This window comes from Hippopotamus amphibius, chromosome 5 (assembly GCF_030028045.1).
Source record: "Hippopotamus amphibius kiboko isolate mHipAmp2 chromosome 5, mHipAmp2.hap2, whole genome shotgun sequence".
NCBI classification, from domain to species: Eukaryota; Metazoa; Chordata; class Mammalia; order Artiodactyla; family Hippopotamidae; genus Hippopotamus; species Hippopotamus amphibius.
The window spans coordinates 78,398,014-78,455,009 of record NC_080190.1 but is presented as its reverse complement, the minus strand read 5'-3'; the positions used below and the strand labels follow the sequence as shown (position 1 = coordinate 78,455,009).

The following is a 56,996-nucleotide window of genomic DNA, read 5'->3' as shown; positions in this document are numbered from 1 at the left end:
GCAAGGTCAGGGCAGCGCAGGACTGCAGCCATGTGTGTCTGCACGTGTCGGGAGTGGCAGGGGGGCACTGGAGGCTGCCAGCTGCACCCATCAGGACAAGGGGGCTGCAGCCTGACAGACCTGGACTGCCAGTGGGGTGCACTGCAGCTGAGGGCAACAAAACACCGTCCATGCAAAGGCACAGAGGTGATGCAAAAGCAAGGGGGCATTCAGAGAAACACAAGTCTCCCACAAAAGCACCATTCTCCCCAGGAAAGAGGCACAGCATGAGGGCATGTGACTGCTGTTTACGGCCACAAAAACCAATATGATGACTTTTCTAGAAAGGAGAATGCTGTGGTGGACTTACCCCGAAGTAATCGTATCACACATTTTCCTCTTCAACGTAAAATGACTTGAGGACTCCCCACCCAACACAGAGAAATTAGCACTTTACTCTCGTACAGAGTAAGCTGGCCCTTAAACATTTAGTGAACATAATTATTTCTATGGTATTTTGGAATGTGACATACTCAAATTTAGTCTTTGTTTTCTGAAAATGCTAGTTTTTCTTTAAATTGAAATCTATACATGACATCAAGAAGTTAGAGAAAGGAGCTGTCAGAGCACAGGCTTATGTATTTTTCATCCAGTTCCCACAACATCTCTAGGATGAAGAAGCATGCTGACATCATTGCAAACTCAACCCACTTCATACTTGGTTAGCATCAGTTCTGGGGATGCACGCGTCAAGTTTAATATGTCCTTCATGTAGACACTCTGAGATGATTAAATCAAGTGCGCCTCATGTTACTACAGCAGCAGGGGTGATCCTTAGGTCTGACCACCAGTTCAGCGGGGGCTCCCACCACTCTGAAGCTGTGTTGGCTGTGGGTGGCAGGCTGGCTGCCTCACGTCCCTGCAGAAGTTCCAGGGGACAGAACTTCCCATACAACTAGCCACATGCTGGGAAATCACCTCCTGTAATATTGGATGAAAGATGTGCATCTTGCTTCTTCAATACATGCCAGAAAAACAACTTTATATAACTGCAAGAAAAAACCCACAACCATTCCTGCTTGTTACAGTATCTTTCATGAAGTTCCCAATGCTATGTTGATTATATAAAATTAAAAAAATATATTGTCAGAGATGCCTACTGAACTATTTTGGGGTGAAATGACAGATGTTTTGGATGTTTCCAAATCCTATAGCATAAAAAAAGTGGGGCAAAGGTAGATAAAACAAGATTGGCATAATGTAGACAATTGTGGAAGCTAGCTGATATATAGTGGTTCTATATGCTATCTTCTTCATACCGTGTATGTTCAAAAACCCCCATAATAAAAAAAAATTTGAAAAGAACATAAATGCTATTTTAAAAGAAAAAACAAAGACTCCCTGATGACATTATTTTCTAGGAGTCAGTTTCTAGCCTTAGAGGGTGATGGCTAACAACTTACTCCTCTTCCTGAACCTGGCAAGTTGAGTGTTCTCAGATAAATCCCTCTAAAATTCTAAAAACAACTCCTTAAAGAAGTAAATACAATCAGGAAGCAACCAAGCAACAACTGGGACAAACTCAGATTGTTTGTAGGTGACTAGGTAGACTGATTAGTAAAGAGAAACCACTTCACAACCAGCACAAAAAATTGTTTACAATTTACAAGGTGTTTTAAAGTCCCTCTAATTTTCCCCTCCAAAAAAAAAGAAAGAGCAAAAAAAAATAGGACAGATTTGACAGAAAATAAAGAACCATCTGCTGTGTCACAGTATGAATTACAAATCATTTAAATTACCAATTTTAGCATTTTCTTCACTCTGAATAATACTGATCTGCTAGGAATCAATGTTCTTAAAGATTTCACAACCTCTTACATACGTCGTAAGTAATATGTTTTCAATGAAACTATTATAGTATCCCAAACTGATGTTTTCATTTTCACTTATATGCTGGACTGTGAAAGAATCATCTCAAGTCTAAATGAAGTGTAGAATCTTCTTCTAGGAAGACTGAGAAAATGCTTTTCTAGAAATGTAAATTAAGAGCCTCCTGAAAACTTAGTAAGTTGTGGGAAATGTACACATTTGTTACTAGATATATTTGGTCTTTAACTCTGGTTCCTGACACAAAGCTCCTAAAACCCTTAGAACTTCCTGAGTTTTAGGGGTCCCTTTTGAGCAGAGTTTATGCTAATGAGTTGACTTCAGGTGGGTCCCCTAGAAAGCCCCAGGGTGGGGCTGGTCACCAGAAAGATGAAAGGAACTTTTAGCTCCACCCACTGACCTTGGGGAAGAGGGGTGCTAGAGATTAAGCTCTAGAAAAGTTCTTGAACAGCAAGATTTGAGGAGCTTCTGAGCTTCTGGGTTGGCAAACAGGAACACATCCATGTGCCGGGAGGGTGGTGCACCCCACACTCCATGGGGACAGACGCTCCTGTGCTCCGGACCCTTCCAGGCCTGGCCCTGTGCGTCTCCTCATCTGTGGCTCATCTGTCTCCATTAATATCCTTTGTAATGAACCAGTAATCTTGTAAGGAAATCATTTCTTTCAGTTCTGTGAGCTGCACTAGAAGTTAATCAAACGCACAGAGGGGTTGTGAGAACTTCAGATTTATAGCCAGCTGATCAGAAGCACAGGTGACAACCTGGTTCTGGGATTGGCACCTGAGGCGTGTGTCTGGGGTGGTGGTGGTGGTAGTGATGCACACTCAGCCCTTAACCTGTGGGATCTGATGGATCTCTGGGCAGACAGTGTCAGAACAGAACCCAGCTGGTGTGTGAAGAATCAGAGGATTGGTAGGTGGTGTTGGAAAACACTCCTCAGACCAAATACCACATTTTCTCCCCTCTTCATTTTTCCTAAAGGCCTTTATTAAGAACCACCATGGTTTGGTGCTCCAGCAACTTTTATTGGTCAAGGGATGTGGAATTATATGCAGTACCTGTGGTTTAATTGACAGGCTCACTTACAAACCAATTAACATTTATCTTATCTAAAAAAAATTTTTGCTTTTGAAAAAACTGATGTGATTGAACAAACATGCTCCTACCCCATGCAAAAAGCTGTTCAGAAACGAGCAGCTTGCAAACCCACTGCAAATGAGACACTGAATGAAACACTCTTCCAGCGAGGTCCAAGAAGCAGTTCAGTCTGAGCATTTGCTGCATGTTCTGACTTTTCAAAATCAAATATTCAAGACATAAAAGAAGCAAAATTAAAATACCTAAAACAGCTACATCCTGATGTTTTTATCCAAGTCACTTCCCAGAGTTTGTAGTGCTGCTGTGCTGTGTTGGTTAAAACAAAACAACAAAAGCAGTAGCCAGCTTCCAACTCAAAGGTAATGAAATTTACCAGTTTGCAGCTAAAAGTCACAGTGGAAGAACACATATAAGGTGAAGAATGCTTTTTAAACCTTTCAGCTTTAAATAGTACTGTATTTTACTTTAAAGAAAAGTTCTATTATATGTTTTTTGCATAAGCATTTAAAAATATTAGAACAAGTCTTTGTAATACAATATATATTAGACTTCAATATAACTCAGGTGAATTAAAAACATGTCAACTTGGTAACTGTCATAAGGCATTTAAGTATTCAGCAAAAGCTGTACAGAAATTTCTTAGTGGTGTCCCTTTAATATTAACTTGATTTAGTGGGTTGCCTTAAAACGAACACAGAACAATAAAAGACTAAAAAAGAGGCAGCGATGCTATAATACTGAATCTCAGAAAAAGCACAGTAGCAAACAGTGTGTTTTCTAACAGGGAGACCAGCTGGATTGGCAAACTGGGACCAGGTGAGCAGCCCCAGTACATGGTTCATCTATTGCACTGACCAGATGCTGAGAGGAGAATCAGTTGCCTAGGAAGTTTGGTTAAAGGTACCAGCATCCTTAGTACTGATCATAGAGCGGGTGCTCAGCTCTACTTCCTGAACTGATCTGATGAAGATGCTTTAACAGAGTGTTGGATGGTGTAAAGTTCATGGAAAAACTCCAATTTTCATTTTACTTCGGTATGTGAGTAACTACTGATCTAGTATTTCGAGTGTGGCTCATGTAACACCTTGTGGACTCTGGTAAAACGGAATTAACTAAATAAGCACTGTGTCAGCAGTCAATGCCAGAGTCTCTGAATATCAGGTCATAAACGCAACCGACTGTGCAGTATAACTGACACGATGACCAAGCACACCTCACAATGAACAGATTTTAGTTCAGATGATTTAAAAAAATAAAGCATTAGACTGCATTTAGGGCAACGCCCTACCATACCATACATCAGATACCATGCTGTGGAGACGCACCAGACCAGTATATATACAGTACAGCCAGGGTCCAAACCAGGGTGAAAGGGCGAGTATGGAACACAACATTTTTACATATGTGTATACATTTAATGGTCTTGTCCATTGAACTGGATTTATTTTATGCATTGCTGTGCCACATCCACTAGCTTGCATAACACCCCAAATTATTTTTTTCGCACAAAGATCTACTTCCATATATAGTAGAAAAAGATGGTGGTAAAAAAAAAAAACAAAAAACAAAACTTCTTCTTCAAGCTCCAATTGTGTCCCAAATACCACAGTATGAACACCTAAAAAATATTAAGAACAGTTTAGAAATATGCATAACTATAAATGTACAAACAAACATAGATTAAAGTCACAAAGGGAACTAGTGAATACTTCCAACTTTTATTTAATCTTACCTATGCCTATTAGATAATGTTGACTATACATAAAAAAAAAAAAAGAGAAAGCTTTAGATTTGCAAATTTTATAAATGAGCCTTAGCCACAGGCACATTCATTTAGGCTTCAATTAACCCAGGAAAGACTAGTCACCGGCATAAGGGCAGAAGAATCTCTAACTCAATCACTGCCATCAACTTTCCTTTCCTTCTAAGCAAAAGCATAGGATTTCTTACAAATTCTTTCAAGCCGAGTATCTAACTTTTTTTTTTAATTGGTAAGGCTGGGTTTAATCTAGCATTTTGCTATTTGTTTTATATTTTCCCCATCTGTTCTTTATTTCCCTTTTGCCTCTTTTTCTGCCTTCCTTTGGATTATTTAGATTAACTACGTGTTTATTCCATTTTAATTCCCATGCTGGCTTATTAGCCCGAACTCTCTGCTGTGCTGTTTCAGTGGTTGCTTTAGGATTTTTTTCTTAAGATTTTATTTTTTTAGAGCAGTTTTGGGTTCACAGCAAAACTGAGGAGGGAAAAGTGGAGCGAGTTCCCATTGACCACCCCCCCCACCCGCCCTCACAGATACACAGCTTCGCCCACTATCAACATCCCCACCAGATGGGACATCCGTTACAGCTGATGAACCTACAGTGACACATCATAACCACCCAAAATCCATACTCAAATTACAGTTCCCTCTGGGTGTTGTGTGTTCTATGGGTTTGGGCAAATATATGACATATCCATCATATGGTATTATACAGTGTTTTCACTGTCCTAAAAACCCTCTGTGCTCTGCCTCTTCATCCCTCCCATCCCCAAACCCTGATCTTTTTACTGTCTCCATAGTTCTGCCTTTTCCAGAATGTCACATAGTTGGAATTATGCAGTATGTAGCATTTTCAGATCAGCTTCTTTGGATTTTTTTTGGCCGCACCGCATGGCACGTGGGATCTTAGTTCCCCAACTAAGGATCGAACTTGCGCCCCCTGCATTGGAAGCATGGAGTCTTAACCACTACACCACCAGGGAAGTCCCCAGACTGACTTCTTTCACTTAGTTATATGTATTGAAGGTTTCTCCGTGTCTTTTCATGGCTTGATAGCTCATTTCTTTTTAGTGCTGAATAATATTCCATTGTCTGGATGGACTACAGTTTAACTGCTTGCCTTCACATCCTGTTCGCCTACAAGTTTTGGCAATTATGAATAAAGCTGCTATAAACACCCATGTGTAGGTTTTTGTATGGACCTAAGTTTTCAACTCCTTTGGCTTAAATACCAAGGAGTGAGGTTGCTGGATCATATAGTATGTTTAGTTTTATAAGAAAATGCCAAACTGTCCTCCAAGGTGGCTGCACCATTTTGCATTCCCACCAACAGTGAATAAGAGTTCCTATTGCTCCACATCCTCACCAGCTTTTGGTGTTGTCAGTGTCTTGGACTGTGGCCATTCTAACAGGCTTGTTGTAGTGGTATCTCATTGTTTTGTTTTTTTCCTTGATGATGTGATATGGAGTATCTTTTCATATATTTATTCCCATCTGGATATCATCTTTGGTGAGATGTCTATTAAGGTCTTTGGCCCATTTTTAAATTGTGTTGTTTGTTTTCTTACTGTTGAGTTTTAAGAGTTCTTTGTATATTTAGGATAATAGTCCTTTATCAGATAGGTCTTTCGCAAATATTTTCTGCAGCTTGTCTACTGATTCTCCTGATGTTGTCTTTTGCAGAGCAGAAGTTCTAACTTTTCATGAAGTCCAGCTTATCAATTATTTCTTTCATGGATTGTCTTTTGTGTTATATCTAAAAAGTCATCACCATACCCAAGGTCATCTACATTTTCTCTTATTCTATCTTCCAGGAGTTTTATAGTTTTGCATTTTACATTTAGGTCTGTGATCCATTTTGAGTTAATTTTTGTGAAGGGTCTAAGGCCTGGCGTCTAGATTCATTTTTATGTTTCGTATGGATGGCCAGTTGTTCTAGCACTGTTTGCTGAAGACACTATTTTTGCTCCATTGTGTTGCCTTTGCTCCCTTATCAAACATCAGTATGTGGGTGTATTTCTGGGCTCTCTATTCTGTTCCATCGATCTACTTCTCTGTTATTTCACCAATACCACACTCTCTTTTTTTAAAGATAAATTTATTTTTATTTTATTTATTGGCTGTGTTGGGTCTTCGTTGCTGTGCGTGGGCTTTCTCTAGTTGCGGCGAGTGGGGCCTACTCTTTCCTGCGATGCATGGGCATACTATCTTGACTACTGTAGCTTTATAGTGCTTTAAAGTTGGATAGTGACAATCCTTCAACTTTGTTCTTCTCCCTCAGTATGTGTTGGCTCTTATGGGTCTATCGTCTCTTCTCCACATAAACTTTAGAATCAGTTTGGTTTTCCTCATATAGATGTTAGAGTTCTACCTATTTCCTTTTTGGGGGGATACTTATGTAAATGATATTGTGTTTTTCATTTCAAATTGCACTTCACTGCTAGCATACAGAAGTGATGGACTTTTGTATATTAACCATGTTATCTTGTAACTGTGCTATATAATCACTTTCATAGGATTTTGTGGATTCTTTTGGATTTTCTACATAGATAATCATGTCATCTGCCAACAAAGTTAATTTCTTCCTTCCCAATCTGTATACCTTTCATTTCCTCTTCTTATTGCATTAGCTAGGACTTCAGTATGATGGTGAAAAGGAGTGGTGAGAGGGGACATCCTTGCCTTGTACCTGCTATTAACTGGAAAGCTTCAACTTTCTCACCATTAAGTATGATGTTAGCAGTAGGTTTTGGGTAGATTTTCGTTATTACATTGAGGAGATTCCCCTCTATTCCTAGTTTACTGAGAGTTTTCATTGTGAATGGATATTGGAGTTTGTCAAATGATTTTTTCTGCATCTCTTGATGAAATCATGTGATTTTTGTTCCCTGTTGATGTGATGATTACATTAATTGATTTTGGAATGTTGAACCAGCCTTGCATACCTGGGATAAATCCCACTTAGAAGTATGTAATTCTTTTCATACGTTGTTGGATTCAAATCTAATATTTTGTTGAGGATTTTTGCATCTATGTTCATGGGAGATACTGGTGTGTAATTTTCTTTTCTTGTAATGTCTTTATCTGGTTTTGGAATTAGGGTAATACTGGCCTCATAGAATGAGTTAGGAAGTGTTCTGTCTGCTTTTGTTCTGTGAAAGAGACTGTAGAGAACTGGTATAATTTCTTCATTAAATGTTTGGTAGAATTCACCAGTGAACCCATTTGGGTCTGGTGCTGTGTTGGAAGCTTATTAATTATTGGTTCAATTTCTTTAATAGATATGGGCCTATTCAGATTGTCTATCTCTTCTTGTATGAGTTTTGACAAATGGTGTCTTTGATATAATTGGTTTATTTCATCTAGGTTATCAAATGTGTGGGCAGAGACTTGTTCATAGCGTTCCTTTATTATACTTTTAATGCCCACAGAATGTACTGATGTTCCCTCTTTCATTTTTGATATTAGTAATTTGTATCTTTTTTTTTTTCTTAGCCTATCTAGAGTAATTGATATTACTAGCCTTTTTCAAGGAACCAGCTTTGGTTTTACTGATTTTTCTCTATTGATTTCCTGCTCTAATTTTTATTATGTCTTTTCTTCTGCCTACTTTGGATTTAATTTGCTCTTCTTTTTCTGGTTTTCTACAGTGGACACATATGATTGTAGTTAGAGCTTTCTTCTTTTCTAATACATGCATTCAATGCTATAAATTTCACTCTAAGTACTGTTTGTGTTGAATCCTCCCAAATTTTGATAAGTTGTGCTTTTTCATTTAATTCAAAATATTCTTAAATTTCTCTTGCGATTTCTTCGTTGACCCATGTGTTATTTTGAAAGGTGCTGTTTAATCCTCATGTATTTTGGATTTTCCAGTTATCTTTCTGTTACTGATTTCTAGCTTAATCCCACTGTGGTCTGAGAGCAGACACTGTACGATTTCTGTTCTTTTAAATTTGTCCAGTTGGGTCTACATAGCACAGGATGTGGTCTCCTTTGGTGAGTATTCCATGAGAGCTTGAGAAGAATGTGTATTCCACTGCTGAGAATCTCTAACTTTCAATCATGCAATCACCTCTCCTTTTCATAAATGTAGCTGCAAAAAGCAACAAAACAGCCTCCATGGTTAAGCTTCTGTGGGGCCCTGGGTAGCAAACAGAGGGCGAGGCCGAGGGTGGCAGGGTTGCCGCGACACGAGCACCTACCTGTGTACCCTGAGCTGCTTCAGCAGCCGCACTCCTGAGCACTCGGGGCCTGTGCGCGGCGCGGAGACCGCAGCTGTCTCAAGGCAGCATCTCCATACTGAATACCTGAGCCCATTCTTTCTGGGTCCAGCTCACCTGAGGACCAAGCAAGTCTTTAGAAAAAGTTTTTATGTTTCTGTGATCCCCACAATGTATTAAGTGACAAAAGCAAAGTGCAGAACACTGTGTATACAACACAATTTTGAATAAAGAGGAAAAAAATACATTTGCTTACATGGGCATATGTACATGGGCTGTCAGAATGAACATGGGATTCCTTTAAATGTTAAAATAAAGACTTTTGTATAAAATACATACGTTTGCTTACATGGGCATAAAAATACCTTTGGACAGACACAAACATCTGGTAAGAATGGCTGACTTCAAGAAAGAGCTCTAGATAGCTAGGAGACAGGAGCTGGGGTAACGGAAGGTGACTCACTGTATCCTCGTTTGTACTTTCTGGATTTGGAATTATGTGAATATATTATGTATACAAAGAGTAATTTAAAATTAAACCACAAAGATACCATTTTTCACTTATGAGATTGGTAACAACCCAAGTATGATACGATACCCTGTGGGTGTGGCTTTAGGGAAATAAACACCTCCATTCATTACTAGTGGGATGATACATTGCTACAACCCTGATAGGAAGAATTTGACAGCCTCTACCTAAATTCCAAATGCTTGTGTTCTTTGACCCAGCAACTTCATTTCTGGGAATTTATCCTACACATAGGCTGACACATGTGAAATGATATACAAAAGGTTATTTACTGCAACATTGTTTGTTACAGCAAAATACTGGCAACAACCCACATGTCCAAAGCAGACTGGTTAAATAAATTATGGCAATACACAAAATTGAATATTACACACACACACACACACAATGTGTGTATACGTACATTAGCATCTATATGTATACGGAAGTCTCTAAATACTGATTTGTAATAATTGGTAGCTATAGTAAGTGCAGAGTTTATAGTACGCTAACTTGTGTAAAAAGGAGGGGAGAAAAATAATGGTTTTTGAACCCTATGCACGTACTGCCTAGTTAGAAAACTAACGCTAAACAGCACTGCTGAAATGGATAAACAACAAGGTTCCACTGTGTAGCACAGGGAACTATATTTAATATCCTGTGATAAACCATAATGGAAAAGAATATGAAAAAGAATATATATATATATGTATAACTGAATCTGTTTGCTGTACAGCAGAAATGAACACACTGTCAATCAATTTCAATACAATCTTAAAAAAAAAAGTACTGTTAAAGAATTCTAACTTATATCCTTATATTTTTTCACCTGATGTCATTATGATTTTGATGATCTCAGAAGAAAAATACCCTGGAAGCTTTATATGAATTAACTTACATGCACTGTATTCATGGGTGGATATCAGAGGAGAAGGTAATCTAAATACAGCCTCATGCTAAGCTTGCTAATACTCAACACTACACCAATTTTAATGATAACTACTTATGCTATAGAGTCTTTAAAAACAACAGATTTGTACCGAGTACAACTTTTTGTTGCTGTTTTCAGATCAAAAGACCACAGGAGGATGAAGTGGCCCTCTTCCTGCTGAGTCTGGGCCCCTACGCTCTCCCACTACCTCACCAGCCCCGACCTTCTCCATCAGCTCCCCTTCCGCCTTCTCTCCTTTACATCCTCTCTCTTCTCTCACAGCATTTACATGTGCTAAGACTTCTTCTGTTACTGAAACCTCTCTCCTTAAATTAACCCTCTGCCTCCTCCTCCAGGGAGGTGCCCAGGCTCTGCTTCCTCCCGTCCTCTTTGTGCTCAGCTGCTGTTTTTTCCCTTCGTCATTCTGATTGTAAAGATGACCAGTGATTTCCTACTGCCCACTCCATGGGATACTTTTCAGCTCAAACCTTAGCTTGTGAGACTTTTCTGCGTTGCATTTGACAATGAACAACCCTTTGGCTGCACCTGGGCTGAAGTGATACCCACGTTCCTGGGTCTCTTCATACATCTCTGACCTTTCCCCTCCTTCTCTCTCTCATGCTTCGGTCTCCAGGACTTTGCTCTGGGCCACTGCTCTTCCCGCTCTCCGCTGGTCGCTGGACCAGCACACTCCTTCTGGAGCTGCCACTCCTCCTATAGACTGAGGGCTCCCAGGCAGGCACTGCCGGCTGGGAGCTCCCTCCACAGCTTCCTGGATGGCTCCACGTGTGTGTTCCAGCAAAGCTGCGCGAGGAACACTCCAAAGCAGAACCATCTTGATTCCCCTGAACCGGCTTACCCCCTGGCTCTGCCATCTCATCACCGAGCTACCCAGGTGTGACGTCTGGTTACCCTCGGCTCCCCCTCCCTTCCTGACCCCACCTCTTCAGCTCCTTCCCCAAAGTCAATGGCCCTGCCCTGCTATTTAGCAGCTGAATTACGATGCCACTGTCAAAATGTTTTTTAGACCCACCTATGTCTCTTCATCTCTGCTTCCACATCCTTGATAAAACTTTAATCTGGCATCTTTTTGCAGGTTACTCAAACATGCCTTAGTTGCTTTCCTGGCCATCAGCCCTGGGCTCCCTTCAGTATGTCCCTGACGTGACCACCTACACAAATGATCTGTCTCCAGCCACAAGCTGACCACATCACTCACTGCCTCCCAGCCCTGAATGGCCTCTCACCCCCTACAGCAGTGGTCCTCGATCCTGGATGAACATCAGAATCAATCACACGAGAGAGCTTTTTAAAATCCGATGCTGAAGGCTTATCAGCATCTCTAGAGGTGGGTCTTGGAATTCAAGTTTTTATGCAGGAGACTGTAGTGTACGGGCAGGGTAGAGACTCAGTCCCCCACAGGGTAAAGTTCCAGATCCTGGATCGCGACTGCTGGCCTGACTGCTGCCTCTCCTCTACCTTGTCTCCTGCCATTCCCCACTGTGGTCTTTCTGTTCTAGTAACTTCAACTTTTCCCCCGAATCTCCATTCGTGCTGTCCCTCTGCTGGCCTACCCTCCCCCTCACTCCCCTGCCAGCCTCCTCCTCCTCACACTTTGACAGCCTGAGCTCAGTCGCCACCTCCTCCTAGAAGCCCTTCCTGATATCACCTCCTAAACAGGTAGGTTCTCCTCCTTTGTGTAGCTCCAGCATCCTGTGTGCTTCTCAGTTACTGTATCAACCACACCATGTTATAATTATCTTTTGACTGTTTCCCAAGTAAGGCAGTTTCTGGAGGGCACGGGTTGTGATTAATTTATTTTTGTATCCCAGCATCTGACAAAGAATAGGCATTCAGATATTTGAATACATCAATTAAAACCTGAAAGTCCACATATAATTTTGGTGATATTTAAATAGAAATTGACTCTAATAAATGACAACTACATATTATTCTGTCAGCTGCCTCAATTAGGGTTATTTTAAATTTATTTTTACTGAAGCAACAAACAGAACGATAACGAGACAGGTTACTACTGAGGCATGCTCAGTAAGCGTCAGAAATAAACTCTCCCCGATGCCCGAGCTAAAGCAGCAGCATCGTGCGAGGTGCCCATAACTCACTTCACACCACACGCTGCTCCTCCACCACTGCACACGACCACTGGCCCAGCAGAGTCAGAGGTGCTGACAGTCTGGACAAAGGTCCATTCTTCCTTAAGTGATGGATCTAAAAAAGGCTGTGGTGCTAAAAGCAAATCCCCCGACACCCTGACTCCATCCCTTCTATCTGTGGGGCTGAGGAAGCCACTGTGAAGGAGGCCTGGGCTTCCACCCCTGCCGCAGACAAGACCTTCAAACCCATAAGTGGCAACTGCAGGTCAGCAGTGGAATGAGGACACTCTTTGACCAAATCACTGCTGGAAATACTGAAAAGTGATACTATTGAGCTAGAGAGGAAAATATGCTAAAGGAAAGTTTATTAATGGAAAGCTTTTTACCTGATTCAATTTTGTTAAGTATTTTTCTTGCACACTGTACAAAGGCCTCTTCCACGTTCTCCCCTGTTAGTGCACTTGTTTCCAGAAACATCAGCTCTAAAATCAACATCAAACAAAACATGAAGCCACATTTAGACAATCGCAGTTATTCAACTCATAACCACCAATTTAGTATACTCTTAGAATAGCAGACGAAATAGAATTTAGTACTTAAAACCAGGTATTTCTGCAAATATGAAATCAATAAGTGTCAAAGTATTTTTTTAAATATTAGAAGAATTCTGACTTTTTCTGAAAAGTAACTAGTATTTCGTGCTAGCACTTAAATGTGTTGAAGAAACTAAGCCAGCAGGACACTGGAAAGGAAGAAGGCTGGCTGAAGGCACCCAGCTGGTGACATAAGATAAAGCAGCAATTTCTTTTCCAATGGTCTTCACGTCACCACAAACACAACCTACAAGTGCTGACATTTGGGGGACCGCATGGCGTGTGCCACCGTGGCAGTGAGGGGACCATCTATGAATAAGCCCTCTTCTTCCCCACCGGCTGGCCACTCAGCCAGCGGAAGGCCGCTCTCCTTGCTTTTGTGAGCAAACCACAACCTCTCCAGACACTTGTTCTCGTACTTATAAAAATCAGGTTCATTTAAATGACAAATAATTTCTTTTTGAGCTTTAACATTCTAAGCTTGCATATTTCTAAACAGCTTCTTTACAAACTCATGTTGGCTTATGTTTTTATCGCACGTTTACTTTCTTAGCAGAAAACCTGTTCATCTGTGAGAGTCTAAGCTGGTAGTTCTAGAGTCCAACTGAAAGTTGACAATAGGATATTTTAGTTCTTGATTAGTTCTAAAAATTAAAGTTATTTTAAAATGTCTGAATTCTTGTCATTCTGCAGTCTATAAGGAACTATTAATTTCTTGTGTTATCCTTATATATTCTATATGGAAATTCAGAGAAGTTTGAAAGGTATCTTTAGCCAAATGACTTAAATTTAATGTAAAACAAAGCCAATTAGTCCAGTATTTCTTCTATTGTTTCCCTTTCTATATAGATCTAATATTTCACTAACTTAGCTTCAAATTACATTTTATAAAAGATGACATCATCTGATTAGGGCCTTTAAAAATTGTTATAAATTTAACTTTAAACCAAGACCTGTAATATTCAAAGATCCTAAACTGAAAAGTCATTACAGAATACTAAGAGATTAGCTTTTATCAACATAGTAAACTTTTTCTTTTTTTTTTTGGCTGCACCACATGTCATGTGGGATCTTAGTTCCCGACCAGGGATCTAACCCACACCCCCTGCAGCGGAAGCGTGGAGTCTTAACTGCTGGACCATGAAGGAAGTCCCTCATCACAGTAACCTTTGTACGCAGAATGCAAGAGGGTAAAACTATGCTAAATTGAGTCTAATGTACAGTAAAAACACTTCCTAAATAAAGCTTCATCTTAAACCTCCAGCAGGTGTGACAGGTGAAAGGCCACTTGCCGTTTTCCTGAGCGAATCGAGAGGCTTCTAGGAAAGTGACTTCCCGATCGGTGTCCAGGTCCTTCTTGTTCCCGCAGAGGATGATGACGATGCTCTGACTGGCGAGCATCCTGGCATCTGTTAACCAATTAGTAAGCGCATTGTAGGTTTCTCGGCTGCGTGATATAAGATTGTGAAAATAGTACATGTATTTTATAAAGCTAGCAACTCTGTCCAGTCACTCACACCACTCACACCGCTTCTACACACGCAGGGCAACGCCCACGACCTTTAAGGTGACTCAGATGACCTGGTCGTCCCAGGTGCACACCACACGCTCACAGGGTGTGTTTCATCTCGTCTCCTCCTAGGAAAGTGAGGCAGCAAGTCAGACAGCTTGCTGTCTGTTGTCTGCCCAAGCAGGATGCGGTATTTATTGGGCTCTTGCTTCGTGCAACATGAGAGCAAGACCTAAGGCTGACTGCTGCCACTCAACGAATCCGTGCAACACGCTGGTACTTTGTTTCATAGGAATTTATCACACTGATTCTCTGGAAGGGCTCTGTGACACAGCCCTTATCATGTCCCGTTTCCACGAGAAACCTGAGGCCCAGAGAGACTAAGTTGCTCAAAGTCACACAAGCAGCCAGCGGCAGAGCCAGTGTGTCCACCTCCAGGACTGTTTTCAGCCCTTGTCTATCTAAGGACAAGATCCTCGCATATTCTAAGGACTGACCAAGGAACGGAAGTTTTAATTTAATTGTGATACCTGAGTGACAGCTACACGCAGGACGGTGCCCTCAGAGCCCCATGATGGGCCAGGAGCTTTACGTGAACAAAGTAACCGCCCAACAACCTCACAGGCATCACACGCTCATCATTACTGCACGGAACAGACGAGGAAACTAAAGTCCAGACAGCGGAGCACCTCGCCCGAGGACTCACACCACTAGTGAGGGGAGCTGGGATTTGAACCCAGGCCATCCCAGCCTAGAGCCTGTGCTTGACGGAGGTCCATTACTTCTAATAATTTACCACATGCAATGCTGTACCTTGTGAACCTTCAGGAAAGTGTCAAAACACCATGTTAAGAAACAGTGACACTGGGGTTGCTTATCTACCTGAAACTTGGGAACACGCGGCTTTACGTGGTCCAGTGGTGGAAGGCGCTGCTTTGAAACCTCCAAGACCCCCAGGGAAAGGGCTGGGGGGCCTCCTGACACCCGGTCCCACCACCCGCCGCGGACGTGCCCAGCACACCCGTGGGCAGGCGCGGGCCTCGGGGAGCACAGGCCATGTGGGGGTGTCATTACCTGGTGATGTCATAGACGAGCAGCGCCCCCGCGGCACCCCTGTAGTAGCTTCTCGTCACAGACCTGCAAGAGTTACGTGCTTTTACTTTCAACCAAGCAGAGCCCTTACCCCTGAGCACCACCTCCCCTCACAAAACACCCCTTTGTGCCTTAAAAACCACAATACAGGGACAGATGCTGCTTTAAAGAGAAATGACTCAAAGTCATCTGAACGTAGGCAGGAAGGACTGTTCTGTCTGAAATCCTGTCACAGGAGCGACGGGGAGGTGGGGACGTGAGGCTGGGACGACTGTGGTCCTCCCTGGAGGAGGTGAGGCTCCCCTGCAGCACTGAGGGGACCTCTGAGAACATGCACGGAGGGGCGGAAAGGGGGCCTCACGAGCCGGGGGCACGATGCACCCGGCAGCCCCTCTGCTTGCCTGGGGTCCACGTCTTCTGGGGATGCGGGCCAGCGCACCCCCTGCCCTGACGGATGCCCGGCCACACGGCCCGCGCTCCCTTGGCTCCACGGCCTCACCTGTCTGCACCGAGCGCCCACCCCAGTGCATCTCATCCATTCCCACAACCTCCAGGATTTTTCCTTCAGGAACACACTCTCTCCCCAGCATCACAACTCTCTCCCCATTCGTTAGATTCTCCCACTGGCAGAATAAAATGTGCTCCGGCACCTCCCATCCTGAACAAGAACCAGGCAGGCGGCGCGATGCTCCCGCTACTGCCCCATCGTGGGCTCCTCTCGTGCCCAAACTTCTAGGAGCTGCTTCCCCAGCACCGCCTCCTGCTCCGCGGACACAGCCACCCGGCCCCGCAACTCCACCGACCCAGAGGCACTTGCCCTCCCACAGCCCCACTGCCTCCCGATCTCCTCCTCTCGCACCAGCTACTCTGGACCATTCCTCTGAATCTGCCCCATTGGTCCTGCAGCTCCTTCCCCAAGGCTGGGTCCTGGGCTCTCAACTCAGCTTTAATCCTTCCTCAGCTCAGGCGACTTCCATGAGAGCCACCCGCTGGCCCAGCATCTCCATGTGACCACAACGAACGTCTCACACTCAACATCTGTCAGGCAGAACTCTCTGGCTCCCAGCATCCAGGTCCCCCCCGGAGAGGGTCCCACCACCCACTGTTCACACAGCCAGAAATCTCTGCGTGCAGCCTCCACCCATTTTGTGCCCACCTCCACTGTGGACACATCAGTCAGGACTCGTCTCACCAACCAGTCATGTCCTATACTGAGCACATCTCTCCACCTTCGCCAGCACCATTCTGATTCGAACCAGAACCACTGGCTCTCTGCCTGGACGCCTGCCATGTGCACGCCCTCTGTCACATGTGTCCCTCAGTCCACCCTCCAGGTCCTCCTAGAGGCCTACAAGGCCCCAGTGCTCACGGGCCAGGCTTCAAATCCCCAATGCTCAGTGACCTAATCGATCATGCCTGCAGACCAGAGCCTCCCTAAGGGCCCCTAAGCAACGGGGCTCAGACAGCTCCCACCACCTCCCTGTTCCCCAGGCTGGGGCCCCGGTGGCTCCATCTTCCTCTCTTTGGATTCCTCCCTTGTGTTGGTGAAGTATACCCTCCTGAAGTTTCTAGGAAAGAATATATGAAAGTTAGCCTCTGTTTTTCCCATTCTTGCATAACTGGAGGTATTCTGATTTTATTCTCACACTTAATGGATGGTTTGGCTGAGTTAGAATTTTAGGTTGGAAAAAACTTTTTCACGTGGAGTTTTGAAGGCAAGGCTTTAATTATCCTCTAGCTTCCAAGTGTTGCTGCTGAACAGTCCAGTGCAATTCTCATTTTCAATCCATGATATGTGACTGCTTTTCCCTCGTGGGATCTTCTGGAATCTTCACTCCATCCCTGGTGTTCTGAAATCTCACATGGCAGACCCTGGTCTGGATGTTCCCCCCTCATTTGTGTTTGGTATAAGGTGGAATCTTACGGAATCTCATTTCTCCAGTGGAAAAATTTCTTCAATTGTTTCTTTTACTGTTTCCTCTGCTCTTCTGTCTTTGGGAGGGCCTAACTGGTCAGACCTTGGGCCTCCTGGACTAACTTGTATGATTCTTAATGTTGTCTCTTCCCTTTCTCATCTCAAGTTTATTGTTTAACTTTCTGGAAGAGCACTATTCTATTTAATATATTATTTTAATTGCCCTATTTCAATTATAATTTTGTTCTTATTCCCTGAATGTAATCTCTACTCTTATTTATGAGGATACTGTAGTTTTAGTTTTTCCCTATACCCTGGAACTCTCTATTTTCTTTATTTGGGGCTCTTTATTTTATTTTAGGAACTTTCTTCAAGTGTCTGATGATCCTTGGTTGATCGTTTACATTCAAGAACAAGGAATGCCAAACTCCAAAAGATGTCCTTTCTGTGTGGGCTGGGGCTTCACTGTGAGACGGCTGGACAGAAATTGGGCTATTTCATTGGGGAAGCTAAAATGCTAGTATCTTTAAGCCTTTTCTTTGGGGCCGTTTTCCTATAGAGAAGAATCGTTTCTCCAGCCTGAGACACGCACACTTGGCTGCCAGGGGCTGAGGAGGAGGAGGAGGGGGAGAGGCGGAGGGGGAGCAGACTCTCACTTCATTTCTGTCTTTCCAGCCCTTGCCTCACTCAACCCTGCCCTCTGCTGCGCCTCTCGTTTTAGTTTTTAGAGGAACCTCCATACTGTTCCCCATAGTGGCTGCACCAACTTACATGTCTACCAACAGTGGGGGGGTGGGGGGGGTTCCCTTTTCTCCACACCCTCTCCAGCATTTACTGTTGGTAGACTTTTTGATGTTGGCCATTCTGACCGGTGTAAGGAGGTACCTCATTGTAGTTTTGATTTGCATTTCTCTAATAATTAGTGCTGTTCAGCATCCTTTCATGTGCCTGTTGGCCATATGTATGTCTTCTTTGGAGAAATGCCTGTTTAGGTCTTCTGCCTACTTTTTGATTGGGTTCTTTCTTTTTTTTTATATTGAGCTGTATGAGCTGTTTGTATATCTTGGAAATTAATCTGTTGTCCGTTGCGTTACTGGCAAGTATTTTCTCCCCGTCTGTAGGTTGTCTTTCCGTTTTGTTTATGGTTCCCTTTGCTGTGCAATAGCCTTTGAGTTTAATTAGTCCCATTTGTTTATTTCTGCTTTTATTTCCATAAATCTAGGAGACAGATCAAAAAAAGTATTGCTGCAATTTATGTCAAAGAGTGTTCTGCTTCTGTTTTCCTGTAGGAGTTTTACAGTATCTGGTCTTACACTTAGGTCTTTAATCTATTTTGAGTTTATTTTTGTATTTGGTGTTAGAGAATGTCCTAGTTTCATTCTTTTGCATGTAGCTGTCCAGTTTTCCCAGCACCACTTACTGAAGAGACTGTCTTTTCTCCATTGTATATTCTTGCCTCCTTTGTGGAAGATTAATTGGCCACACGTGTGTGTGTGTATTTCTGGGCTCTCTAGTCGGTTCCATTCATCCATACGTCTGTTTTTGTGCCAGTGCCATACTGTTTTGATTACTACCACTTTAGAGTAGTGCTGTCTGAAGTCCAGTTATAATACTTTTGAAGCAAACAATTATTGAGCATTTAAAATATTATACCTGACTTTAAGTGAAATGCTTGCACTGAGATTGAGTTTTATTTAACTGAATTTTGAAATTGAGACTATCTGTTCTGTTTCACTTTGTGTATCTATTAAAAAAAAACACAACTTAAACATGAATCTACTTTCCTGCTTTAGGAGTTACAGAATATCAAACATGGAACCCAGCTGCAGGGATCTGGGGGTCATCATTCCAAACACTGATTATGGCTTCAGTGTAATGAAAGTGCTGAGGAGAGAATATTCCGTGGAATGTTTTAATGTAAAGCAAAAACCCCCAAAGAGGTTTTGAAAAATTCTCCTTCTAAAGTGAAATATAGAGAAAAACTGTGCTACTACTTTGCCTTGATTTTCATCTAAACGTAAACAGTGGGACACACGATGGCACATCCTCCTAACGTACCAGTAGGTCCCAAAGAATAAATTAGCCGCCAAATAAATTAGGACTCATTTACTCGGAAGAGATTTTAGTGTATTCTTTCATAAATCAATGCTGCATGGAGAAAAACTGACTTTTAGCTTGTCTTAAAGCTTCCAGAGGTGAGGTTTCTAAAATCTGAGGGGGGTGGGAACTATGTACATTAGGAGAATATAACTGATTATTTCAAACCCAATTTTCAAATATTTTTATTAAGTTAGAGAAAAAGCTACCTGAATCGTTCTTGGCCTGCTGTGTCCCATATCTGTAACTTTACATATTTACCACCAACATTTATTATTTTTGAACCAAATTCCACTCCTATTGTATGATTTGAGTCATCTTTGACTGAAAAAGAAAAAGAAATTTAATTTTAGAACATTAGGGAAACAGGCTTATAGTTTTATGCAAGTAACATTAAAATCAAGAGTTCAGTCAGTCAATGGAAAATGTAATTTACTTTCACCATTCATTTCTCCAAAACTCAGATGATGAAAAGCACTCACTGTTTAAAACAGAACACACACAGTTCCTATTCTCAGAGACAATAAAGTTTTTTCTCAAAACCCCTAAACAAGCCATATATTTAAAGCTGAGGCTTGGTGGCCACGTCATACGAGACCATATCTACCCGACCACCGTTAAGGGTCTCATAAATCGTAACAGCACAGAATACTGGGTACCATCTTGAAGGGCTTCCTGCTCAGTGACAGACTGCAACCCAGCCAATGATAGTTTCAACTGTTTGGACAAATTCTAAAGAAATAAAAGTAAAGGGAAGGAAAAGCACTGTAGCCCAAGAAAGAAACTTGATGCTCACCAAAGATTAAGGGAAAAAGAAGAAAAGATAGAGTAAAAAGTAAAACAAACAAACCCCCAAACCAAGAACTCTATGCATATTATAGCTGTTGAGTTTTCATGAGTTTTATATTGTGCGGCAATCATTTGGAATGAACTTGTTGGAGAAATAAATACTGTCAAAATAAAGCAAAATAAGCAGTTTGCTAAACCCAACTGGAACAAGCCGTCTATAAAATAAAATTTCTGTGATGTGAAAGGATAAGTTAAAAACAAATATTCTGGCCACACAATCCATGGACTGGTTTATCTTTTATAACCGTAGAGTAAAACTTACTTGTACCAGAAATCAGCGATGCCATCTGACAGCTGTGCTCATTGCTTCCTGGGGGCCTGAGGGTAAGAAAGGGCCTGACTCCAGCAGCCTGTCGCAGGCCCAAACAGTGCAAAACCAGCATGGACATCTGCTAGTACCCAGCTACTGGGCCAGCCTGGGAGGAAAAGCCTTCAAAAGTGGTAACTAAAGGCCAGGGGCATCCTGACTAGGACATGGCCATGAGAGAAATAAAGTGAAGCCTCGTTACATTATTACTGTGGATGAAGATAGAGGGGAGGATGTGAAGGGAGAGTCCCCACTGATACTGGGCACCTGGCCCAGTGTCCCCTCTTCTGAGACGGAATGATTCAAAGTCTGGGTAACCTGTACAGAACTCTGGGCCGCCGAAAGGGTGAACACTTGTCAAATTCAGGAGGGACTGAGTCACGCTGGGGGACTGAGTCACGCTGGGGTACTAAGTCACATTTGGCCCGGGTCACTACGGAGGTTCCAACGAACTCCTGGTCGATGGAAAGGGAAGCAGCAGAAAACATTTCTAGAATCTTACTCTTTGAGCTTTCCCAGGACACCCTCTGCTGCCTCTGTCTCCATTACCTACCACCTAATGTACCTCACACATTCTTAAGATGCACTTCATTAAGTGAAATTAATTTTCTGTTTTCATGCCTTTACCTGACTACCATTAGATAGACAGGTCATTCTCCACAATTCTTTCCATTATTATAAAAGCACAGTTTATTCTAAGGGTCTTTCAAAACTACCATATTTTACAATAGCCTGGAATACAAAATTCAACCTCCCTTACAACACATGGCAAGTCAACAGCAAAAGATATTTTCTGTGGTCAAAAGGCCTGGGTTTGAGTCTAACACGTACAATTACTACGTGACCATCCCAAGTGCACACACCAAGTCCTGTAAACCTGTTTCTCTACCTGTAAAAACTGGACTGATGACAACAGCTGCCTTAATGACAATACAAGGCTGCTGGGGACCAAATGGCCATTTTATCCAAAATGTACAACTAGGGTTCTCGGGGCACTCCCTGTCAGGAAATGGAATTCCATGGCATCATACTGTATTTTAGGATATGTTCATTACATAATGAACAATGACCCACTATGAAAGTGAAATGCTAAAAAAAAAAAATCAGATTACTAAATGTTTAACAACTATTAATGTCATTTAAAAATATTTTTAAACTACGACTTTTTTCCTGAAAACATATTCGGAACTTTTGCTGTAAACAAATCCACGCATGAGGGCGCTCTCAGAAGACATGCGAGAAACACTGACCATGTGATGTCACTTACATTTTTTCTCAATAAACTGATGAAGCAAACAAGACTTGCCGGTTCCTGCATTCCCAATAACCAAGAATTTAAACAAAAAATCTGAAAAACAAAAAGAGACTGTGAAAAATAACTTCCACATAAATAATTACATAAGTAATGAACTTAGACTACAATCATAAAATTTAATGAAATCTCAGTTAATATAAAAGAAAAAAGAAGTAACTGAATATTTTGTGAAAATGGCAATAAACACGCTGACTTACCTTTCCACCTTTTCGATATTTGCCTTAGCATGCTAACCCAGTGCCTTTTAAACTGCTCTGGGGACAATTTCCTCTGATACTGAAAGTCTGAAAACTCCTCTTGCAATGACTGAAATCTGTCTCTTTGCTATTCAAATAAATACGCACATGCAGTGATAAGTAAAACTGCCTAGAAATTTCAATTTTTCCGTACAAAAGAAAAAACATGGTAGACTTATAGGCTTTGAGAAGTCCACCCCTTTCTTCTTTTAAAAAGCAGGTGTAAGGACATCCTTGGTGGTGCAGTGGTTAAGAATCCACCTGCCAACGCAGAGGACATGGGTTCGATTCCTGGTCCAGCAAGATCCCACGTGCCTCAGAGCAACTAAGCCCACAACTACTGAGCCTGTGCATCACAACTACTGAAGTCCGTTTGCTCCAGGGCCTGCATGCCGTAACTACTGAGCCTGCGTGCTGCAACTACTGAAGCCCTAGCCCCCACTCGCCGCAACCAGAGAAAGCCCGCGTGCAGCAACAAAGACCCAATGCAGCCAATAAATAAATAAATTAATTAATTTTTAAAAACCCCACAAAAGTGTAAGTTCTCCCTGCACTTGCAGACTTCTGTGGCCTTGCCTCTATTCCTGCGTCTCTGACCTGTGGGAAGGCCAGCCTAAGCTCAGTGGCTTGGGTCAGTACTCTGTGTGTGAAATTTGCCTCATTCAATATAGAGAGAGCTCTTCGCTTCTTCTTTACACAGAGGAATATATTTAATTTGGGATCCTACTTCCCATAAACTGGAAACAGAGGCTTTCTAGAATGGAGTCTGTGAATCAGAATGATGGGGCATCAGTAGCCTGACACTGCCTTGGTGATTCATTTTGCTTTTTCTGTTAGCGAAGAACTCTAGTTCTGTTCAGCCTAGCGCTGCAAGCACCAAGCCCCCCTCCACTCTCACACTTTGACCCCGACCCACATCTGCTGACCTCCGGCCGCCAGACTCATCCTGTGGCCCCGAAGGCCATGCTCCACACTCCTGTGTCCCTTGGTGAACCTCTGAAGGTGTCACCTCCACACTCCTGTTTCAGACTCAACCGTGCACTCCAGCCCTGGCTCTGTCTCACCCTCAGTTAAAGCCCAAACAGTGGATTTCTTTGCTGATGCTTGGCCCAGCCCTGTTCCTAAGAACTACATTCCTTATCATTCAAAGAGCAAGCCTAGTCAACCTCTCATGCTTTTCAAATGGTTATAGGGAATTAAACTTACAGGATAGTGCTATTAGAATTGTTAGCACTGAAAAATACGGACAGTTTTATGCATCTCACTGCCTGTTTTAAAAGCATGCCACACCAATGCTCATAACAGCACTAGTCACAGTTGCTAGTAGATGAAAGCAACCCAAATATCCATTGACAGATAAATGATAAACAAAATATGGTACAAACATACACTGGAATGTTATTCAGCCTTAAAAAGGAAGGTAATTATGATACATGCTGTAACATGGATGAACTCTGAGGAGACTATGTGAAATAAGCCAGACACAAAAGGAGAAATACCATGTGAAGGATGGAATACAGAATTGAATCTGAACTCCTTTCTGGATTCACTCTGAAGTGAAGGACAGGCTGGAAAAATCCTCTCACCAGCTCAGGAGGACAAGGAGCCTTCTCTGACTCTGCCTGGCCTCTCAGCAGGATCAGCAGGAAAAGAGTCCCCTTTGAAGATTTATCATGGGCTGGATCCACAGGTGAGTTCGAAATTCAAATTTAAAAAACATGTGGACAGTGAACCTCCAAGTCAAGAAATTTAAAACAATAAAAATGGCTCTAGAAAGTGGTATCACCAGGATGCCTGGAAGAAGCAAATGCAGATCACTCTGGAAGTCCCAGACTCCCAGCTCTTCTGAAGATGAGCTCACAATCTAAAATTACAAAACACTCCAGGAAACAACCCATTATGAGCCAGCAATCCAAAGACATTACACTTCCAAGAATTTGATTAAAAAAAGAACCTGATAAACTATACTCAGGATGATTAATACCATAAAAAAGGAACTGAATCCATAAGCAAAGAATAAAACGATATGAAAGAATAGATAGATTTCTAGAATGTGTGTAGAAATAAAAACTGTGTGTAGAAATAAAAACTGTAGTTATTAAAAATAAATAGTCAATGGATAAGTTAAAGAGCAGAACCAACAAAACTAAGGAGAAAATTAGTGAACTGGAATAGAGACTGGAGAAAATTACCAGGAGGCAGAGCAGAGAAATGAAGAGAGAGAATATAAGACAGTTTAAGAAAAATACAGAACTGAAGGAAAAGGTCCAACATAGGTCTAATACATATTCTGGGATGAAAAAAAAGAGAGAATGAGGTAGAGAGTTGATATTAATGTAAAAGCAATCAGCAAGAAAGAAAAGCTCTCTATGAAGAAACTAGGTTCCTTAACCCCAAAAGTCACTATCTTCACAGTGCTGGGGTAGAAGCACATAAACAAGGAACTGTCTAACGTAGAATTTGATGTGCAGGGACTTCCCTGTTGGTCCAGTGGTTAAGACTTTACCTTCCAATGCAGGGGATGTGGGTTCAATCCCTGGTTGGGGAGGTAAGATCCCACATGCCTTGCAGCCAAAAAAACCAAAACATAAAACAGAAGCAATATTGTAACAAATTCAATAAAGACTTTAAAAATGGCCCAAAACAAAAATCTTAAAAAAAAAAAAAAAAAAGAATTTGATGTGTAAAAAATTATCCTTAACACGAAGGAAGACTTCTGCTTCCAAGAAGATGAAGCAGAAATACTTTCCGCCCATTCCTCCTTCTCGGAACAACTTAGAGTGTGAGACATTACATATAAAAGAAACATAAGGAGACTTTGAAAAGTGTACAGAAGGTGGCAAACTGGCCAGGGACCTTGGGGTCTGAGGAATGACACAGTGGTGAGCTTTCTAGGTTCTTCCTTTTCCTTTGTATTCCCCAGACTTGGAGCTGAACAAGCCGGCAGCCTGGAAATGCCAATGGAGGCAGATTTTAAGAAGCCCAAACAAAAGCCTGCTCTCTTCAGTCACGGGACCAGGAAAGGGCAACCTAACAAGAGAGAAAACTTTTACAAAAAACTGCTCTACTCCAGATAAACACTATAGGGAGAACTGTGGCTTCACCCCACCCACGTCAGCAAGGCTGAGTGGGGAGCCTGGACAGCCACCCTTCCAAGGCTGTAATGAGGTTCCCCAACACCTCCAGCAGGGTGGTGTTAAATAGACCAGATACAGAGCTGGGGCCCTCATCCCTGCAAGCTATTTATGACAGTGGACACGTGGTGGTGGTGTGTGGGGGACAGGACACTGGAGCTCTCACCCAGACCCCACAGCACAAGGAGCAGCCCCTCCCCGCTGGCGTCCGTGACCGTGAAAGCTCGGTGGGCAACCTGGACTTCCACCTTCATGAGGCAGTGCCCAAAAGCAGATACAAATTAAACAAAAGACTTCTGTAAAGATCTAAGGTCTCATAACACAACGCAAAAATGGCCAGGATTCAAACGAAAATCTCTCATCATACCGAAATCCAGAAATATCTCAAACAGGAAGAAAAAATATTATCAATAGATTCAGTGCTAAGATGATAGAAACATCTGAAAAATCTGACAAAGGTTGTAAGGCAGCCATCGTGAATGCTTCAACAAGCAATATGAACATATTTGAAACAAATGAAAAAGAGAAATCTTCAGCAAAAAGCAAGTCACACCAAAGAAAGAGAAAATATATAGAAGAACCAAATGGACATTCAGGAATTGAAAAATACAATAACTGACATATGTAGCTCTGTGAGTGGATGGGCTCAAAACAAAACGGGACAGAGGAAACAATCAGTGAACTGGGTTTCAAAACAATAGGAACTATCCAATCTGAACAACAAAGAGAAGACAGACTGAAAATATATTAATAGAGCCTCATGGACCTTTGAGACTATAAAAACATACCTAACTTTCATGTCATCAGAGTCCCAGGAGGAGAGAAAAAAGAGGATGGTGTTGAAAAAGTACTCAAAGAAATAATGGCTGAAAATTTTCTAAATTTAGCAAGACACAAAAACCCAGGTTCGAAAAGCTCAGTCAATTCAAAAAGCCAGATTCTTCCAAACAAGAATCCAAGTACATCCATGCCAAGAAACATCATAATTAAACTTGTAAAAATGACAGACAAATAAACAAAAAAATCTTGAAAGCAGCCAGAGAAAAATGATACCTTACCTACTGGGAAAAAACAATCCAACTGACAGCAGATTTCTCATCAGAAACCACTGAGGCCAGAAGTGGCACAATATTGCCAAGGGCTGAAAGAAAAGAACTCTCCATCCAGAATCTTACATCTTTATATCCTCAAAATATCCTTCTAGAATGAAAGAGAGACCAAGACAGTCTCACAGGAAGAAAAAGAACTAACAGAATCTGTCACCAACAGATTTACCCTAAAAGAATGGCTAAAGGAAGTTCTCTACACCAAAGGGAAAGGAATTTCCTGGCGGTCCAGCGGTTAGAACTTGGCACGTCCACTGTCAGGGCCCGGGTTTGATCCCTGGTCAGAAAAACACAAAGCAAACAAACAAACAAACAAAAATCCCCCAAAGGAAGTAATCAAAGGAATCATGGAATACCAGGAAGGAAGGAAGAACATGGTAAATAAAAATATGCCTAATTACAAAAGGCTTTACTTCTCTGCTTGAGTGTTCTGAAGTATGCTTGGCTGTTTCAGCAAAAATGGTAACAATGTTTCATGTAACTCTAAATATAAGAAGAGGAAATATTTAAGACAATTATAAGTGGGGGAGAGTAAAGGGATGCACAGGTCTACCTCAGAGTTACTACCGGTTCAGTTCCAAATCACTGCAATAAAGCAAAAATTGCAACAGAATGAGTGACACAAATGTTTGGGTTTCCCAGTGCATACAAAGTTGTATTTACACTATCCTGCAGTCTATTAAGTGCGCGATAGCATCATATCTTAAAAAAAACCAATGTATAGTCCCTCCCATCAGGAAGCACTCACCAGCCTCCTGAATAGCTTTCTCCACATGAGGGCAGACAGCAGTATCAAGCAGTATCAGCAGTATTTTGTCTTGTGGAACTGAAAACCACAGCCACAGAAAGAGAGAGAAAATGAAAAAGCAGAGGACTTTGTACCAGATGAAGGGACAGGATAAAAACCCAGAAAAACAACTAAATGAAGAGGAGATAGGCACCCTTCCAGAAAAAGAATTCAGAATAATGATGGTGAAGATCATCCAGGACTTTGAAAAAAGACTGGATGCAAAGATCGAAAAGTTTACCAAAGACCTAGAAGAATTAAAGAGCAAACAAACAGAGATATGCAACACAATAACTGAAATGAAAAATACACTAGAAGGAACCAATAGCAGATTAACTGAGGCAGAAGGACAAATAAGGGACCTGGAAGACAGAATGGTGATACTCCCTGATGCGGAAAAGAATAAAGGAAAAAAGAATGAAAAGAACTGAAGACAGCCTAAGATACCTCTGGGATGTTAAACGCACCAACATTCACATTATAGGGGTCCCAGAAGGAGAAGAGAGAGAGAAAGGACCTGAGAAAATACTGGAAGAGATTATAGCTGAAAACTTCCCTAACATGGGAAAGGAAATAGCTACCCAAGTCCAGGAAGCACACAGAATCCCAGGCAGGATAAACCCAAGGAGAAACACGCCAAGACATATAGTAGTCAAACTGACAAAAATTAAAGACAGAGAAAAGTTATTAAAAGCAACAAAGGAAAAACAACAAATGGCATACAAGGGAACTCACATGAGGGTAACAGCTGATTTCTCAGCAGAAACTCTACAAGCCAGAAGGGAGTGGCACGATATATTTCAAGTGATGAAAGGGAAGAACCTACAACCAAGAATACTCTACCCAGCAAGGATCTCATTCAGATTCAAGGGAGAAATCAAAAGCTTTACAGACAAGCAACAGCTAAGAGAATTCAGCACCACCAAACCAGCCCTACAACAAATGCTAAAGGAACTTCTCTAAGCGAGAAACATCAGAGAAGAAAAGGACCTACAAAAACAAAAACAAAACAGTTAAGAAAATGGTAAAAGGAACATACATATCAATAATTACCTTGAATGTAAATGGACTAAATGCACCAACCAAAAGACACAGACTGGCTGAATGGATACAAAAACAAGACCCATATATATGCTGTCTACAAGAGACCCACTTCAGACCTAGGGACACATACAGACGGAAAGTGAGGGGATGGAAAAAGAAATTCCATGCAAATGAAAATCAAAAGAAAGCTGGAGTAGCAATAGTCACATCAGATAAAATAGACTTTGAAATAAAAAATGTTACAAGAGACAAGAAAGGACATTACATAAAGATCAAGGGATCCATCCAAGAAGAGGAGATAACGATTCTAAATATATATGCACCCAATATAGGAGCACCTCAATACATAAGGCAAATGCTAACAACTGTGAAAGAGGAAATGCAAGGCAGAAATAGAGACACAGGTGTAGAGAACAAACACATGGACACCAAGTGGGGAAAGTGGGGAGGGTTGGGGGGGGATGAATTGGGAGATTGGGATACCAAATTGCACACTCTAAATATATGCTGTATATTGTCTGTTAACTGTATCTCAATAAAACTTCTTAAAAAAACAAAAAACAACAACAAAAAAGCAAGACCCATATATATGCTGTCCACCAGAGACCCACTTCAGACCTAGGGACACACACAGACTGAAAGTGAGGGGATGGAAAAACATATTCCATGCCAATGGAAATCAAAAGAAAGCTGGAGTAGCAATACCCACATCAGATAAAATAGACTTTAAAGTAAAAACTGTTACAAGAGACAAGAAAGGACATTACATAAAGATCGAGGGATCCATCCAAGAAGAGGAGATAACAATTACAAATATATATGCACCCAATATAGGAGCGCCTCAATCCATGAGGCAAATGTTAATAACTAGGAAAGAGGAAATGCAAGGCAGAAATAGAGACACAGATGTAGAGAACAAACATATGAACACCAAGTGGGGAAACCGGGGAGGGTTGGGGGGGGGGAAATGAATGGGGTGACTGGGATACCAAATTGTACACTCTAAATATATGCTGTTCATTGTCTGTTAACTGTATCTCAATAAAAGATCTTAAAAAAAAAAAAAAACCAATGTATACAGTTTAATTTAAAAAACTTTATTGATAAAAAATGCTAACCTTCAGTCAGTCATAATCTTTTTGCCATAGTAACATCAAAGATCACTGACCACAACAAACACAATAATAATGAAAAAGTCTAAAATATTTCGAGAATTACCAAAATGTGACCCAGAGACACAAAGTGAGCAAATGCTGTTGGAAAAATGATGCCAACAGACTTGCTCAATGTAGAATTGCCACAAACCTTCACTGTGTAAAAAAACACAGTCTCTGTGAAGCTCAGTAAAAACAGGTGTGCCTGTAAAAGAAGGTAAGGTTTTTATATTTCACTCGAACTGGTAAAATGATGACACCAGTAGACTGAGATATGTATATATAATGTAATACCTAGAGCAACCACTAAAAAAGCTATGCAAAGAGATATACTCAAAAACATTACAGGTAAATCAAAAGGAATTCTAAAATATGTTCACATAAAGCACAAGAAGACCAGAAAAAGAAAGAGGAAAATGAAAAACAGAACAGAAAACAAAAATATAAAATGGCAAAAATAAATTCTAATAGATCAATTGCATTAAATGTAAACTATATGAATACACCAATTAAAAGTCAAAGATTGGCAGATTAGATGAAAAAACATGACCCAAGAAACTCCCTTCAATTATGATGTTCAGGCAGGTTGAAAGTGAAAGGATGGAGAAAAATATATCACACAAATATTAATCAAAGTAAAGTATTATCATTATCAGCTAAAACAGTCTTCAAGGCAAAGGAAATGACCAGAGACAGAAAGGGTCACTATATAATGAAAAAAGGGTAAATCCACCAATAAGATATAGGAAGGCTCACCCGTATGCACCAAAAAACAGAGTTACAAAATACATCAAACTAAAACTCGATAGAACCAAAAGGAGAAACAGACCATTCCATGATTATGGCTGAGACTTCAACACCCCTCTCTCAATATTGATAGAACAACTAGACGGAAAATCAACAAAGACATAGAAGAACTCAGCTTAGTCAACCAACAGGATGGAGTCAACATTTGTAGAACACTCTGCCCAACAAGAGCAGGACATATATTCTTTCTAAAGGCCCATGGAACGTATATCAAGATGGACTATACCGTGGCCCACGAAACAAACCTCAACAAATTTTAAAGACCTGAAACCATATAGAATGTGTTCTCCAACCCCAAGGGAATCAAACTAGAAATCAATAATACAGAGATGACAGGAAAATCTCCAAATACTTGGATACTAACCAATCCACGTCTAAATAACCTATGATTTAAAGAGAAGTCTCCTGGGAAATAGAAAAATACACTGAGCTGCACGGAAGTGAAAATATAACTTGTCAAGATTTGTGGGTTACAATTAAAACAGTGCTGAAAGGAAAATTCAGAGCACTAAATGCATATATTAGAAAAGAGGAAAAGTCTCAATTATCTAAGCTCCTACCTCAGACATCAATGCAACTGAAAACAGAGAAACAAAGAAAACCTGTAAAACAAAGAGTTTGTTCCTTGAAAAGATTATTAAAATGGACAAACCTCTAGCAAAACTGGTGAGTTCACAGTTTGGGGGCTGATCAAGGAAACAGACAGGACCTTGAGGCAGTCACAGCATACCACACGACCTTCATCTGGGTAGTGCTTTGACTGGCTGGATGGGAGGAAAGCCCGTCACAGCAGAAGGCTTTCCAGACAAGGTCCCCAGGGACTCTTGGGGCGAAGAGCATCGCACCCCGGAGAACTCAGCGTCCAGGCGACAGCGCTCAGCAGCGAGCGGATCGGCAGCACCTGTGGGAGACCTGTCGCAGCCCCGGAGTTTGTCTAAGCAAAGGTTAGCAGATGAGGGTGCCGCTTCACAGAGTATTCAAAGCAGGCAGCCTCTAAATGGCTAAAAAATATGCTCATTGGGGCTATATTTAAAGCAATTGAGTGTGTAAGAATTGAGTCTGGCGGTGGCAAGGCTCTGAACTAACGACTCAGCTTGCTGTGAAGGAGAAAACCAGAGAGGCCAACACGCAGGGCCATCTTTAACTCATCTGTGTAACAAAGACGACAACAAAAACAACAACAAAGGGAGGAAACAAGTGGCCGATTTCAGGGCACAGCACACAGACCCAGTGGGAAAACAAAGGAGTACCAAGAACAGCTCTACATACTTTAACTTGACCACCTAGACGAGATGGACCAATTCTTTGAAAACACAAAGTAGTACAATTCACCCAACATAAAATAGATAACTTAAACAGCCATATAACTATGAAGGAAACTCAATTTGTAATTTTAAAACTAACAAAAAAGAAATCCCCAGGCTGGGATGGTTTTAATAGAGAATTCTATGAACATTTAAAAAAGAATCAACATCAACTCTATACAACATTTTTGAGAAAACTGAAGAGAAGGGAACCCCTCCCTAGTTATTTTATGAAGCTAGTATTTCCCTGACACCAAAGCCAGAAAAAGACACACTAAAACAACACAAACAACAGAGAGTATCTCTTATGAACATCAACAAAATATTAGCAAAAAGAATTCAGTTTTACACATATAAAAATTATACATCATGCCCAACTGGGCTTTGTTTCAGGGATGAAACATTGGTTCAATATTTGAAAATCAATCAATGTAATTTCTCCATTAACAGGCTAAAAAGAAAAATCACACAATCATATCAGATCATATCAATTGATGCAGCAGAAGCATTTCATAAAAGTCAACACTCATTCATGATAAAAACACTCAAAAAAATCCCCAAACAAACAAAAAAACCAACCCAGAGAGGAACTCCCTCAACTTGAAAAGAGCATTTAAAAAATTCTACAGCAAACCTTACAATGAATGGTGAGAGACTGCTTACCCTTAAGATCAGCAACAAAGTAAGAATGTCCACTCTTACCACTCTATTCAATATCATACAGGAATTTCTAGCCAGTGCAGTAAGGTATACAAAGTAAGGAACCAAAGGCACACATATCAAAAAGGAAGAAATAAAATTGTTCCTATTGGCAGATGATATGATTGTCTACATAGAAAATCCAAGGAATCAAAACAAACAAACAAAAACCCCAAACCCTCCTATAACTGATATGTGAGTTCAGCAAGGTCTGGACTGTAGGATATAAAAAGCAAAAATATCTCTACATACTAACAACAAAGAGCATCAAAATTTAAAATACAATGCCATTTGCAATCATTAAAAAAAAAACTTCAAAAAACTCTGGCATAAGTCTAATAAAAACATGGAAAGGATTTCTATGATAAAAACTACACAATGCTGATGACAGAAACAAAAGACAATCTAAATAAATAGAGAGACATACTGTGTTCATGGATTAGCAGACTGGATAAAGTAAAGGCACCAATTCATTCCTATGTCTAGCAAGACTTTTTGGTATATATAGACAAGATTATTCTAACATTTATATGGAAAGACAAAGGAACTAGCACAGCAGAAAACTTTGAAAAAGAAAAACAAAGTGGAAAGAATGGCTTTACCTGTGTTACTGTGTAGCTACAGCAACCACACCGTGAAGGGTGAAGGACTGACGGGGGGAAACACACAGATCAGTGGAATAGACTGGAACTAAGAAGGAGACCTACACTAATACGTCCAACTGACTCTGAAAGTGCAAAAATCATTTCATAGAAAAACGTGAGCTATTTCAACAAATGATGCCGAAGCAACTGGACATCTGTGGGGGAAAAACAGAGAACTTTGACCTAAGCCTCATATTTTACGCAAAATTAACTGAAAATAGATCATGGACTTAAAAGGTAAAACATAACTATAAAACTTTAGGAAAAAATAGGAGAAGATCTTCAGGATCTATGGCTAAGCAAAGAGCTCTCAGACTGGACACCAAAAAAAAAAAAAAAAAAAATCCAGAAAAGGAAAAACAGATAAATTGGATTTCATCAGAATTGAAAACTTTTGCTCTGTAGAAAACCTTGTTAAGAGAATGAAAAGACAAGTTACAGAATGGGTGAAAAGATCTGCAAAATATCCAACAAAGGACTAGCATCTAGAATACACTCATCAGTTAAAAAAAAAAAATCACACAACCCTCTCAAAACTCCACAGTTAAAAAATTCAAATGACTCACCATTAGAACTAATCAATGAATTCGGTAAGGTAGCAGGATACAAGATTAATATACATAAATCCATTGCATTTCTTTACACTAACAATGAAATATCAGAAAGAGAAATTAAAAAACCAATCCCATTTAAAATTGCATCAAACAAATATCTAGGAATAAACTCAACCAAGGAGGTGAAAGACCTATACACTGAAAAATATAAAACACTGACAAAGGAAATTGAAGATGATTCAAACAAATGAAAAGATATCCCATGCTCTTGGATTGGAAGAATTAATAGTTAAAATGTCCATACCACCCAAAGCAATCTACAAATTTAGTGTAATCCCTATCAAATACCCATGACATTTTTCACAAAACAAGAACAACAATCCTAAACTTTCTATGGAACCACAAAAGACCCAGAATTGCCAAAGCAATCCTGAGGAAAAAAAAACAAACCTGGAGGCATAACCCTCCCAGACTTCAGACTATACTATAAAGCCACAGTAATCAAAACAGCGTGGTATTGGCACAAAAACAGACATATAGACCAATGGACTAGAACAGAGAGCCCAGAAATAAACCCATGGTCAATTAATTTATGACAAAGGAGACAAGAATATACAATAGAGAAAAGACAGTCTCTTCAACAAGTGGAGTTGGGAAAGCTGGAGAGCTACATGTAAATGAAATTAGAATACCTCCTCACGCCATACACAAAAATAAACTCAAAATGGTTTAAAGACCTAAATACAAGACATGACACCATAAAACTCCTAGACGAGGACTAGGCAAGACATTCTTGGACATAAATGGTTGCAATACTTTCTTAGAAACAAGAAACAAAGGCAAAAATAAACAAACAGGACCTAATCAATCTTAAAAGCTTTTGCCCAGCAAAGGAAATCATCAATGAAATGAAAAGACAAACTACAGATTGGGAGAAAATATTTGCAAATGATGACACTAGCAAAGGGTTAATCTCCAAAATATACAAACAGCTCATGCAGCTTAATATCAAAAAAAACAAACAACCCAATCAAAAAATGGGTGGAAGATCTAAATAGACATTTCTCCAAAGAAGACATACAGATGGCCAACATGCACATGCAAAGATGCTCAGCATCACTGATCATCAGGAAAATGCAAATCAAAACCATGATGAGGTACCACCTCATACTGATCAGAATGGCCATCATCAAAAAGTCTACAAATAACAAATGCTAGAGAAGGTGTGGAGAAGACGGAACCCTCCTACACTGTTGGTGGGAATGTAAATTGGTATAGCCACTACAGAAAAGAGTATGGGGCTTCCTCAAAAAACTAAAAATAGTGCTACCATATGATCCAGCAATCCCACTAACTGGTTATATATCTAGAAAAAGATGAAAAATACTCTAATTTGAAAAGCTACATGCACCCCAATATTCATGGAAGCATTATGTACAATAACCACAATATGGAAGCAACCCAAGCACCCAACAACAGAAAACTGGATTAAGAAGATGTGGTATGTGGACTTCCTAGGTGGCACAGTGGGTAAGAATCTGCCTGCCAATGCAGGAGACATGGGTTCGATCCCTGCCCCAGGAAGATACCACATGCCACGAAGCAACTAAGCCCGTGCGCCACAACTATTGAGCCTGCGCTCTAGAGCCCATGAGCCACAACTATTGAGCCTATATGCCACAACTACTGAAGCCCATGCGCCTAGAGCCCGTGGTCTACAACAAGAGAAGCCACAGCAATGAGAAGCCTGTGCAACACAATGCAAAGTAGCCCCGCTCGCCACAACTAGAGAAAGCCCGTGTGCAGCAACGAAGACCCAACACAGCCAACAAAGTAAATTAATTAATTAATTAATTAATTAAAAAAAAAAAGATGTGGTATATATGTACAATGGAATATTCCTCAGCCATAAAAAAGAATGAAATGCTGCCATTTGTAGCAATATAGAGAATATTACACTCAGTGAAGTCAGACAAATATTATTGTGATATCACTTGTATGTGGAACCTAAAACATAATACAAATGAATCTATATACAAAACAGAAACAGATTCACAGACATAGGAAGCAAACTTATGGTTACCAAAGGGGAAAGGGGGAGGGGGAAGGATAAATTAGGAGTTTGGGATTAACAGATACACACTACTATACATAAAATAGGTAAGCAACAAGGATTTACTCTATAGCACAGGGAACTATTTTCAATATCTTGTAATAACCTATAACAGAAAAGAATCTGAAAATATATATAAATGAATCACTTTCTATACACCTGAAACTAACACAATATTGTAAATCAACAATAATTTGATCGTTAATTAAAAAATGAAACAACCCAATTAGAAAATGGGCATAAGACACGAAGAGCCATTTCACCAAAAAGGATATACAAATGGCAAATAAGCACATGAAAATATGTTTAAGGTCATTAGCCAATAATCAGAAAAATGTAAATAAAATCATAATGAGGTATCACTACACATTTATCAGAAAGGCTAAAATAAAAAGTAGTGACAACACCAAATGCTGGCCAGGATGTACAGAAACTACATCATACATTGCTGGTAGAAATATAAAATGGTACAGGAAACCTGGAAAACAGTTTGACAGTTTCTCAAAAAAACTAAACAAGCAACCACCAGATGACTCAGCAACTGCACTTCCAGGCATTTATCCCAGAAAAATAAAGACTTATGTTCACACGAAACCCTGTACATGAATGTCTGTAGCAGCTTTATTTGTAATAGCCAAAAACTGGAAAGAACCCAGATGTTCTTCAACAGGTGACTGGTTAAACAAATTAGTACATCCAGAGCAAGGAACACTACTCAGCAATAAAAAGGAGTGACCCATCGATACATGCAATAAGCTGGAGAATTATGCTGTGAGAAAAAGTGAATCCCAAAAGATTACACACTGCATGATTCCTTTTACAGAACACTTGAAACAGATGAACACATTAGTGGTTGCTAGGGGCTGGGGATGGGGTGTGGGCAGGGAGGAAGAGCATGTGCCTTTAAGGGTGCAGGAGAGATCTTTGTGCTGATATAAGTGATCTGTATCAGTAGCCATGGTAACATCAAAATCCTGGTTATCTTACAACTGTTTTGCAATGTTACCACTGTGGCAAGCAGGAGAAAGGGTAGATGAGATCTCTGTTTTTTCTTAAACCTGTCTATGAGTTTATAACGACCTCAAAATAAAAAGTTTTATGAAAAATAAAATAGGTGATACTATCAGACACCGACTCTGTAAGTTTACTCTGCACATTCCAAACTGAAAGGATTACTGAAGGATGTGCTTCAAGGAAGAAGTGGTACCCAGAAGGACTGAACAGCAGGTGAGAGGCAGGGTGTGTGTCCTGTTATTTTCTGTCTGGAGATGTGTGTTTGGTTGACACAAACACAACCAAGCACCACAACCAACAATGACTTATTCCCTGTAGATGACAAGGATCCAAGTTACGCAGTTTCAACTCCTCCTAATGACGAGGGGCTCTGGACTTCACAGCCTTCCTTGGAGCTCACTGGCATCATCTACAAAACCTGACGTTCTCTCCTCAGGGAGTGAGGCTAGCTGATTTTTTCATAGCCGCAAGGCTCTCACACATGGGGCCCACATCCGTGGGTTTGGTAGAAAGTGTGCTTGTTTTACTCATTATTTTGTTTTTATGATCTGTGGGGTTTTTTTTTTTCTTTTTCTCTTTTGTTGCTTGAAGTTGGATGACATACACGTTGCATACCGTGTATGTTTTATATGTCAAGTGTACAGTGCTTAACAGCTACAAAAAAAGGCTTACCAGGAGCAGGTAACTAGCCACGTTAGAGAGTTATTAATGGAGGGGTGTGCAAGGCACACTGTTAGGTTGTGTAAGGTAACTAAGTGTGAAATAAATAATTACGTCTACTTTAATTGGATTTGATGTTGTTTTCTTACAGCAGATGTTAATTTGCTCAAAATCACAAATCCAACTTAAGATCATTACCTTCACCTGATGAGGGTTTCCTCAGAATGAATTATGCTCAAGGGTGGGGGAAAGACCACATCCCAAAACAGAAACACTGAAACAGATAACGCACCTTTCCTTTTGCATGAGAAATGTTAAATGAGAGACCAGGAAAGGTACTGAATAATTAGAAATCAGTCTTGGGCAAAAGTCAGTCATTCAGGAACAGAGACAAATCCAGACCAGGGAAAAATGGCCTCCACTGAAACAGCTATCACAAAGCCAAAGGATGAACTCCATGGGGGGAGCCTCATTTGGAATTTACTGACTTGTTTTCACACTCGTGTCAAGCAACCTCCAATTTCCCAGACCACAGCAGGTCGGCAGCACATGCTACAGTCTGACTGTGGCTGCAGGGTCAGTGGCAACCACTGACGGGGACCAGGCACCAGGCCAGAGAGGGGCTCTAGGAGCACTGCACGTCCGCTCAGCTGCGGACCTTCAATTCAGGCTTCAAGAAATTAAGTCATGCTGAGTGGACCAGATGACCTCTGCCTTCCTCATTTCTCCCACAAGCACGAGTTCTGCTTTTAGGGTTTCCAAAGGCCAGAAAGGAAGCAAAGGTGGACGTGGGCCTTGACCGCAGGATTCATTCTGTGTATTCCACTTCCTGGCAGAAAAGGCGCTGGGACAGTGGGTCATCTGGGAAGGGGTCCTGGGTTTCTGGCTTAGGGACCAGCCGGTCTGTGATACCAACCACTGAGACACAAAAGCCTGAACGTTCTGAGGACGTATCCACGTTGTGGATGCAGGTTCAGAGATTACACTTCAAATACCCGTGACCATGAGGAGATCTGGGGAGGTGGTTCGGCTAAGCACTGACTGTGAAGGGAAGCTCGGTGAGGTCGGCTGCAAAGTGCCCCACGTCCAGCCCCCAGCACCCCAAGGGGAACCAAGTCAGCGGAGGTGGGGCAAGGGCGGGCCGCTGAAGGACTGAGGATGCGAGAGGCTGCAGATAAAACACACGCACAGCTCTGACCAGAAGCTTGGCTGGGATGGAAAGAAGGGCTGGGGCAACGCGGGGAGGGTGTGGCGTGGGCGCCAGCAGACGGGAAGTGACCAGTAGAAAAAGGGATGACTGGTGACACACGTCCCTGAGACTAGAGAGATGAGGTCCGAGGGGGGAGACGGGGCTTAGTCTCAGCCGAGGGCAGGACCAGGGCTACAGGGAAGCTGGAGGCGAACACAGGCTGGAGGAGGGGCGGGAGGGCAACGAGTCTCCTCAGCACGGCACCTTGCTCTCCCCGTCCCCTAGCAGAGGTGAGCTTAGGGCTGGAGGAGATCCGTGAAGGTTTAAATCGGCTGATGCAGAGGAAAAGTGAGATGGCCCACAGAGGGGAGAGGGTGGCCAGGCACCCCGAGCACCCAGCCAGACGCAGAGCCCATGTCTACAGGGATCCCAGTCTGGAGAGAGCTCTGTCCACACGGCAGCAGGCAGGGCAGATGGTAGAGAGCCAGGGCTGGGGGCACACAGTGAGTGCAGCTGAGGAAGGACGAGGTGAAGGAAGGGCCGTGGACGTCTCAGATGGAGAGAGGGCAGCTCACTGCCCGAACAGAAGGGGCTGGGAGGGCCAGGCGCCCGGAGCTCTTACGGGGAAGAGCGGGTGAAGGGGATCAGGTTGAGGCATGTGACACTGTCCAGTGAGCAGCTGGGGACGTGAGGGCCTCGAAGTGGGGGCAGAAGATGCGTGCAAAAGGAGACAGGCAACAACGTCAAGGAACTGAGAAGCCAAGCTGTCGAGCGACCCCCTCGGCAGGGGACCCTGTGGTCTCCCAGGGTGGGCGAGGAGCTGTCGTAAAGATCGGGACCCCAGGCCAGGGGACCCTGAGGGGTAAGGAACAGCACTGAGGACACCAGGTAACGGGGACGAGGAAGACCCGTACCGCAGAGAACATCAGATGACACGTACTCCCCCCCAAAAGTTTTGGTTTACTGGGCAGGGGAATTGAGCAGCAAAACCCTTGGTGGAACGCTGCCTCCGGTGAGGTGGCCAGTCTGGATGGCAGGAGACCTGTGGATGGTGAGCGGACAGACGGCGAGGCAGCCTGGCTGTTGGCTGAGGCGCTGGGGCTTTGCCTGAGCCTGAGCCTGAGCCAAATGTCAGCAGAGAGGAGCTGTGACATTGTGGGTTTAACATTCGCAGCACTGACCCCAAGGGCTGCTCAAGGTCACGGACAGGCTCGGTGACTGTGTGGACGCGCGCGTGTGGATCAGACCCACTGGGGGCTGAAGGTGTGGACCCTGTTCCCTAGCAGGTGAGTGAGCCTGATCAGCGACCCAGCATCAAAACTGCAAGTTCTCGGGTGCTTTCTACTTGATGTAATCAAATTTTTAAAAAAAGAGAAAAGAAAAGAAATTATTCTCCTAAAGTAGAAAATTGCCCAGAAAAGGAAGTCAATAGTCAGGGAAGTAGACAGAAATGAAGAGAACTAATAATAAAACAATTATCTTTATCAGGAAACAAGTTTGGATCCTTTAAAGAGTGGAATGTTAGATCTGACTGAGGTATATGAGAGGATCAAATTGCATAAAGAAATAAGGGCAAGTTGTTTGTCAAAATGTTTCAGAGAACACTCTAGGGAAATAAAAAGAGAAAAGTTGAACAGCTATTTTTGTATTTGAGGATTCATACAGAAAACGTGTCTTTCTGAACCGCAACTTTGAAGCAAGCCTTGAGTACCATAACAGCACCTGCAATTTTAGAGATTACACAGAATCGAAAGCACCCCATGTGAATGGGAAAGGTCTTCAGCAATAGTTAAGCAAGTACAGGCTTTAGCGCCCACCTCCCAATTCTGCCCTGAGTTAGAGAGAGTTTGACTCATATCAAATATCCAATGTTTGTCGAGAATATGCACTAGAGCAATAAGATCCAGGGGGTCATCACTGATCAGAAATTATATGGAGGAGATAGATTTCTGTATGGGAAAGAAGTAGAGTAACAGCTTGACAACCCTTGAGAGTGAGCTCAAATGCCAGCCCCACTAGCCCCAGCTCTGGGACCCTGGGCAGACACCTAACCTCTCAGACAGCTTCCTCATCTGAAAGCCAGTCCCAGTGTTTACCTTACCCAGTCCTGGTGAGGATTAGACACTAGACACAAAGTACCTTGTGTAGATTATTCTAACTTCACCTTTCCTCTAGAGGTTAGGATTATAATTTGGGCTGACACACCAATGGTTTCTCAATAAGGAAAGATTTCCTGGTACGATGGAAACAATAAGAGGTCAACACCAGAAGAATCTCATGCAACCATATTGACCTGAAAGCTACTTTAGTCACATGACAGCTAGAAATAACACTCTTCTGGGGAAAATGTAACTAGGGAAAATTAACTTTATTACTAAATAATACACACCAGAAGAAATACAGAGAGGGTCACTTTTAAATTATAATGCTTTTGCAGTTGTGAACATTTAAAGGAACTTGTTTATGTAATAACAAAATACACTTTAATATCAATTCTACCAACAAAGTTTTATCAATGTCTAGACTATGAGGGTCTCTATGGATTTTAATATTAAAAGATAACCCAAAATAAGGATTTCATTCTTACAAAGGTATGGGACAGGTAGAGTATCCTAGTTTATGTATATATTTATGACAAAATTACTCAAGGTGCTAGTTTACGAAAAGTGGAGAAACAGCAATGGCCACCAAATAATTGACTTCCATTTTGCCCCCAAAGTATTGTCACGGTCAAAGTGGTTCTGAAGGTGAATGTTAGTCTTCAAGACACCAAATATTTTTGAGGTTGAAAAAGCCATTGAGAAGTAAGAGCAAATGCAAGTATATTATGTCTGCAAAATAACAAGAGAAATTTTGCTCTTTCTAAGAAGATCAGGGATTCTGATCTGTGTGCCCATGGTGGGGCCCCATGCTCTTTCCACCACAGCTGTGCTACAGCCTGTGGCCAACCCCCCCCCCGCCCCCCCCAAATCAGAGAAGGGACATCTAAGTCTGCCCTCTACTTCAGGAAGACAGGAAGATCACTAACTGGAACAAACAAGTTCAAACAATTGCAGCTGATATTTTTTGGAGACTCTAGGAGATGCAGTAGATGTTGTCTGCCTAACAGCCTTCCCCCAAGGAGCCACAGTAATCTCGGGAAACAGGAGCTCCAGGACAGGCGTTGGTCCCTCCTCCCTGCCAGAGATGGGATTAGAAACACAGGCTCAAGCTAATCAGTGTAAGACATTACCCTGCCTGTAACTGGTCCAGGGCTGGCACTTGACCTAACTTGGCCCCATCAGATGGGGAAGAAGGACTTTATTTCATAAACACAGGAAAGCACCCCTCTTTTCTACGGATGTAAACAAGGAAGGGTACCCATATTACAAAGAGTAGCCATTTTATGACTCAGGGGATGAGGATAATACAGCCAGAGGAGAGAGATGCTAAGAATTTAGGTACTTGCTAACGTGGCTGGGCTTCTGAATCAACCAGCCCTGAAACCTCATCTATAGCTATTTGCAAAAGTACAGTTTCCTATTACCTATGGCATTTTGAGTTGAGTTTTCTGACATTTGTAGTTGAAAAACTTCAATCTGAAAAAATGACCAAAAGAGCTAATAATCTATTATCTTCTGAACACAAATTTTCCTTTAAGCATACTTTAAAAAAAAAAAAAATTTATTCTTGGTCCTGTAGAGTCAATTTATAATCAGAAGGTGGTTAAGTAAACATGGATGTAGAAACATGGGAGAACATTCAATGAATATGTATTTAATAAATACCAACTGCTGGGCTTGAATGTTTGGTGAACACAGATTCAGGTCACCTGGTGTCTGTCCCCAGGGTGGGGAAAAGTCTGCCTGAGTGCCCCAGGCCCCAGGGCAGGGCACCAGGCTCCCTGAAGTGTCTGATGGGCACATCAAGGCCTGCCTCTGGGCTCTCGTACCTCCAGGCCGGCCAGCTGCCACCTGACCATCATGTTCTCTCTGCAGGTGCAGTTACCTTCAACTGGGCAGCAGTCAAGTGCCGCCACCCCAGAAGCAAAGTACAGGCGCCTCTGCAACCCTTGGCTTCAACTTTCTCGAGGGAAGTCCATTTTCGAAAAGATGCCTGTGTGACCTCTTTAGGAGAGGTTTTAATTAGAGTTGCATTTATATTACATATGAAGTAAAAAACTGGTAGACTTCTACCATAAAGAAAAGAATTAAACTACATCTTCTAATAGGCTTTTCTACTCATCCTGGCCTTTTGTTGCATATTCTATAACTGAGAGGAAAATATACCACCTCCCCAGCAGAATCAAAGCGAAGGCTCATTCAACATCCCTTGCAGGCCGTCCAGAGACTGGTGACAGCACCGGGGTCAGAAAGTCACGCACACAGTCCCCTGCTTTCAAAGAGCTTACGGTCTAGTCATGAAAGAGATGTGCTTTGTCACCACTGAGAGTTGACTGAATTGCAAAATCGATCTGCCAGTCCCCACGAGCAGCAAAGCTGGGTGTGTATTTTACGAGGACTCCTGCCATAACCCGTGTAAGCAAGTGAACCAGAGAAACGACTGTAACAAAGCAAGGATGCTGCACATAACAATATTTTAAATTACAACAAAGGAGGGAGAGAGGCTGTGTTTTTAAGTCCTCAGTCTTTCTTCTGGAAGATTAAAAATTCATATTTGAAAAATGATAAACCTCCCTCTACAATACTGCCTCTCATTCATAAAGTATTAGCACTTTATGAATGGTGCCCTCCCCCCATATCTAAATATTAGCCGCTTTTTAAGGCTTGTTAAATGCCCAAAGCACAGCACATAAGAGAAACAGAAAGAATCAGAAGGCCAAGGCCACTCAGTGTTGTCACGTAAGCAGTCACCATTCTGAGGAGCGAAGGGTTGCATCTGGCTGTGGCAGAGCAACCAAGCATGATTCCTCCAGGTATCACGTCCCTCGTTATCAGGGATTTATTTATTGGCCAAATCTCTCTCAATGTAAACTTATTTTTGTTTAGAAAGCTTAGTGGAGATTACACAGCATGACAACTTGTAGACAGACATGTTCATCTGACTTACGTGTGGTGCTGTAGTATGCTACCCTTTACACCTGTCTTGCTTGATCCATCCTGTAAACGATAGTACCCTGCACATCATTTTAGCTTTTGATTCATATTCACAGCTACAGAGAAGCAAAAATATTCTTCAAACACACAGAACTCAATCCATCATCTAGATGAGACTGGCAGAGAAAGCTGTGCTGTCCAAAGAAGTATTACAGGATGCAGAGGAATCAAAGGTTTTCCTAATTCCACGGGTGAGTATTCTAATGCAGTTATTAGAAATGGGGAAAAAATCTATTACATCAGTCTGAGCTATCTCTAGAGGATGGCTTAAGAGAAAAAAAAAAAAAAAATCAAAGAAACTTCAGCTTTCTTCTCATTCCAAAAAATAATATTCAGGGGCTTCCTAGGTGGCGCAGTGGTTAAGAATCTGCCTGCCAATGCAGGGGACACGGGTTTGATCCCTGTTCCAGGAAGATCCCACATGCCGCAGAGCAACTAAGCCCGTGTGCCACAACTATTGAATCTGCGCTTTAGAGCCCATGAGCCACAACTACTGAGCCTGTGTGCCACAACTGCTGAAGCCCACAGGCCTACAGCCTGTGCTCCGCAACAAGAGAAGCCACGGCAATGAGGAGCCTGCGCACCATAACAAAGAGTAGCCCCACTCACTGCAACTAAAGAAAGCCCTCGCACAGCAAAAAAAAGACCCAACACAGCCAATAAAATAAATAAATAAATAAATTTACATATAAAAAAAATACTCAGAGCAAAGATCATCTCTTAGGCAAACGGGTACCTGGGGAAAACAGGAGACTGGGGAATAGCAATGGGTAATTAGTTGGGTTTGGGACATGGGGTAGGCTACCCCAGGCCATCCACATGGAATAGGTAGGTAGGGACTTTAAAACAAGATATTTAGCTTGAGGGACTGATGTGGCTAGAAATATTTAGGAGACTTCAGAGAAAGCCAACGATAGGCAAGGTTTGGAATGCTTTATAGTTCAAATGACCATGAAAAACTCTCATAAACTTTTGATTTTCCAAAGAACGATGTTTTCAAAGTTCTAGGCCTGAAGGCATTGCACAGAATAGTGTCCTGATATGCAATCGCAGTCCTTGGACCAACAATGCCTGCGCAGCCCAGGAGCTGGGCAGGTGCAGAAGTGAATATGCAAAACCAGAGTCTGTCTCTTAACACACCAGGGGGCTTGGGGCACATGCAGTTGAGAACCACGGTTGTAGTGTTCCCCAAATTTTGGTCCTTGTTCACCAACATTCAATAGTGAGAAAGTGAAAAATGCAAACATGGAAAATGATAAATTTATTCAATTAAGAGAAATGTCCTTTATTCTGATGTTATATGTTTCCTTTGTCGACATTTTTCGCATGCCCTGTCTAATGAAATATAGTAATAGCAATTTAGGTGATTTCCCTAACGGGAAGTTTTTCATACTTCACTGGAACCAGGTGACTCTGAAGATGTTATTTCCTTTGCCTAGAATATTATCCTCACTCCACTTTGCCTTATCAAGCCTAAATTTCTCCCTGAAACATATTTTAACTACCAAACCCTATGTATTAGTTTCCTACAACTGCTATAACAAAATACCACAAACTGGATGGCTTATTTCATAGTCTCATAGTTCTAGGCTGGAAGTCCAAAATCAAGGTGCTGGCAGGGCCAGGCTCTCTCTGAGGACTCCGGGGAAGGACCGCTCCTTGCCTCTTCCTAGCTTCTGATGGCTGCTGGCCATTCTTGGTGGTCCTGGGCTTGGAGCAGCACCACTTCCACCTCAGCCTGTCTTCACATCACATTTTCCCTGCATGTGTCCACGTCCAATTCCTCTCATCTTATAAGGATGCCAATCACTGAATGAGAACTCATTCTAATCCAACATGACCTCATCTGAAACTGACTACATCTATAAAGACCCTACTTCCAAATAAGGTCACATCCACAGGTTGCCTGGGCTTAGGACCTGAACATACCCTTTGGGGGATACAATTCAACCATTGCAGCCTATAGTGATATATTTTTAAAAGAAAATATCCCGATAATTCTCAAAATTATATGGTAAATGCTGTAATCTTTCAAAATAAAGCACAAAATAAAAATATTACGAGTATGTTGTAATAAAACTAGTGGAGGACCAACAATTTGTGTTCTGGCTTCATAAATTGTTGTCACTGTAGAAGGCATCAACTCCAGTGTGTACAGAGATTTGGCTTAGATTTTTCCTCACTCTCAGACTGCCTCAGCCCTTAAAAAAATTTTTTTTAATTCCTTGTATCTCTACACCAATTATACTTCTTAGCTCCTTTCTGAACATCACTGCTTGATACTACCTATTTGATTTGTTAGTTTTGCCTCACAAATCTTGGCATCAGAAATTAAAGCCAATTTGTGATCAGCCAATCTGGAGCTCCTTGGGAAGCCCCAAGCCACACTAACCGGCTAGGGCTTTAACAATGCTGTGAATCAGTTTCAGTTTAGGGGTACTCAGATGGGGCTTTCGATCAGAAACCTATGTGGTGGAGCTTTCAATGCTGTATTACAATATTACATAAAGTATTACATAACATATGGTATTCATGTGGTTGGTGCTTTTGAAGCAGCAAAATGTTCAATGCTACTTAGTCACTGGAAGGTGAAATGCTGCTTTAATAATCTAAAAGGCATGCAGACAGAGCACATTAACAGCGTGATGGTAAGCACTGGTTCTTTACTCTTCAACGTATCCCTGTCAAGCTACAGAGACTGCTTTTCCAGAAGAGAGAAGGAGCACAGACTACAAAGGAGTTTAAAGACTAGGCAAACATTCCTTCACCAGCTACCTAACAGGCAAATGTCCGGTAGCAGGGAACCTGACTGTTTTCCTTTTGGGAAACAAGGCTGTGGAAATCTACCAGCGATAAGTGAAGGTGACCGCTTAGGACTTGGTTGTGGGTGACTTTTATTTTGGGTTGGCCTTTCAAGTGCCATACTCGCTCTTTCTAAAACTAATTTTCTATGAGTTTCATCTAATTTCATCTATTAGAGGGAAATATTAAATTCAGTTAGTAAAAAGTAAAAACATTCAGAAAGTACCATGAAAAAAGAATACTAAAGGTCAAAGCGTGAAGAACATAATTTGATCAGTTCATCTGTGATGCTCGATGAGCTCTGTCTGAAGTGGAGACACACCATATTTTACCAAGGTTATTGTTTCATATGAGACAAATGAAACATAAAAGTTCTATCTTCCAGTCCCCCTCCTAACTCATAACCGCACTTAGTTTCTTACTTGGACTTTCCATCCCTCCTGTGTGCTCCTTCTCCAGGTCAGAGGGAAAAAAAAAAGTGTGGGGTAAGGAGCACCTGAAAATAAAGAAAAAGCAAAAGCATAACCAAAACTTGCTGGAGAAATGGATTTTCTTTAGGAAATCTGACTGTGCTTCTCTACAGAGGCAGACCATGTGGACGTGGCAAGTGCTGTAGCATTAGAAGCTCTGACGACACCGATCCGTACAAGCCAGGGACGTCCTGTCTGACTTCCTAAGCCTTCTAGGAACAGCTGTCCTGCTCCCAGTGTTACCAAGAACTGGGGAGGCACCAGTCACAGGAGTGGCTGAAGGTGCAGCAAATACCCAAGGGCCAAGGGGCCTCAACCACACTCCTCTTACAGGGACCCTGGATCCCTCAGGGCCTGGGTATGTGTGCACTGGTTAGCGCCTCCCTGGCCTGCGTCTGGATCAGGTTTCTTTCTAACATACCTTCAGAGCCCACATGCCTTCAGAACTCCTGCCTGGGTTTTTAACATTCGTTAGTATTATAACTGGATTAACACTGTAAGCTCCCCAAGACCAGAGCAGTGCTGGTGGGCACCTTGCAGTGTTGGAAACCACAGCGGCCCATAAAGCCAGTCCACACCTATCTGTTGACCAGAAAGGGGCACGGAGGAGACATGGTGGACTGGACTAGAGGTAATGGTTTTGAACTTGAGCCCCTCTCTGGGACTGTAAAATCCAAATCAGACTTGATCTGAAAATGCACACATTTGAGAGTGACTCTAGACTGGTAAACACCTCCTCAGCCCTCATACAAAGCAGAGGTGTACTATATTGTTTATTTTTTTAACCATGCAGGACAAAACCAAAACCAAACATACAGTTTATGAATTGGAAAGCTTTTCGTTTATTCAAAAGAGTCTGTTAGGTGGCTTCAGGTGGGGGTGCTACAGAGGAAGCAAAGATCAAGCTGAAGGTCTCTGCTTCCGAGGTGTTTATGGTCTTAAAAAGACACGGTTATCAATGGCCATCTCATGCAACCTGAAAGGTCTCCGGAGGAAAAAATGCATGAATTTGTCTATCGATAAGTGCTTCTAATTTCAGTGCAAAGGAAGGAATTCCAGGCCAGGAAAGGTCAAAGTGAATAGCCAAGGAACACACTCAACTGCAGGCGATACCTCAAGTCCTTCACACTCCTCGCTGGGGACATTATCGCAGATAAAACCGAGTCTTCAACTGGCTTCCAAAATCCTTAACTACTGATACATGAGACTAAGAAAGGGAAGCCTTACCGGCGTGCACGCGAAGAACCAGCAAGAGGACCCCGGGAGAAGCAGATCACGCAGACGCGCTACCCTCGGCCGGCCGGCGCCCCGCGCCCCGCACCGCGCCCCGCCCGGCCCGCGCCCCCCGCCCTCCCTGGCCCGCGCCCCCCGCACCCCCGTCTCGTACCGTAGGTCTCGGACATGGCCGTCTGCGACATCTTGGGAGCGGCTCCGCCTCTCGCGGGGCACCGGCTCAGTTCGGCCGGGCCGGCGGCAGGGAGGCCGGGTAGTAGGCCGCGCCTCGGTGGGGAACGCGAGCGGCAGGGGACCGGAGGAGGGAGGGGCCCGCGGTCCCCACGGCAACTGCCGGCCACCCCGCGGCTGCGGCCCGGCCGGACTGCCCGCTCCGCGCAGGCGCACAGCCCCCGCCTGGCGCCGGGCGGGACGCGGAGGAGAAGCAGCGGGCGGGGGGGGAGGAGCGGCGGGAGGGGGGAGGAGCGGCGGGAGGGGGGAGGAGCGGCGGGAGGGGGGAGGAGCGGCGGGAGGGGGGAGGAGCGGCGGGGGGGGAGGAGCGGCGGGAGGGGGAGGAGCGGCGGGGGCTCGAAGCCCAGCCCCCGCCGTGGTCGCGAGTGCGCGCGGGGAGGCCAGGGAGGGTCGGGCAGAGGGGCACAGAGGAGGCCGGGCGGCGCGCGGGGAGGGCGGCGCGCGGGGGGCGCGGCTGGCTCAGCCCGGTTGCAGGGGTGGGGAGGGCTGGGTGGTCCGCAGGCTTGGGGCTGACGGGGTCTTTCGCGGGGGACGGAGGCTGGGACAGCAGGGTTCGCTCTCGGGCCCAGGAGACAAAGTGCCCGCACTGCGGAGGAAGGGCAGCCCTTTGCCAGGTTGACCGCCTTCGTAAAGACTTGGTTGCCGTCATCTGGGGCACTCGGCCAGGGAAGGACTTCCTCTGAGCTGTAATGATCAACCCGGGAACGGGGTGAATGTGTAACTAGGAGGCTGTGGCCCCAGGTATCCAGCTGGAGGCCAACCCTGCGGGCGGGGAGGCAGGCTGACCTGCAGGGCCCTCTCCGGTGGGGCTGAACTGACGTCTGGGGGAAACTGACGGAAGTTTAGGATGTACCGGTTCCGAAAAGTCCCCAAAATACTGTAGACATTGGCCCCTCTGCACCCCACTTTAGGGGAATGTGGCCTTTGAGCAGGAAGCATCTCTGGGCGCTCAGCCGCGTACGCATTTCTAAGGGTAGGAGTCGTTGGTTGAATATTTTGATTTAAGGAGCACAACTGAATTCAGAGTCCCCCTCTGATGGAAATGCAGCGATAAACATTTACTGGGAAGAGGTTTTTGGTTGCGATTTTGCTCCACTGGAGCACGGTCAGAGCCACGTGGCATCTCATAAGACCCAACCTTGTTCAAAAGACACAGTAGAATAATAAAAATATGCCCTGGCTCAGCTCCCAAGCTACTTGGATGGTGGGGAAAATGCCAGTAAATACATTTTATTCAAGTCTGTTTGGCTCTGTCCTCCAAATTGTCATCAGAGCTTCCCTGAGATCTTGCCCTCCTCCCCAGTGGCTATCTGGCTCTACGTTTTACTCTTCTGATTCTAATAGAAAAGAGATATCCTTGCTTCTAAATCACAGAGAAGGCCCCATGCTGAAATGTGAGAGCAGTACTTTCCTAGAATTATTTTGTATATATATCCCTTGTTCAGTGGCTCGGACACTTTGTTGCTTTCTTATTTGGCTTTCTGCAAGTTGGGTTTGATTTACAAGTCGTGAGTATAGCAGACTGACTGATTAGAACTACTTCGGAAGAAAGACAGCGATCCCATTCTTTATGTCTAAGTTTTCTTCCTGTCAGAGACTTCTGTGGATAGTAGGAAAGGAGTCACTGAGTTAATGAAATTGGACCTCATCATTTGTGAAACCTGGACAGGGTGATAGAAATAGAAATTGTGACTGTTTCAAAGCTGAGAGCAGTTTTCTGTGGAAAACGAATGCTTAGATAACCTTTGGGAAAGACTGTTTTGGAAAAACCACCCAGAGAAGCCATTTTTGGTTTAGTTTGCAAATATAAAGCTAAATATCACAACTGGAAAGGGAAATACTCCCAAACTGAGGTTTGAAGGAGCCAAACTTCCTTGAGTAAATATGTGAAAGATGATTTGTATCTCAGCAAGGTTGGATCTTTGAGAGAAAATACATTTGTCCTAAATATTCTTGGAGACTGCTTTGATTCTGAGATACTGTTGATCGTGTGGAAGGGAAACAGTGCAAAATTAATTTCTGTTTTCTCCAGTTGTTTTCTCCTTTCTCTTCAGGGGAGGCTTCCAGAAGCACAGGCACATTGAAGATTCATCTAAGGGAAATGAAGGGAGAAGGATTTCTTCCAAAATAGATCACGCCCACTCCGCCTCAGGTCAAGTGGGTCTTGGAAGCCCTGGTACTTTCCTTTCTGCTCCCCGGCAGTGCTTCACATTTAACAAGCAATGAGGAGCTTCGGGGTCTGCCAGCCTCACGACAAGTCCTGTTCCCCAGGACTGGCAGAGGCCCACATTGGGGGGGGGGGGTGTGGGACAGTGATATCTCTTGGAGGGACCCGTGGGGACTGATGGGCTCCTAGGCACAGGGTTGGACCCAGAATGGCAGCCCAATCCCCTGGAGGGGAGCCTTAGAAAGGGCTCGGATTGAGAATCCAGCATGACCCAGACATTCTCAGGAGCAGTGACATTGGGAACGAAGGGACGTGACATGTTGGCATCTTGGCAGAGCCAGGCTTGGCGGAGGGCTCTGGTCACAGTTTCTGTGTCACGGTGACTTTCCTTGGTAACTGGAGGCGAAGAACAGAAGCCAACTTGTGTTTGAGTATTTGGGGACTCAGTTATCTGGTTGATACTGTGAGAAGGCGCCAAGTTCTGCACAGGTCGGTGAAGGCTTGAAAAGGTGCCTTAGTTAAACACCCAGGCTGGTGACGCCTGTGACGTGTAACGCATGTCTTCAAGGTGGAAGAGACCTCAGAGGCCGCTGGACCGGTTTGCCTTCTAGTGCCAAACAGAACTTCCTCTGTAGTGGACGTGTGTGGTGTCAGGGGATATCCAGTCTGGGTGGGCTAAGTTAGCTGTCGTAATAGAAATGTCCCGACAGGCCTGTGAAGTTCATCTCTCACTCGGACTGCCTGCCCCACTCTTGCTGGCCGAGACTGAGCTCCACATGGCATTGGTAGACCCAGGCTGCCCCGAGTTCCAGCTACACACGTGCTCCTACCATCTCTCAGGCAGGAGGAGGACTTGGCACCATGTGCATTAGCTTATGAGGACCCCGTCAGGAACTGACAAAATCAGTTTCATTGACATTTTATGGTCCAGAGCAAGTGATACGGCCACACCTAATGTCAGAACGCGTGATGTTGTTATGCTCCAGGAGGAGAGAAGAGGGTGTGTGGAGAGAGGTGACCGCCCTCCCGCACCCACGCAGCAGCGCTCGCCTGTGCAGGCAGCTCATTCTGCTTTTATTTTAAACAACTTTGTTGAAGTATAACTGACATTTAAAGCACACGCTTTGATAATTTTTGGTATCTGTGTATACCTGTGGTCACTGCTACTTGGATGTCACTTCTTCCAGGCCTTTAAGGTGGACAGAGGCACTTTTTTTTATGATTCTATCTTACCTGCTTTTTGCTTGTTAGGAATAACTGCTAGTAAGGTTATTTTAGTGGTTGTTTTAGGGTTTATAGTAGAGTCTTCACCTCATCACCATCTACCTCTCATTCCCAGCAGCTCACCCCTATCTTCCCCACCTACTCTGCTATGGATCTTCTACCCCCACATTTCTTACACACCCCACATATGCTGTTATTATTTTTGTTTTAAGCAGCCAACTTTCTTTTAAAATTTGTGATAAAATCCACATAAAATTGACCATCTCAACCATCTGACTTGAAGGGTACACTTCAGACACATTCAGTCCTTCCGTATCCGTGGGGGATTTGTCCCAGCAGCCCCTGTGGATACCAAAACCCATGGATGCTCAAGCCCCTTAGATAGAATGGTGTGATGCAGTCGGCCCTCTGTTTCCATGGTTCCACAGCCACACAGTCAACTAACCACAGAGGGAAATTTTGATTCCTGTTTAGTTGAATCTGTGGATGTGAAATCCATGAATACAGGGGGTCCACTGTGTATTTATTGAAGAAAATCCATGTGTAAGTGAACCTGTGCAGTTCAAACCCACATTGGTCAAGGGTCACCTGTATTCACATTGTGCTACCATCACCACCCACCATCCACAGGACTCTTTCCAGCTTACAAAAATGTAACTCTGCACCCATAAGCACCAACTCCCATCCCCTTCACCCCCAGCCCCCAAACAACCACCATTCCATTTCTCTGGCTACGAATCTGCCTGCTCTGGGGACCTCATGTGAGTGCAATCACATATTCATCCCTTGGTAACTGGCTTATCTCACTGAGCATCGTGTCCTCAAGATTCATCCATGTTGTAGGATGTGTCAGAATCTCCTTCCTGGAGAGTCTGCTGTATGTCTTTACCACATTTTCCAGCAAATTCCCTTTTTTATAGAATTAAACAGTAAGAGCAAGCATTTCATACTGAGCCCATAGGTAGCATATCTAGGACTCCTCAGCCCCTAGTGTGAACGCAGATCTCCACTTGTTGACATTTCCCTTTTGCCTGAAGCATTTCTCTCAGCAGATCTTGAAGCACAGGCCTGTTGGTGCTGAATTCTTTCAGCTTTTGTATATCTACAGAAGTATTTCACCTCTGGTTTTGAATGATATTTTTTGCTAACTTTTGATTCCTAAGTTAATGTGGTTTTTTTCCCCTAATAAAATGTTTTCTGGCTTCTGTTGTTTTTCATCAGGAGTCTGCTGTCATTCTTATCTTTATTCCTTTGTGTGCAAGGTGTCTTTTTATCTCTGCCTACTCTTAAGATTTTATCTTTCTTGCTGGTTTAAGCACTTTGGTTTTTTTGTTTGTTTTGTTTTGTTTTTAAGCTCTTTATTGGAATATAATTGCTTTACACTCTTGTACCAGCTTTTGAGGTACACCAAAGTGAAACAGCTGTGTTTATACATATATCCCCATATCCCCACCCTCCCACGACTCCCTCCCACACTCCCTGTCCTGGGCCTCTAAAGCATCACCCATCATTGAGTTGATCTCCCTTTGTTATACAGCAACCTCCCACTAGCTATCTATTTTACATTTGGTAGTGTATCTATGTCTATGCTACTCTCTCGCTTCATCCCAGCTTCCCCTTCGCCCCCTACCCCCCACCCCAGCCCCATGTCCTCAAGTCCATTCTCTATATCTGTATCTCCACTCTTGCCCTGTCACTGGGTTCATAGGTACCATTTCTTCAGATTCCATATATATGAGTTAGCTTATGGTATTTGTTTTTCTCTTTCTGGCTTATGTCACTCTGTATGACAGTCTCTAGGGCTATCTACCTCATTACATATAGTTCAATTTCATTCCTTTTTATGGCTGAGTAATATTCTGTTGTATACATGTGCCTCATCTTTATCCATTCATCTGCTGATGGGCATTTAGGTTGTTTCCATGTCCTGGCTATTGTAAAGAGTGCTGCAGTGAACATTATGGTACATGTTTCTTTTTGGATTATGGTTTTCTCTCGGTATATGCCCAGGAGTGGGATTACTGGGTCATATGGTAGTTCCATTTTCAGTTTTTTAAGGAATCTCCAAACTGTTTTCCATAGTGGCTATACCAGCTTACATTCCCACCAACAGTGCAGGAGAGTTCCCTTTTATCCACACCCTCTCCAACATTTATTGTTTCTAGATTTTTTGATGATGGCTATTCTGACTGGAGTGAGGTGATACCTCATTGTGGCTTTGACTTGCATTTCTCTAATGATTAACGATGTTGAGCATCTTTTCATGTGTTTGTTGGCCATCTGTATGTCTTCTTTGGAGAAATGTCTATTTAGGTCTTCTGCCCATTTGTGGATTGGGTTATTTGCTTTTTTGGGTGTGAAGCTGCATGAGCTGCTTGTATATTTTGGAGATTAATCCTTTGTCCATTGCTTTGTTGGCAAGTATTTTCTCCCATTCTGAGGGTTGTCTTCTTGTCTTGTTTATGGTTTCTTTCACTGTGCAAAAGCTTTTAAGTTTCATGAGGTCCCATTTGTTTATTCTTGATTTTATTTCCATGATTCTAGGAGGTGGGTCAAAAAGGATCGTGCTTTGATGTATGTCGTAGAGTGTTCTGCCTATGTTTTCCTCTAGGAGTTTGATAGTGTCTGGCCTTACATGTAGGTCTTTAATCCATTTTGAGTTTATTTTTGTGTATGGTGTTAGGAAGTGTTCTAATTTCATTCTTTTACATGTTGCTGTCCAATTTTCCCAGCACCACTTATTGAAGAGGCTGTCTTTTTTCCATTGTATATTCTTGCCTCCTTTGTCAAAGATAAGGTGCCCATACGTGTGAAAGTTTATCTCTGGGTTCTCTATTCTGTTCCATTGATCTACCTTTCTGTTTTTGTGACAGTACCATACTGTCTTGATCACTGTGGCTTTGTAGTATAGTTTGAAGTCAGGAAGCCTAATTCCACCAACTCTGTCTTTCCTTCTCAAGATTGCTTTGGCTATTTGGGGTCTTTTGTGTTTCCATACAAATCATAAGATATCTTGTTCTACTTCTGTGAAAAATGCTGTTGGTAATTTGATAGGGATTGTGTTGAATCTGTAAATTGCTTTGGGTAAGATAGTCATTTTCACAATATTGATAATTCCAATCCAAGAACATGGTATGTCCCTCCATCTGTTTGTGTCGTCTTTGATTTCTTTCGCCAGTATCTTATAGTTTTATGCATACAGGTCTTTTGCCTGCTTAGGCAGGTTTATTCCTGGGTATTTTATTCTTTTTGTTGCAATGGTAAATGGGAGCGTTTCCTTAATTTCTCTTCCTGCTTTTTCGTTATTAGTGTATAGGAATGCAAGAGATTTCTGTGCATTAATTTTGTATCCTGCTACTTTACTAAATTCATTGATTAGTGCTAGCAGTTTTCTGGTAGAGTCTTTAGGGTTTTCTATGCATAATATCATGTCATCTGCAAAGAGGGACAATTTTACTTCTTCTTTTCCAATTTGGATTCCTTTGATTTCTTTTTCTTCTCTGATTGTTGCAGCTAAAACTTCCAAAACTATGTTGAATAATAGTGGTGAGAGTGGGCACCCTTGTCTTGTTCCTGTTCTTAGAGGGAATTCTTTCAGTTTTTCACCATTTAGAACAATGTTGGTTGTTGGTTTCTCATATATGGCTTTTATTATGTTGAGGTAATTTCCTTCTATGTCCATTTTCTGGAGAGTTTTTGTCATAAATGGATGTTGAATTTTGTCAAAAGCTTTTTCTGCATCTATTGAGATGGTCATATGGTTTCTATCCTTCAATTTGTTAATATGATGTATCATATTGATTGATTTGCATATATTGAAGAATCCTTGCATTCCAGGGATAAACCCCACTTGATCATGGTATGATCTTTTTAATGTGCTGTTGGATTCTGTTAGCTAGTATTTTGTTGAGGATTTTTCCGTCTATATTCATCAGTGATATTGGCCTGTAATTACCTTTTTTAGTGACATCTTTGCCTGGTTTTGGTATCAGGGTGATGGTGGCCTCATAGAATGAGTTTGGGAGTGTTCCTCATTCTGCTATATTTTGGAAGAGTTTGAGAAGGGTGGGTGTCAGCGCTTCTCTACATGTTTGATAGAATTCGCCTGTGATGCCATCTGGCCCTGGGCTTTTGTTTGTTGGGAGATTTTTAATCACAGTCTCAATTTCTGTACTTGTGATTGGTCTGTTCATATTTTCTATTTCTTCCTGGTTCAGTCTTAGAAGATTGTACTTTTCTAAGAATTTATCCATTTCTTTCAGGTTATCCAATTGATTGGCATATAGTTGCTTGTAGTAGTCTCTCATGATCTTTTGTATTTCTGTGGTGTCCGTTGTTACTTCTCCTTTTTCATTTCTAATTCTGTTGATTTGCATCTTCTCCCTTTTTTCCCTGATAAGTTTGGCTAATGGTTTATTAATTTTGTTTATCTTCTCAAAGAACCAGTTTTTAGTTTTATTGATCTTTGCTGTTGTTTCCTTCATTTCTTTTTCATTTATTTCTGATCTGATGTTTATGATTTCTTTCCTTCTCCTCACTTTGGGGTTTTTTTGTTCTTCTTTCTCTAATTGTTTTAGGTGTAAGGTTAGGTTGTTTATTCGATAGTTTTCTTGTTTCTTGAGGTAGGACTGTATTGCTATAAAGTTCCCTCTTAGGACTGCTTTTGCTGCATCCCATAAGTTTTGGGTCATTGTGTTTTCATTGTCATTTGTTTCTACGTATTTTTTGATTTCCTCTTTGATTTCTTCAGTGATTTCTTGGTTGTTTAATAGCATATTGTTTAGCCTCCAATGTTTGTATTTTTTACGTTTTTTTCCAGGTAATTGATATCTAGTCTCATGGCATTGTGGTCAGAGAAGATGCTTGATACGATTTCAGTTTTCTTGAATTTTCCCCTTTTATGGCTATTAGCATTTGCCTTATGTATTGAGGTGCTCCTATGCTGGGTGCATAGATATTTACCATTGTTATATGTTCTTCTTAGATTGTTCCCTTGATCATTATGTAGTGTCCTTCCTTGTCTCTTGTAATAGTCTTTAAAGTCTAATGTGTCTGATATGAGTATTGCTACTCCAGCTTTCTTTTGACTTCCATTTGCATGGAATATCTTTTTCCATCCCCTTACTTTCGGTCTATATGTATCCCTTG

The 56,996-nt window shown here is 42.4% G+C and overlaps 1 protein-coding gene across 3 annotated transcripts; it reads right to left on the bottom strand.

The window, feature by feature from the left end:
- Positions 1–3,979: 3,979 nt before the first annotated feature.
- RAB4A (RAB4A, member RAS oncogene family) lies at positions 3,980–48,648 on the bottom strand. 3 transcript variants are annotated; one of them, XM_057735321.1, is made up of 9 exons: positions 48,381–48,437; positions 22,133–22,213; positions 20,821–20,876; positions 19,919–20,033; positions 15,680–15,742; positions 14,388–14,542; positions 12,889–12,984; positions 8,932–9,066; positions 3,980–4,582 (listed from the first exon to the last, which is right to left on the bottom strand). In XM_057735321.1, coding segments are annotated over exons 2-8 (603 nt in total). In that variant the 5' UTR covers positions 22,135–22,213; positions 48,381–48,437; the 3' UTR covers positions 3,980–4,582; positions 8,932–8,950. The 3 variants fall into 3 exon arrangements, with proteins under 3 accessions (XP_057591304.1, XP_057591303.1, XP_057591305.1); XM_057735320.1 differs by lacking the exon at positions 20,821–20,876 and having other exon boundaries at positions 48,381–48,648; XM_057735322.1 differs by lacking the exons at positions 20,821–20,876; positions 22,133–22,213; positions 48,381–48,437 and having other exon boundaries at positions 14,388–14,504.
- Between the last annotated feature and the right edge of the window lie 8,348 nt (positions 48,649–56,996).

Bases quoted from the DNA above. Each gene is read 5' to 3' on its own strand.
- RAB4A (XM_057735320.1), bottom strand. From the start codon at position 48,411: ATGTCGCAGACGGCCATGTCCGAGACCTACG. The intron at 22,214-48,380 runs GTACGAGACGGG...TTTGTTTTTCAG, and splicing joins GGCCATGTCCGAGACCTACG to ATTTTTTGTTTAAATTCTTG. The intron at 14,543-15,679 runs GTAATGACACCC...TATATCACGCAG, and splicing joins CTCGTCTATGACATCACCAG to CCGAGAAACCTACAATGCGC.